Source organism: Camellia sinensis, chromosome 5 (genome assembly GCF_055761805.1).
Source record: "Camellia sinensis isolate YWXY chromosome 5, ASM5576180v1, whole genome shotgun sequence".
Taxonomy (NCBI): Eukaryota; Viridiplantae; Streptophyta; class Magnoliopsida; order Ericales; family Theaceae; genus Camellia; species Camellia sinensis.
The window spans coordinates 138687331-138759419 of NC_138965.1; the positions used below are offsets into that span (position 1 = coordinate 138687331).

At 34.8% G+C, this 72089-nt stretch overlaps 2 protein-coding genes and 1 pseudogene across 7 annotated transcripts; 2 read left to right on the plus strand and 1 right to left on the minus strand.

Annotated features, from left to right (window-relative positions):
* Positions 1-15269: 15269 nt before the first annotated feature.
* Positions 15270-28001, plus strand: LOC114289995 (metal tolerance protein 1). Of its 2 annotated transcripts, none has more exons than XM_082869865.1 (2): positions 15270-15531; positions 26447-28001. In XM_082869865.1, the coding sequence occupies exon 2, from the start codon at positions 26447-26449 to the stop codon at positions 27797-27799; it is 1353 nt and encodes a 450-aa protein (XP_082725991.1). In that variant the 5' UTR covers positions 15270-15531; the 3' UTR covers positions 27800-28001. The 2 variants fall into 2 exon arrangements, with proteins under 2 accessions (XP_082725991.1, XP_082725990.1); XM_082869864.1 differs by having other exon boundaries at positions 15404-15531; positions 26410-28001.
* LOC114289996 (non-functional NADPH-dependent codeinone reductase 2 pseudogene) lies at positions 18763-19827 on the minus strand (annotated as a pseudogene).
* A 15258-nt stretch (positions 28002-43259) lies between the features above and the next one.
* LOC114289997 (transcription factor bHLH57) lies at positions 43260-46194 on the plus strand. Of its 5 annotated transcripts, none has more exons than XM_028233851.2 (5): positions 43260-43644; positions 43989-44627; positions 44799-45206; positions 45704-45787; positions 45916-46194. In XM_028233851.2, the coding sequence occupies exons 1-5, from the start codon at positions 43612-43614 to the stop codon at positions 46003-46005; spliced, it is 1254 nt and encodes a 417-aa protein (XP_028089652.2). In that variant the 5' UTR covers positions 43260-43611; the 3' UTR covers positions 46006-46194. The 5 variants fall into 5 exon arrangements, with proteins under 5 accessions (XP_028089652.2, XP_028089649.2, XP_028089654.2 ...); XM_028233848.2 differs by having other exon boundaries at positions 43263-43644; positions 44754-45206; XM_028233853.2 differs by having other exon boundaries at positions 43265-43644; positions 44754-45206; positions 45753-45787.
* Positions 46195-72089: the final 25895 nt, after the last annotated feature.

Genomic DNA, 72089 nt, shown 5'->3' on the forward strand with positions numbered 1-72089 from the left:
ACTCTTTAGACAGAGACAATTCACTATATATAAAAAGATACGTGATATTTGGTGCATTAAATTTATTGTGATTTAGCTTTGCTATTGAGATTATTACTATTTTATTATTGAAGTGGCTTCGGTTGACTTAGGGGTCTTTTGGAAAGCTGTTAAAAAATCAGTTTCTAGTTTTTTATTCATTTTTTATTACATTATCTCTCACATAACTTATTCATAAAAAAACAAAATAAGTTTAAAAAAGTAAAAAAAAATTAACTTTTTGTAAACTTCCAAAACACTCCTTATTGATTTTGTCATTGGAGTATCCTCCCGATTGACACCCAACCGAGCTAGTGTCTTAGTGAATTCATCCAGAGGATCATCTTCGTTCCTAAATTTCTAGGAGAAGAAAATATTATTAATTATGTGAAGTTAAATTTTAGTACACACGCAGATGATTATTTTAATCAAAATAAAGTTAACATGAACAATCTTTAACGATTTTCATGAATATGAGAAAAAATGTCATCTTACCTATTTAGAGTAGGTGATGAGTATATAATCTTTTAGAATTGTAGAATTTAGATAACATTAGACTTGGTCAATTATTATATTTTTTAGCTCATGCGATTGGATTATCAATTCTGTTAAACATATTTGTTTGCAAAAATAGTCATGAGATTAAGGCCATGTTTGTTTGGGCGGACTGGATTAGTATTCTCATGACTAATAATCTTAGGATTACGAATCCGTTGGATTATGTATCCTATCTTAACTAATAGTCAAGTTTAAAATAATTAGTCCGTACTTCAATTGTTTAACCAAACATCGGATTAATAATTTTATTGGACTATTAGTCCAATCCCAAGCTCATGTCCACCCAAACAAACATGGCCTAAGAGTGTTATGAGATAAATACCTTTTAGTGAAAGCATTAGCAGTCCCATTGGGGAGGGGACTTGGGTGATTATTATACACTCCGCACAACCACTCTTGTGTGGTTTTTTGGGCTCACTTTGAATTTTATTTTGATAATCTAAATCGTTCACATTTTATAGTATATTGAGTATAGCATAATTATAAAAAATCATGTTGATCGAATATCAATAACATTTTTAACAAATCACATATGTAATTAATTTTATTCTTAAAATCATGCTTTACTATTCATTTTTTTAGATACAAATGTTATTTGATGAAACAAATACAAATGTCTGATTAACTTAATTTTTGATAAATATGTTGTACTCGATATAACCTAAAAAGTAAATGTTTAGATTATCAAAATAGAGCTCGAAGAATGCTCAAACAGGCGCACAATAGTGGATGTTGTGCGGCCTGCACAACACCGGAATTCTTAGAGGAGCTGGTATTGAATCCAATCCTATGGAACTGGAGGTGAAACAACCGTTTTGCTCTTCATTTTAAAAAACAATAAAATTACTTTTTACATAACCTTATATATTTAATCGTAATCAACAAATATCATTATACTACTACACAAATAAATATAATTTAATATTATTACACTAATAATTTTTTTGTTCAATTTTATCATACTAATAATTTTATCCAACTTAATCTGCTAAACGAACAGAGCCTTAGTATTGAATTCACTATGTTTTCGGATATAAATAAGGAAAAAATTCAAAAATTAATTACATATTCAGGGAAAAATTAATGATTTAACTTTTTAATATTTGTAAAGTTTGTCATCAATTTAAAACATTTTTCCAAACATACACTAAAATAGAAATTAAATCAATAAATAATATTTAAAAAAAAAGTGCACAAAAAAATTTGATAAATTATTTTCAACAAAATTAGTATGAACACAAAATAATTATAAAATGATAAAATTACAAATAATTTACAAATTAGAATATATCATTAATGTTTTACTTTCACCCATTTAAAATTTTGTATTAATACTAGTATATTTTTTGTTTGTGTGCACCATAGATAAGTTATGATATGATATTAAAATTAATTATAACTAATATCATAATAATTCATAATTAACACTACAAAGAACTATTTTTGACAACACTATAAAATAATTAAAAAATTAAAAATAAAAATTATATTCAACTGTTAAATGATTCTCCCAATTTTTTTTCTCCTGCTATCACACTATCTTGTGATTTCCCTTAAAATTTTTCCTATAGTACACTCATTTGCGTGGTATCTACATTAGTATTTCCCTTCTGAGGCAACTTTTCCAAAACAAAATGACAATAATGTGATGTCAAGTCATCCTTGGCTGTTCGTCAATAAATTGAGGTCCGTAGAATTTTTTCCTTCCAAAAATCAAAACTTGCACTCTGACAAGTCCGTACTATTACTGTAATTATTATTGCGCCAATAATGCTATAGTCCGTCTGGTAAAATTGTGAAAAACTGAATATAAATTATAACTTAACAGTTTATATCTTATAACTGTGAACATAAGTTAATTTTGATTTATAAATTAAGTTTTTCCTCCCTCATTTAAAGAATAAGTTGATTTTTGACTTACAAAAAGTTATAATCTGTATTGTTAAGTTAAACCAAACACATCAAAATAATTTAAATTAAACTAAAAATTAAACACATCAAAATAACTTAAATTAAACTAAAAACTAAAATAAGTTGGAAATAATGTATCTAAAGCTTTGCGGATATGTTGTTGTTGTCTTTTTTCTTTTTCCTTTTTTTTTTTTGGGTATTAATCTATGAATGTGTTTTGATTTGGTGCCTGCTGACCTGTTCTGTGATTTTGAATCATTGCGACAATTCATAATACTACATTTTATCCAATTGACTTTGTGATAAGTTGTTGGGTATATCTAAATTTAAGTTTCGTGTGTCAATTACATATTTTAATTAAAAAAATTTAAAAATTATTATAAATTGTCACATTATTTTTTTATTTTTCTACACATCTTTTTATAAAAAATTAAAAATTATTAAAATAATTTTTTTTCTAAACAAAACCTTATTATTTTAATAAATCAACACAAATTGAAGACGGATCTGTTATTCAATCAAGAGCAAAGACAAATGTTGGCTACCAACTCAAACAAACTCTTATACGCAATGCCAAACACTAGTACATATGAAAAATTTTATTATACATATCTTGTATCATATATAATTTTATTTATGTTATTTTTTTCTTTAGATATAATCAATTTTATTCTTTAGTTATGGTATTATTTTAAAATATTTGATTTTTTTTTTAAATTATATCTCAAAAAATATAAAATTATGTCATTTTTTTCGTAATTATAAAATGTATATAATACACAACCTTTAAGAGGTGTGTATTATAATCTTTTTCAAGTCATATTCACTTAACAAAACAACCCCGGTTGGTAGCTCGAAATTCGTGGGTCGAATTTGGCTCGACACTAAAATGACGTCATTTTGGTGTCTGTTTTTTTTTTTTTTTTTTTTCTTTTTCCTGTGTTTAATCAGAAACGAAGAAAATGGAAGAAGAAGAAGAAGAAGAGGAGGAGAAGGGAGAAGAAGAAGGGAAGGGAGAAGGAGGAGGACTGGAGGGGGACCAATTATTAGGGCTGAAGACGGAGGCGGAGGGCGGAGGCGACAAGCTGCGACGAGGACGGCGGGCGGAGGCGGCGGAGGCCACGAGCTCCTCGCGGCGGAGGCACAGGAGGGCTGCGACGAGGATGGCGAGGCGACGAGGCGACGGCATCGACAGAACCAACACCCGCCGTCTCCCTCTCTTCTCCTTCTCCTCTCTTCTCTCCCTCTCTTCTCTTTCTCTTCGAATTTGACCCAAATTCGACCCACGAATTTCGAGCACCCACCCATTTTTCATAAACAAAATAATCACACAAATTGTGAGGATTAACGTGACATGACCTTGAACTAATTAACAAATTATGTGAAAGAGAATGATTGGTTGAAGTGTGGCCATGGCCAATACCATAATTGAGATAATAGACTAGGTAGTTGAGTCCTAGTAGACAATGACTCCTAAGACCGTTAGGATTGTAGGACAATCTTCACTGTATTTAAAAGATTTAATTCTATTGTGTACACAACAACAAATAGAATTTAAAGAAATAAAGAAAATGAGAGAATTTGTTTGATTACAAAAATCAAACTCGAAATAAAAAATAAATAAATAAAAAACAGATTTTATTTTGTTACAAAAACAAAATTAAAATCTGATTTAAATAAATAAAAACAACACTGAAAATAAATTAAATAACTTACTTGATTTAATTTCTTTGAATTATTTTCTGATCAAGTCCAGTGTTTAACACTGTGTCCTTAAGACAGATTCGTCCTCTCCACGGTGCTTTCAGAATTCGGACGTCTATCTCCCAGGATGAAATGATCTACCACAAACAATAGCAGCACTACTAATTGTTTGCCTTACGAACACATAAGTGTTTACACTTTTTCTTTCGAAAATAAAATGCAGCAAGATGAAGAATATAGATAACAGAAGTGAAATACGAAATTTCTGAATCCAAAACATCAAATGAGGGTGGTCCTATTTATAGATGTGAAGGTGGCTCTTGGTTTTGAATTAAACAGGTATGTAGCTCTTGGTTTTGAATTGAACAGGTAGCACTAATTCCAAAACAGTTTATTTCAAACCAATTTAATTTGAATTATGGATTTTATTTTAATAAAAAATTAAATTAAATTCAAATGTTTTTGGCCCAAAAAGATTAGAAGCACAACCACACACCCGCGCCCAAGCCCAGCCCGCCCGACCGCACGGCGGCGCGCGCGTGTGGTGGTTTTTTGAGTCCAATGGGTCTAGCCCATTTTGCCCATAACCTCTCCCTCTAAAACACTTGGGTACCCCTTGGGGCACACCCCAAGTATCTCACCCTAAGCCTTATAAACCCTTTCAAAACTTCCCACCAAATCAATGTGGGACAAGCCAATATACAACCTTAAGGAATTTCCACCAAAACTCCATTTCCATGGAGCACACTTTGGCTTCAATTTCCCATTCACTCGGTAATAGTTTTGAGCAACCAAATATACCACGTGAATCACAACGCGGCATAGAACGCGTTACCACTTTGACCCGAGTAAATCGATACTCGGGGCCCACCTAAAAATAGACCTAACTTAGGAAAAATTAACCATTTCCAACAAGGATAAAACTTTTTAGAGGGGAAAAAAAGATTAAAAAAAATTAAAAATTTATTAAAAAAAGTAAAAAAATTAATATTATTCTCAAAATTTTGGACAGAAAAAAAAATTTAATAGTCAAAGGATAAAAAGACAGAATTATCCTTTTTTTTTTTTTTTTTTTGTCAATTCTCCTAATAATACACAAATAAAGGAAGAGGTGCATCACTAGCAGACTGCTACGGTGCAAAAGAAAAAAAAAATTATATGAATGAGGAAAAGGTGCACCACTAGCATACTGTCACATGGTTTTGCTCCAAAAAAAAAAAAAAAAAAAAAAAACAAAACAAAACAAAACAAAACAAAATCAGTGCGCGTATCAATTGCACAATCGTGCATGTCATTACTCAGAGGGATAAAAAAGTAATTTTAATATTTTATATAATATTTTAATATATTTTTTTTTCATAAAAAATTAAAAAATTATCCTAAATAATTTTTTTTTTCTCATTTTTTTACTTAAAAAATTAAAAAGTACATTTATATATTTCATCTCAAACAATTGATATTCTAATTGAATTAGGAGAGGGTAATTATGAATTAGTCGTAGAGTTCACGATGAAATGGACTCCAATTGAACCAGGAAAGCGTAATCTCGAATGAGCATAAGTCATGGAGTGCATGATGAAAGGCACTCTTGGATAGAGACAGTGCACTCTATGTGAAGGTCGTGTTTGATTAACAAGATTAATAGTAAAGTATTAATAATCTTATTAAATTAGTGTGGTATTCACTATCCAATTAGGCCATGTTTGTTTGGGAGGACATGAGCTTGGGATTGGACTAATAATCTAATAAAATTACTAATCCGATGTTTGGTTAAACAATTGAAGTACGGACTAGTTATTTTAAACTTGACTATTAGTTAAGATAGGATACATAATCCAACGGATTCGTAGTCCTAGGACTATTAGTCATGGGAATGCTAATCCAGTCCGCCCAAACAAACATGGCCTTAGATTAATATTCATTGGATTAATAATCTCACCCCTACCCCATTACTAATAATCCTACAAATTTGTTGGATTAATTATTCATTGGATTAATAATCCTAAACTAAAATGTTAAAACAAACATAGGATAATTGGGCCCACGGATTAATAATCCTTATCTCATGCCCTAATCCACCCAATCAAACATGCCCAAAAGAGATGCGTGATATTTTGTGCAGTAAATTTATTGTGATTTAGCTTTGCTTTTGAGATCATTACTGTTTTCAAAATGTTAGAAATTTTAAAAAATTTATCAAATATTTTATATGAGTATGAGATTTACATAGAGCTCATATTATGTGAGTTACACACTCATATAAGACATTTGATAAAAAAAATTTGATGATGCAGTTTTTGATAGTAGGACGGGTTGGACTGATCCACGCTCCTCAAGCCTAATATCCGAATGACCAAGCCCACCAGAGAACCTGCACAAGAGTTCAACGGGGAATGGGGAGTACCCCAGCGAACCCTTCGACGAGCAAGTTAGAGAGAGAGAGTGGAATATGTAGATGGATTAGAGAGAGAAAAGCTTAACATTCTTCTTGTCTTCAACGTTTGCTTATATCCTTTGGTAATCATTTCGTTATCCCTTCCGACCTGTCACATTGGCCAAAAGTCTATGTTGTAGCTTACCTTGTTCAGGGTAAGGGCGTACTGTCCCGACGGAGAGGTGTTGTCATAATAAATGCAGTGAGGGGCTGCATTAATGGCAATGTGCAGTGGCATGACTTGCCCTTTACCTGCCACGTGTCTGAATGTCATTAGTCCTTCATGCCATGTTGACTTCCAGATGGTACTGGGCCTTATCAGTCGGGTTATGTATTGGGCCCTAAGTGGTAGGCTTGGGTTGTTCATAGTGGGTTATGGCCTTTATGGGCCTACCCACGTCAATAGTCCCCCATTCCCAAGTGCAGCTTTAGTCTAATGAAGGGAATAATGAAGAAGATGGGGGTTGAAGGTTGAGGGAAAGGAAAGACCAACCAAAAGTGGTCTGGTGGAGGGACCGATCGTGAGGAGGGCCGACCGCGAAGGGTAGCCGAGTGGAGAGACCGATCGTGAGGAGGGCCGACCGCGAAGGGTAGCCGAGTGGAGAGACCGATCGTGAGGAGGGCCGACCGCGAAGGGTAGTCGAGTGAAGGGACTGACCGTGAGGAGGGCCGACCGCGAAGGGTAGCCGAGTGGAGGGACCGACCGTGAGGGACCGCGAAAGGTGAGGTAGCGGGGTGCGGGGGCTCGAGAGGCGGTGGGTCACGTGATGACTTGAGGTGGAAAAGACAGGGTAGGGGAAAGGGACAGGGAATCGTGGTCGTACACGTGGCAGCATCTTGTGGTGGGGGAGGTTAGGCGTTGGACCAGAAGTGAAATGATAGGTCATTATAAGGGTGTTGAAAAGACAGGTGTGGCGGCTATTTTGAAAATTTTCAAACTAGCGAGAATTAATTGTGACCCTTGGAATACAGGCAAACCGTGGGCCTTTGGTATTATTCGTTTTACCTACCTTTTTTCGAAAAATCGAAACATTCTAAGTGTAAACTCCTTCGTTACTAGCGATACACCCCTGCGACACTTTTTGAATTTTCTAGCACCCGCATCCGAAGCCATTCGCAGACACACGACAGAAATGGCCTAGGAAGAAGCTGGACCTGCCAGAGTTGATCCACTAGGGGATGACGATGCGGTGGAGTTAGCGGAACAGTACAGGACGGAGAGGCGAAGGGAGAGAGTAGAGGAACCGGCGGGACCACTGCGTTCGTTGACAATGATGGGGGCTCCGAAGCCAATCAGCCAGGCTGAGCCAGATCATTGGCATACGAAGCCCGACAAGTCGATTATTACCATGGGGGAGTTTGAGGGTATGCGCAAAAAATACCAAGTTCCTGCAGAAATAGAATTAATGCTACCAACACCAACTGAGAGGCCGTCCGACGCCCGGTCGGGGGAGTTTGCCCTTTATGAGGAGGCGTTGAAATAGGGTTGAGGTTGCCACTTCCGTAGATAGTGATGGATGTCCTAAACCGACTGGAAGTGGCGCCAGGCCAACTAATGCCCAACGCGTGGAAGATTGTACTGGCTTGTACAAGTGCGTGGCCGAGGGCGAATGAGGGGGTGGCTATGACGGTGGACGAGTTTTTTGCCTGCTACAAGGCCTCAGGCCAGCAAGAAACTTGGGTCACTTTGCAAACGGCGGCGGGACGAGGGCTGGTGGTGGGGTTGCCGTCATCAATTAAGGGATGGAGGCCACGGTGGTTTTACGTGTCCGCAAACAGGAGAGGTGGAGTGCACACGGTGTGGAGAGTGCCCACGAAGTCTGTGGAGCCAAAGTTAGGGGCTGCAGCGGAGGAGAGGGTAAAAGGGTGAAGGCATGGAGAGAGAGAAAGAGGGCGTCAAATGGGACGATCTCATCCAGCCATCCGCTTTGTTTGCCGCAGGACTAGGCCCCCAGCCGACCGGTGGGGATCTGGAACCGACAGAACTAGAGGCGAGAAGGAAGGCGCAAGAGGCTGAGGATTAGACCATTCTTGCCAGAGCCCAAAGGTTCAAAGAAGCGCAGTTAGGCCCGCCACCGAAGGCGGTCGCGAGGGAAAAAATTCGACGCGTGCCCCAAGCCGCTGGGGGAAAAAGACTTGGGCAGTTTTGAGCCAAGACCGCCACCAATCGATCCGGTGAGGGAAAAGGCGAACAAGGAGAGGAAGGCTCTGAAGAAGAAGAAGAAAAAGGAGGGTTGCCCCTGAGGGGGCCTCAGATGCACCTGGGTCGAAGAGGATGAGGGTTGGTGGGGAGGCTACTCCCATGGCGGAGGAGGTAGGGGAGAAGGACGTGGGGGAGACCCCAGAAGTTACCCAGAAGTGCAAAGGGACGAAGGGCAGGTGGGCCAGGAGGAAGAAGAGCACCTGAGTACCACGCCCCAGGTGCAAGTGGGGAGTGGGTCAGCTGGCCCTAAGGAAGTGGTAGAGCAGCAGCCCAAGGGGGGTCCTGCGCCCCAGGAAGGGGGGTCAAGGTGAAGTATGCCATCTACCATGCTCCCGCAGTGTCTGGGCGACTGGAGAGAGAGGAAGGCCCAGTCAGGATAGCTGCAAATCTGCTTATGAAGGTAGTAGACGAAGGAGCCGTGCGCTCTGCGGCCAGGTTCAATGAGGCGGAGCTACTAAGGGGGCTGTGCTCTGCCCAAATGGAGGCGACGACCTTAGCAAGGGCTCTACTGAGAAAAGCAGCAACTGCAAAGGGTGAAGTGAAACCCTGGAAGGCAAAGTTGGAGGAGGCGAAGGCCCAACTTGAAAATTTCAAGATGGAGAGTACAGGCTGGAGGAAAGCTGCGCGAAGTGCATGTGCCAGGGGGCTGGAAGAGGCTCAAAAGGCAAAGAAGATGGAGGTGTTGGCGATCATGCAGCGCAATGTTGCCGCTCAAGCCCATTCTGAGCTGCTCGCGGCCAAGGTGGAGCTGGAAGACGAACGCCGCAAGGTAGTGTCGCTCGAGTTCCAGCTGGCTGGTGAGCAGAAGAAGTTGGGGGATGCTCAAAAGGCCTGCGCGGTCGCCACCGAGCGATTTGAAGAGGCTATGACCAGCAATGAAGATCTGCGCGCCCAACAGATCAAAGAAAAGGATGAAACAGACCTGAAGATTGCTGGTCTGCAGAAGGAGCTGGAAGATGAGCGGGTTAAGTACATGGAGGAGAAGTCGAAGTTAGAGAAGGAGTTGGAGGTGGAGAAGACCAAGGCAGCCTCTGAGAGAGTAGCATACCCCGATCTCTGCATCGCGGCGGTAGAGCAATTCAAGGGGTCTGCTGACTTCCAGATAGCGATTGATGCTGCGATTGCCAACAACTTGGCAAGGAAGGCGTCTGGGGGGGCTGGCCCATCGGGGGCGACCGCTGGGGAGAGGAGTGAAGAAAAAGTAATTTAGAGCTTCCAGTGGTCAGACTTCTACAAACATGAAATGTCTGAGTTCTGGGACAGTGGGTGGAAAATGTTCAAGCGTAAAGCTGAAGAGCTGTTCCCAGACTTAGACTTTTGTAGTGTCAAGATTGACGAGGACAACGTGGCCCAGACCCCCTTAGACGAGGGTGTTGAAGAAGAAGACCTCCTCTCCAGTGAGGAGGAATAAGTGAAGTGGATAGAATTTGTACTGTAGAGTTTTAGTTGTACTTACACAATTTTTTTTTTTTTTTTTTTGTGGAATGGCTGTAATAAACTTATGTATAAGTTTGTGAATAAATAAGATTTTGAGTCATGTTGTCATGTTATTGCTTTTGTTTGTGTATCTGAAATGGATGAGAACGGTGACTTGTATAAAGCTTGTGTATGAACCATTGTAAAGTGCAAAATGTAGGGAAAACTCAATGTAAAGTAAAGTTTAAAATGTAAGGTGACCTCAATGCAGAATGACTGTAAGGAGAACCCAATGTAAAGTGAAGTTTAAAATGTAAGAATGTTAAAAATTTAAAGTTTCAATTCGTGACCCAAAAATGGAGTCAGTCTGGCTTGTAAGGGTGTTGATAAATGAAAGATTAGTTTGGAATTTGACTAAGTGAAGAGTGGTGTAAAAACATGGACCTCGAATTTTGACTAAGTGTGTCTATGCCACAAGCATGAAGTTGGCATTAATGGCCCTGACCGAGCTCTATATGCGTGCTCAGTTGGGGTTAAGTTATGATTAACTGACTCTGTAAGTAATTCAGTAGCTTGAAGTAACTCAGTCTAGCTGAGGCTGTGTAGGCTCAGTCTGGCCGATGCTTTCACGCTCAGGCTGGCTGAGACTTGTCATGCTCAGCCCTTCTGACCCGTCACCTTGGCCAAAAATCTATGTTGCAGCTTACCTTGTTCAGGGTGAGGGCGTGCTGTCCCGACGAAGAGGTGTTGTCCCGACGAAGAGGTGTTGTCGTAATAAATGCAGTGAGGGGCTGCATTAATGGCGATGTGCAGTGACAATAACTTTGCAGATCTTTGTCTGCTGATGTAACTTGCCCTTTATCTGCCACGTGTCTAAATATCATTGGTCATTCATGCCATGTTGACTTCCAGATGGTGCTGGGCCTTATCAGTCGGGTTATGTATTGGGCTCTAAGTGGTAGGCTTGGGTTGTTCATAGTGGGTTATGGCCTTTATGGGCCTACCCACATCAATTTTGTTAAAACTTTTAGGACCTCTAATATTATTACTCTTACTATTTCATTATCGAAATGCCTCTAGTTGACTTAGAGATTTTATCATCAGAGATTGACACCCAACCAAGCTAGTATCTTTAGTAAAGTCATCCAGAGAATCATCTTCGTTCCTAAATATTTAGGAGGAGAAAATCTTATTAATTATGTGAAGTTAAATTTTAGTACACACGCAAATACTTATTTTAATTAAAATAAGGCTAACATGAATAATCTTAGCGATTTTCAAGAATATGAGAAAAAAAATTGTCGTCTTACCTACTTAGAGTAGGTGATGAGTATATATAATCTTTTAGATTTGTAGAATTTAGATAACATTAGGCCTGGCCTGTTTTTTTTTTTTTTTCCCATAGCTTATGCGATTGGATTATCAATTCTGTTAAACATATTTGTTTGCAAAGATACTCATGAGATGAAGGTCTCACTTAGGAACTTTCAATTTTAGTAAAAAAGTCAAAAAATTATTAAATTAGTCAAAAAGTTAATAATCTATACTAAAAAGGTTAAAGATTCTCTTTTCTCTTTACTTTTTGCACATCTTTTCGTAAAAAGTCAAAAAATTATCCCAAACATACTATTTTTTTTTAGCTCATATTTTAACCAAATAATCAAAAATTTACTAAATTAACATGTTCCCAAACGAGACCTTACCTTTTAGTGAAGGGATTAGAAATCCCATGGGGAGACTTGGTAGGAGTATTCGCAGTTTGGTTTTGAACGGTTTAATTTGTGATTTTAATTTGTCCGCATATGTGCGGTTTGGAGAAAATTGAACCCGCAACCACCCACAATGCGAGTTGCGGTTTGTGCAGATAGGGTTCACAAATGTGTAGGGGTTGTAGGCAGTTTGCGGATTAGACTTTTTTTTAAAAAAAATATTTTTGGTTTTTTTTTTCCCTATTTTGTAAATATTTATTTTTGACCCTTCCCCCCCCCCCCCCAATTTTCTAAAACGCTCAACATTAATAATTAATGAATTAAAACTTCTAAAATTAAAAACACAACAAAATCAATTCCTAATACAAGAAAATCATTCAAAATCCTAAACTTTTAAATAAAATCATAAACCAACACAAGTTCGTCTTTCAAAATCCTAAACTAAATCATCAAAATCATTCACTACCCAACAATACAATTAAAGTAAAATTATTCAAAATCCTAAACTTATCTAAAAAATCAATGGTCCAGGTTTTAAAAATAAAAAATAATGCTAAGTTTGACATCTTTTAAAAAAGTCAAAAAGTCATTATCTTATTTAAGTCACATCACATCTCTACCACATCACTTCAAACACAACTTATATTTCATAAAAAGTCAAAAAGTGTATTTATTTAGAACATCTCAAACAACATCTAATGCGGGCGGGTTCTTGCGAATGCGGGTGCGGGTAAAACTCGCAACCTGCAATAATGTCATATTCCAAACTACATCCGCCCGCATTGTGTTTGCGAAACTATCCATTTGTATGTGGATTGGCGAGTTGTGCGGTTCGAATAACCCTATGTCCAGCCCTAGGACTTGGTTGTTGTTTGGGTTCATTTTGAATTTTATTTTGATAATTTAAATCGTTCACCTTATATGTTATATTGAGTGTAACATAATTATAAAAAAATTATGTTAATCGAATATCAGTAACCTTTTTAACAAATCACATCTGTTTTTAGTTTTATTCTTAAAATCATACTTACTATTCATTTTTTCATATATAAATGTTATTTGATAAAACGGATACAAATGCCCAATTAATTTAATTTTTGATAAATATATTATACTTGATAAAATTTAAAAAATAAATATTTAAATTATCAAAATAAAACCCGATGAGACTCAAACAGCCGCACAATAGGGGATGTTGCGCAGCCTGCACAACAACACCCAAATTTCTAGAGAAGGTGGCGTTGAATCCAATCCTATAGAATTGGAGGTAAAACGAGTCTTTTGCTCTTCATTCTATAAACAACTAGTGGGTATTTAGGCCCCGTTTGTTTCTAGAGATGAAATGGAGGGGATTGATAGTGAGAGGATTAATAGTGAGGAGATTGTTAGTGAGGGTCGTTTGTTTTCAGAGATAGAATGAAGGGGATTGATAGTGAGGGGATTAATAATGAGGGGATTGTTAGTGAGGGGATTAGTAGTGAGGGGATTGATAGTGAGGGGATTAGTAGTGAGGAATTGTTAAATTATTTTTATATAAAATAATAAAACAAATAAAAAAATATAAAAAATTAAAAATTATATTTTTAAAAAAATTTCCAATATATAAAAAATAAAAAAATTTCTAATCCCCTCACTATTTTTCTAATACCATCTCTACCTCCTCACTATGAATCCCCTCCCCAAGGGTATTAGTAATACCAAGGTATTAGTAGTACCCTCCCTATCTCTCAAAACAAACAAGGTATTAGTAATACCAAGGTATTAGTTAGTCCCAAGGTATTAATAGTCCCTAGGCTATCTCTCAAAACAAACACCCCATATACTAATCCCAAGGTACTAGTAATCCTAATCCCCTTACTATAACCCAAAACAAACGGGGCCTTAAAGTACACATCGTGTAATTTAAATAAGTAGGAATAAAAAAAAATAATAATGAAATTAATATTATAATGTATACTTAGCTTAAGTGGTATGAGTCATTGTACTTAAACCCATGGTCATGGGTTCAAGCCTTGCTCATCTCTTTGTTCAACTTTTTTTAAAAAAATAAAAAATACTGCCACATGACATGGGGAGAGTAAAATTTCAGGACACCAGAAATTGTGTTCATTTTATAATAGTATAGATAAAGTTACCTTCTACACAATAAATACTATTTACATAACTTTATATATTTAATCGTAATCAACAAATATAGCCCCAGTTTAGGAAGTGGGTTGACTTTTGATTTTTCGGTTTTTTTGAGTTTGGGAAGGATTTTTTAATTTTTTGACTTTTTTTGTGAGAGAAGAGTGTAATGATTATGGGTTGGATATGATGTTTTGTTTATTGTGGCTAAAATAGCCTATTTTATATTTTGTGACTATTTTAGCTCCAAAATCACTTGCCATACTACTACACAAATAAATATAATTTAATATCATTACACTAATAATTTCCTTGCTCAATTTTACCATACTAATAATTCCATCCAACTTAATCTCTTAAACAAATAAAACCTTAGTATTGAATTCACTATGTTTTTAGAAATAAATAAGGAAAAAATTCAAAAATTAATTACATATTCATGAAAAAATTAATGATTTAACTTTTTAATACTTGTAAAATTTATCATCAATTTAAAAATATTTTTTCAAACATACACTAAAATAGAAATTAAATCAATAAATAATAAAAAAAAATGCACAAAAAAATTTGATAAATTATTTTCAACAAAATTAGTATGAACACAAAATAATTATAAAATGATAGAAGTACAAACAATTTTTGCATTAGAATATACTATTACGTTGTGTTTGGTTAAAAAATTTGGGAAGAGATTTGAAAAAGGAAAGACAAAATATATGTGAAACTAGGTGAAATATGAGTATATTTTATTCACATTTCACCTACTTTTTTCAAATCCTTCCTCAAATTCCCAACTAAACACAGTATTAGTATTTTACTTTCACCCATTTACAATTTTCTGTTAATACTAATATATTTTTTTGTTTGTGTGCACCATAGGTAAGTTATAATATGACATTTATGAGATTGATTATCATAAATGTCATGATCAAATTCTCAACAAGTCATAATTAAAAAAATAAGTTATAATCAAACATTAATAATCAAAAAAATTCAAGATTATGATTAAAATAATATTGTAACTAACATTATAATAATTCATAATTAACACAATAATGAACTATTTTTGACAACACTATAAAATAATTAAAAAATCAAAAAGAATTAAATAATAATAATAATAATTATTATTATATTCAACTATTAAATGATTCTCCCAATTTTTTTCCCCCTGCTATCACTATCTTGTCATTTCCCTAAAAATTTTCGCATAGTACAGTACGCTCATTTATTTGAGTGGTGTCTACATTAGAATTCCCTTTTGAGGCAACTTTTCGAAAATAAAATGATAATAATGTGATGTCAAGTCATCCTTTTGCTGTCCGTCGATAAATTGGGGTCCGTCCGTAGAAGTATTTCCTTTTCAAAAATCAAAACTTGCACTCTGCATATGTACAGAGAGACCTCCTCTGCTATTATTATTAACAGACAATCCGATCGCTTCATGACAGGTCCGTACTATTACTGTTATTATTATTGCGCCAATAATGCTATGTATCTGAAGCTTTGCGGATATGTTGTGTTGTTGTTTTTGTTTTTCTGTTTTTACTCTTTTTTTTTTTTTTTTCTGGTATTAATCTATGAATGTGTTTTGATTTGGTGCCTGCTTACGAATTTTATACCTATTCTATGATTTTGAATCTTTGCGACAATTCATAATACTACATTTTATCCATTTGAGGTCTTAATTAGCATGCAACAAGTGTTTGATTCGTTTGTTAGGGTTTGAATGTTTATTCAAGTTTTTGTTATGTTTAATGTTAATAATACTATAAACAAGTGCTGTGTTTGCAAGTGTTTTTGTTATGTTTATTCAAGTTTTTATCCTTTTTTACTTCGGCCATTGTTGATTTGGCGACTTCTCCGCATAATATTCTTGTCAGCTTTAAATTCCCAATTGTTTCTCAACTGCCAATTACTTGTCTGTCTTCAGTCAGTTTTTGGCTGCTACAAATTAACACTGATTAATTTTAATCTTCTACTTGTCTCTATGATTTGCTTTTTATCTTTGAATCATAATATAATAACCTTTGTGGCTGTCTTTTGCTTCATGCTTGACCTTTATTTTATACCTTCTTGCAATATTAACTATAATCTTTGACGAAGCTATCTTTACCGTCAATCTTTTTCTTTGTTTCTTGCGTTTAAATGTGTTTGTTTAACTTTCCATGTATTTTGTAATGGCTTTTTTTGTGAAAATAGCTCCGTATGGCTTTCTTTCTTTCTTTCTTTCTTTCTTTCTTTTTTTTTTCATAGTTGAATTTAGCATCCCATGTTTATACAACGTTGGACAACACCAGAACGTACCACCACAACTGGCCACATCCAAGTAGTAGTTCACACAATCACTATTAAAAGACTCTAGGAGAAACCATCCAGATCATAAAGAGTAATCTATTCTGATCATTATCTTTTAAAGCTTTCCAAGAACTCAGCTTGGTTCTCACTTCTTCCGTCACTTTCCTGCTAGTAGCTTCAGCATTTGTAGCCTTATAATGAAAGATTCTCAAGTTCCTTTCCCCCCCCAGATGAGGTAAATCGAAGCAACCAAAGACAACATGTGGATGGTATTCCCAAAACTCTCACCTTTTCTCTGATTTACAGCCCGTGCCACCTCTTGCAAGAGCCCAAAATGCCCTTGGGTAATTTGATTTCTTTAGTCCACACAGCAAAAGAGTAGGGACATTCAAAAATAAGTGAGGATGAGACTCCACTACATTATCACACAGCACACAACGAAAATCTGTGGTGACCTAAAATTGCTAGCCATTTAACAAAACTCCGAGGCACATTTTTCGTAAACCAAACCACCACAGGCTAAGTCTGAATCATTTTTTTAACTCTATTAGCTAACCAAGCAGATTTTACAGTGAACTCACCATTACTTGAAGGCAGCCATTCCACTCTGTTAATCTTATTGGATTAGGAAGTAAGGACCCAGGAGTATTATTCACAATTTCAGCAGTCACACCATTCCTTCCTCTAGGCTATCTCCAGCCTCCTTGATAGATAATAGAAGATACCTTATCTCTCAACGATCTATCAAGATTAAACACCACTTTTTCATCAAATCGCTGATACAAAGGACCTAATGGATGCCAATTATCCATCCAAAGAAAGGTATCTCTACCATCTCCAATGATATATCTGATAAACGGTGGACAAAGCAATCTTAGATTGAGTAACTTCCTCATAACCCGAGAAGAATCAGATGGAATAATCATTCCCCACAAGCTTTGCCCCTTTATGATGTATGTATGAACCCATTTGACCCAAAGAGAACCAGCTTTCCTACTTAGATCCCACAAGTACTTCATTATTGCAGACTTGCAGCCTTATTCCATTCTTTCAGCAATTTAAAACCAAGTCCTGCCATTTGAATTTAGCCCCAGAAGTCTTCATATCGGTACCAGACCAGAGCAATGAGACAACCCTCAATGTCCTTCTAAATCCTTTGAGGCAACACAAAAATTGTGCTCCAATACACTTGGATACTAAAGAGCACTGACTGAATTAGTTGACACCACATAAGACAAAAATTTACTAGTTCAATTATGAATCCTTCCCAGAATTTTATTCTTCAACACCCCACAATCTGCTGCTGTAAGTCTAGTGGAAACAAGTGGCACCCCCAAGTATTTAACAGGCAATGATCCTTCAGGAATGTCTACAATATCAGAGAAAGCAGTCTTAAGATCAGTACTAACCCCAGCATAAAACGCTTCACTCTTTCCCAAATTAGGCTGCTATCCAGAAAAAGAATGGAAACCCATCAAGGTCTGCTTAATAATCCTAAAAGACCCAGCATCTGCACCACTTAGGACAAAAAGATCATCAGCAGAAGCCAAGTGAGACAGCTTCAAAGAATGGCATTTTGGATGAAAAGTATTATACCCATGTTCAATACTATATTGAAGCAAGGAAGAGAAAGCCTCCATAACTTATAGGAAGAGATATGGAGAGATAGGATCACCTTGCCTTAATCCTTTAGCTCCTGGAGAGTACCCCTTGAAAGCACCATTAACCACCAGTACATGGGAGTAGACACACATTGCCTGACCCAACTTATGAAGAGATCTGGAAATCTCATGGCCTTCATAGTATCAAAAAGGAACTACTCCCAAGCAACACATCATAAGCTTTCAACAAGTCTATCTTAATAGCACTTCTAGGAGAGTCCTGATCTTTATGATAGCTTCTGACTAGTTCATGCATAAGAATAATATTATCTGCTATAGCTCTACCTTTCACAAAAGCATATTGAGTTTGATTTATCACCAAGGGAAGCACCTTCTGCATTCTATTTTCCAGGATCTTAGTCACATTTATAGAGAACATTGCAACATGCTATAGGCCTGTACTCTCTAATGGAGGAGGGGTTAGCGATCTTGGGCACCAAAGTTAGAGCTGTAGAATTCCATTTGTTAAAATTCACCTACTACACACCTACCACTACCACCTACTACACACTCACCTATTTCACCTACTCTCCACCTACTCCTCACCTACTCCATACCTACTACACACTCACCTATTCTCTTCCCGCATCCTCTCTTCTATATATAGGAATCATTGTAATATATCAAGATAACAATCAATAATACAATTCTCTTTATACATTAAATTTCTACATGGTATCAGAGCGAGGTTAAGAACTTAGTATTTTTCGCTTCACCGGCGGGCGGCAACCTCGCCTTGGCCGCCCGCCGGACCTCAACCTAGTCCGCTAGAATTTTCTACACATACCTTGAAATTTCTTCGAGTCCACCACCTTCACGCCCAACTCCTTCGAGTCGCTGTCCTTGACTCACCCAGTCAACCCATCACCACCACACTCCTCCTCTTCCCATCAAACCAAACCCATCTCAAATCAACCCACTCAAGAGTCTTGTAAGGCCCAGTGGCAGAGATGAACTCCTCTCCAGTAACTCTTCTACTTTGGAGATCTCACTGATCTTCTTAGATTCTTCTTCACTCAAAGCCCCGTCAAATATCTCAAGGTTTTGCTTCATCCTTTCTTTGTTGTAGCTCTTAATCACTATTGCAATCCCCTGTTCATACTCCCACCTCAGACAAACCTGAGCAACACTCTTCCCTTTGGCCTTTGCAATTTCATTCAAGACCTCAGACTCCATAACTCTGCTAGAGCCCCACATGTTTCCAGGTGCTCCAAGAGGAGAGAATGCAGCTACAGTGACTCCATTGGCCTTACAGTAATCTCTCAGCTTCTTTTGTTGCCAATATGGGTTCAATTCTACTAATTCCAATGGACTTTGTGAGGCCTTGTCTTGGGCAATCTTCCATGGCTTCCCAAACAGACTTGAAGTCCATTGGAACTATGTCTTCTGTCTTTGGTGGGATCTTAGTAGCCCCAGGCTTCATGCTTATTGGCCAGTGTATCAGAAACAGATCAAGGTACTCTAACTTTAGTTCCCTGAGGGTCTTTTGAAGCGTAGGGAGGACAAGTTGGGGATGACAATCAGTACCCCATAGCTTGGAGGTGATGAAGAGCTCATCTCGGGATTTGACTAAGCCAAGCTCCTGTGCCCAGTCCCAAAACAGGCATTTTTTGGCCAGAATTGAGAGCAATTTCTGGGACGCCAGACAAAGCCATTTCTGGGTAGTGACCCCTGAGATGGTCGATTTGTACTTGAGACTTAGGTTTGAAACAGTTGATGGGCTGATCTTGGATTCTCCATGGGCATGTCTCTGGTTATATATATCACCGCCATGGTTCAACCAATCTCCTGAATTTGAACCTGCAGTGAGACTCAGAGTGTGTAGACAAAAGATGCATAAGAAAAGCAACAAAAGATTCTTCTTGTTGCAGGTTTGTGTTGGTGACAGCTGTGGGATATGAACCCACGCTTTTTTTTTCTCATCTATCACACATCCACCACCCACGTTATTTCACACTTTTCTTTTATTTTAATATATATATATATATATCTATATTTTTTTATTATAATATATTTTCCTTATCCCTACTTTTATTTTATTTTATTTTCTTTTTTTTTTCTATCTTTCTTTTTCCATCAATATTTCCTTATTCTACAACTCGTTAGTGAACATCACCCTTTTTTTCATTATCTTATTATTATTTTTTATATTCCACCAAAAAAAAAAAAAAAAAAAAAAAAAAACAATCACACCAATGTTTTTCATATGACCCATCCCCAAATATTTTTATCTATTTTCTTTATCCGTTGTTTTATTTTATTTTATTTTTATTCTTAAACAAAACAACAACACAAAATAACACCACAAAAATTCCACACTCTTGTCATTTCTTCATGCTGGGGATCAACCCCGATCACCATTTTACACCAAAAAAAAAAAAAAAAAAAAAACACAAACACAAACACAAACACAAACACAAACACAAACAAAACCCAAACAACCACATCCACAGGCGGAATTTTTCTTCTCTACTCTGCCGCCGGTCTCTTCTTCTTGCCTCCGTCCTGGGCGGCCCTTGACGGTGTTGCCTCCGTGTTTCCCACTCCACTGGGCACGATCACTACTCCCTGCTCCTCCACTGCAGCATATGGCGGCCCTCCAAATCGGAACATAACGGTGGCTTTCCGCTTCAGCTCCTTATTTTCCGCCTTTAGCACACTTATCTCTGCTCGCGCATCCTTATACATGCGTTGGAGCAGAGCCAGTTGGGCGTTTAATTGCTGCACCTCATTTGTCCTACTCTGCAGCCGGTGCGACAAGTTTGTGACCGCAGTCATGGTTTCAACACATGATTTCAGTGTATATTGATTGGCTTCAATATCTGTTTGCCCTGCCATTTTTTGCTCCACAAACCGCATCGGAAAGTTCAACGGAGCAAAACCAGCGGTGTTTGGTTGAGGTTCACTGGCCACCGCACCAGTTATCTCTCTTGTTGACTCGTTGAGGTCTGGAAAGAGAGTGAGCAAACCACGGGACGAAGAGGCCATATTCTGGGTAGCTGAACGGGAAGACGAGGCCATGTTATGGGTTGCTGAGTGTTTCAGAGAAGGATTGGTTACAGAATGGCAACAGAGTGTTCCAGAATCTCTTTCTCAGAAACGGAAGAGTTTTTTCAAAGGATTTTCGGCGGTTTCAGACTGGTTTGCACAGCCTCCGCCTCAACCTTGGTTAAATAGCCGAGGCAGACACGCGCATCATGCGCCTCTCGGCGCTCGCCGACAACATGGGCGCTCCTTTTGATAGGCACGCCTTTTGATGGCACGCCTTTTTATAGATTGGGCACGCCTTTTGATGGCACGCCTTTTGACAGATTGGGCACACCTTTTGAGGGTGCGACTTTTTAGGGGTCCGACAAGACTCTGTAAACTGTCCCGACATTGATTCCGGTTAGTTTCTACAAGGGTCCAACAAGACTCCGTAAACTGTCACAACATTGTCTGCTATAACGGTCCGACATGACCCCATAAACTGTCCTCTACATTGGTCTGACACCGCCATCCAGTGTCCTCTACACCGTTATGACACCACCATACAGTGTCTCCTATCCATTTTTTTATTTTTCAGATTATTTTCTTGTTTTGTTACTCTCTCCAAACTCAAGTTGGTTAGTTCCTATCCCCCTTGAGTTTGCGGGGGGCTGTTAAAATTCACCTACTACACACCTACCACTACCACCTACTACACACTCACCTACTTCACCTACTCTCCACCTACTCCTCACCTACTCCATACCTACTACACACTCACCTATTCTCTTCCCACATCCTCTCTTCTATATATAGGAATCATTGTAATATATCAAGATAACAATCAATAATACAATTCTCTTTATACATTAAATTTCTACACCATTCCTTCAAAATATACCCCAACTCAAAAAAATACTTAACAGCCTGCCCTAAATTTGCATCGACCACTTCCAGTTCCTTTGAAAGAAAGCTGAATTAAAACCATTAGGCCAGGGCCTTTTTCACCTTTGATATTCATAAGAGCAGCCTTAACTTCTTCCATAGTCACAAGAGTTATCAAAGCAGCCCATAACTCCTTTAGGACTATAGCATGAATAACCACATTTAAGCACTACTTAGGGCTCGATCCAGAATTTAATTAAATAGATGTATCTAGGGAGAATTCACTTGGAAGCGAGTATTCCCTAGATACACACGTAATATTTTATTTCACAATTGATGAATCAATTTAAATTTAATGGTTTGATTAGAGATTTCCTAAGAATCGACTTAGTGAAATCCTCTATTTCGTTTACTAGAAAAATAAATGATCCATCGAGTTCAGGATTGATCTCTGATAATGGATCAGATCGCACCAATATCAATCCGTTTTCTTCCACTGTTTTCTATTCCAAGGCAAATATTCATCCCTTCATTGAGAGAACTTAGTACGAATTAGACCTTTATAGAAATTAAGGATTTCTTCTTTAATATCCTTAGGATCCTCCAACCTGACCCCTTCAGAATTTACCAGGCCCAAAATTTCATACCTCATTCTGTGACTATTAACTCTTTGATGGAAAAACTTGGTATTTTTTATCCCCCAAAGCAAGCCAATTAATCCTTGACTTTTGGTTTATAAAAGCCTCCTCAACATTACTCAGTTCTCTAAACTTCACCAAAGTTTCCTTCACAAGATTGCAACAATCTAAGTTTTGGGGATTCGCAAAGCACTCTTCCTGAAGCTTTTCTAACTTCTCCTTGGCAGCATAACTTTTTTTGTGATATCAGAATAAATTTGAGAATTCAATGCTCTCAAAACAGGTTTTAATCTCTCAGCTTCAAAGACAAACTAAACCTAGCAGAACCAGACATAGGCTGCATCCAACAGTCCCAAAGCAACTCCCCAAATTTCTCATATGCCATCCAAAAATTAAAAAAATTTAAAAGGTTTTTACAGTAAGTCTCAATCTGAACATCAACCAGAACTGAACAGTGATCAGATATCCCACGAGCATGCAAAATAACCACAGACTTAGGAAAAAAGTCAAGCCAAGAAGAGTTAACCACAGCTCTATCCATTCTACTTATCTTTTGCCCCACCACTCCTCTTCTATTAGTCCAGGTAAACCAGAAAGCTTTTGCTACAAGTTCATCCATCTCAATATCATACAAACATTGATTAAACTCCGTAGCAGCAGCAGCATCAGCATCAAAATCACTATTCCTTTCAGAAGCTTTCCTAACAACATTAAAATCTCCCATCTGAATCCAAGGCTGATCGCTAATGATTGAAGACAAGTATCTCATTTCGGACCACAACCTCCTATCAGCCACATTTATTGTACCCATAAACCATAGAAACAAAGAATGTCTTCCTACTAGACAAACACTCAACCTTAATACAGATCAACTGACTACTGCAATGTCAAGACATCACAGCCAGCAAATTAGGATCCCAACCCAGAACAATTCTAGCAATATCTAGGTTGGTCAAATTGTCAATAGAAACCCAGCTCTGAGGAAAACAATGAGTAGCAGTATAACCATGTTCCCCCTCCTAACTTTGATCTCCAAAACCCCACACAAACACAATTTCTGAGAGACAATCAAAGTACAAACCTCTTTTTGTTTAAGGGGATCATTAAGTCCCCTTTTATTCCAAGAACCAATCCTAAATTAAATGGTTCAATTTTCTACCACCTCCCCCCTTCCAGAGGGCCCTTTACCTCTACCTTTACCTTTAATCTTTTTAACTGCATGAAGAGAAGCAATTTCCTCATATGCATTATTTGGCAAGAGGAAAGAAGACAACCCATCCGACTTGGACTCTTGATTAGCCAAATCAGTTAGATCCGACTCAACATTTTCCCCAACTTCACCAAGGAGATAGAATTGATTAAGACTCTTCTCAAGCCCCTTACCTGAAGTTTTTTAACCAGCAGAAGTACGTGGATGAGCATTCAACATGTCACCCTTAGGAAAAACAGGCAGAACATTGTTTCCCAACCCAGGAGAAGTATGGACCACACCAGTTCCCAGCATATGTAAAACAGACAGTCTCATGACCTACTTCCCTAATCTTGCCAAGAACATACGAACATTCCTTGTAAGTTCATCCATAACTAATGCAAACAGATAAGGACTTAGTGCTAAGCCTTGAATTTTCTATTTTTCTTACTATATATTTATTTATTTTGATACAGGAATCTCCTAAAAAAAACTAAATTCACCTCAAGTTTATTTCCTCTTATCTTGCTCGATGATTCTCTTTATCATTTTTCTTACTAAATTCAATTGAGAATACGTTAAGAAATGCCAATAACTTGGTCATTTGTTGGTTAATTTCAATCCTTACATCTCAAATGAGTGATTTGTTGGTTAATTTCAATCCTTGCATCTCAGATGAGTGATTTGTTGGTTAATTTCAATCCTTGCATCTCAAATGAGTGATTAGAAATTGAAGCCTTCATATTTAAATCTGCTTGATTATAAATGCTTGATCCTAGCCATGTTTGTCTTCTATCATGGTCAGTCATGCGGGAAACATCATCATCAGCAATTAGTTGTTTGTTTGTTAGAAAATGAAATCCTTATATCTTAATCTCCTCATTAACAAATACTTGATTGAAGCCATGTTCCTCTCCAATTCATTCTTATAAGAAACATCATAATCAACATTATTCATTTATCTGTTTATTTGAATCCATTGTATCTTAAAAAAATGACTAGAAAGTGAAGCCTTTATATATCTAAATCTCCACGATAACAAGTACTTGATTGGAGTCATTCTTCTTCTATTGTCATTACAAGAATGTTATCATCATTACAAGGTGAAGAGTATATGCTTTTGTTGTCTTCTCAATCCCCATTTATGTCAAATCCTCAGCAAAAAATTGGAACTTATACTGCTGGAATTTGAAACTCAAATCCTTGGATAATGTGGTTACTGCTTAGAACTTACATATTAAAAGAAAACACAACTTCAAAAAAAAGCCTTAGAACTCTTGTATTTTGTTCCATGCCTTAACATTCTGTTATGAAGGTTTTGTTGTTGATGATCGCCAGCCAGGCTGCCACACAAAATAGTGAGCCTAACTGCAGTTTTTTCTTTGATCAAAAAAAAAAAAAGAAAAAGAAAGAAAAGGAAATGGTTAAGAAATTCAATCATTCAATCACTACCAATTGATTAATAATCTATTGTTTTTGTTTATTTATTTAATCATTTGATTGTTTATTTTCTTTGGGTTATACACAATCCTCTACTTCATTGTGGACGTTCTTGTTCTAGTTCACTAGATGCTGTCCTGCCTATTCTGTATTGAATTCTTCAGTCATGTTAGTCGAGGTGTGCGTAAGCTGGCCCGGACACCCGGTTAAAAAAAATAAAAATAAAAAATTATCCTTGATGACAACTACAATGGTATTTGTACTGTGCGTCAAATTTTGGGTAGATTACAAAGTACAGCCAGGAAGTTTGGGTTTGGTTCCAATTTGTTCTTTGTGTCAATGTAGTCCAGCTATTTCACAACACTTTTCTGTTTAGGAATTCAGATGGAAAAATTTCACATGACTAACACAACATTACAATAAAAATGATTATCTGACCCTTACATCTGAGACCCAATCAATATGGATTTTGTTTGGGTTGGTCCAATTATATATCTGTTCTATTATATAAAACACACAACTCACTTGGTTCTCTTCACTCTCACCCACCCCTGATTCCTGTATTGACAGTTTCAATTGCACACATAGTGTCTTCTAGTAAATATATGTGCATAAATCATTTGAGGGAGGGACTTGGCACAAACAAGGGTGTATTTGTAATTTTTCCTTAACCTAACATTGTTTTTACATTTGTACTTAAATATACATGCTCAGGATGATTGCTAAATGGTTACCCTAAAGTGTGTAGGCAATTTAACATATTACATATGCTGTTTCACTAACACTCTGTTTAGGAATTCAGATGGAAAAATTTCACATGACTAACACGATATTACAATAAAAATGATTATCTGACCCTTACATATGAGACCCAATCAATATGGATTTTATTTAGGTTGGTCCAATTATATATCTATTCTATTATATAAAGCACACAACTCACTTGGTTCTCCTCACTCTCACCCACCCATGATTCCCGTCTCGACAGTTTCAATTGCACACGTAGTGTCTTCTAGTAAATATATGTTCATGCATAAATCATTTGAGGGAGGGCCTTTGCCCAAGGGTGTATATGTAATTTTTCCTTAACCTAACATATTTTTTTTTTGAAATTCGTACTTAAATATACAAGCTCATGATGATTACTAAATGGTTAACCTAAAGTGTGTAGGCAATTTGACATAGTACATCTTTGTTTGATCTATGATGGGAACCTTTGTTTCAGTCATACTGATATGTGTTTTGTTTAAGATCGAAATTTATGACAGTGTTATTCTTCTACATTCAGATGGAAGAAAATACTTGTCAACATGGGCAGATTATTGAGATAAGTGGTGAAATTCCTGAGGGAAAGAGGAGCCTTGAAGGGAGCAAGATATGTGGCGAAGCCCCTTGTGGATTGTCAGATGCTGTCTGCATTCGGGTGGAAGAGAATACTCGCCAACATGGGAAGATTATTGAGGTAAGTGGTGAAGTTCCTGTTGGAAAGAGGAGCCTCGGAGGGAGCAAGATATGTGGCGAAGCCCCTTGTGGATTCGCAGATGCTGCGACGAGCTCCAAGGATGCCATGGAACGATCAGCTTCCATGCGGAAGCTTATTATAGCAGTTGCACTTTGTGTTGTTTTCATGGGCGTCGAAGTTGCTGGAGGCATCGAAGCCAATAGTCTTGCAATTTTAACTGATGCAGCACATCTTCTCTCAGATGTTGCAGCTTTTGCTATCTCACTGTTTTCTTTGTGGGCAGCTGGCTGGGAAGCCACTCCTCGTCAGTCTTATGGATTTTTAAGGGTAGAGATTCTTGGTGCTCTGGTTTCCATCCAGCTCATATGGCTGCTAGCAGGGGTTTTAGTTTACGAAGCCATTGTAAGGCTTATCCATGAAACAGATGAGGTCAATGGCTTCCTTATGTTTATTGTTGCTGCTTTTGGTCTGGTGGTAAACATTGGCATGGCTGCCCTGTTGGGTCATGACCATAGCCACAGTGGCCATGGCCACAGCCACGGTCACGGTCACGGTCACGGTCATAGTCGCAGCCATGGCCATAATGATCATGATCACAAGCATGGAGTGCGAATTACCACACGTCCCCATAGTCACGAGGAACATCCAAGAGATGAAGAGCATGGCCATGCTCACAAGGAAGATCTGGTTGAACCATTGCTCAATAATACTTCTTCCCAAGATAAGAGCAAAAAACAAAAGAAGCGGAACATCAATTTACAGGGAGCTTATCTCCATGTACTCGGGGATTCCATCCAGAGTGTTGGAGTAATGATTGGAGGAGCAATCATTTGGTATAAACCCCAGTGGAAGATAATTGATCTGATTTGCACCCTCATATTCTCCGTTATTGTTTTGGGGACAACTATCCAGATGCTGAGAAACATACTTGAAGTTTTGATGGAGAGCACACCCAGAGAGATTGATGCGACAAAACTTGAGATGGGGTTATGTGAGCTTGATGACGTGGTGGCCATCCATGAGCTGCACATCTGGGCCATTACAGTAGGCAAGGTTCTGTTGGCTTGCCATGTCAAAGTAAGGCCTGAAGCTGATGCAGACATGGTGCTAGACAAAGTGATTGACTATATTAGGAGGGAGTATAATATCAGTCATGTGACGATACAGATAGAGCGTTAGTGGAGAGAGAGAGAGAGATGATTTTTATGAGCATCCTGGGCTTTCGGTTTCTAAGACTTTCATTTTGTTCTATTGTGATTTTCATCTTTTTCTCATGGAAGGGTGATTTTCTTATTTCAACGGCTGGTGCTGCATGTACAAATTTTAGCATTGGATGGTTATTTTAGATTCTAAATAAAATTAAGTTTGATTTGAGTGAGCAGTTGTACTCTTGGTAATGGTTGCTGTGCTGTTGGGTTTACAGATGAACCTTCTCATAGTACACCCTATTTTTCAGTTTTGACATTGCGGATTCAATATATATATACATGTAATATGGGAAATTGATAAATTCATAACCTCAATGCCTCTATTATTATGTAGCTGGGTCATGGGGTTCTTTTGCAAGGTTAGGGAGGATGGTGGATAGTGGTTATCTACACCAGATTTGTTTCAGTGAAAAAATATTTTTCCTATTTTTTGACGTATTGTAACATGGAGCAACAATGTTCTACAATTTTGAAAGGTAAAAAAATATTTTTTAAACTAAAATTTTACTAATACCACCACCCCTATCATCTCTAGTATAACCACCACCACACTATTTCTACTATCACCACTACTAATAAAACCACTAAAATATTGATTTTTATTATGGCAACCAATATAAGAACTTTTTTGTCATAACGGAGTGTTTGCAATGACGAAAATCTCTTTTTTACTTGGGTTTTCATTCAAAGTTACCATCTTAGTGGGGTCAGGGTCATATGTATTGGGTGGTATATATAGAGTCAGCTCAGCTGTATTGTTAGTTTTTTATAGGTAGAAGCTCACGCCAGTGTTGGAAAGGAAATAAGTCATTCTCCAAAGCTATTTGCTTGCATGCATGCATCAACTGACTCACCAAACCTAATTGTGTCATCAAACACACTACTCCTCAACTCTCTCAGGTCCCACCCAGTGGCACTAGTAGTACAGTACCTACTCCTCCACTTCTGGTAACTGTACCTACTCCTTTACAAATTATACATGTACATCTTTTTATGCAATACTACTTTCCATATGCACTTCCCAAAAAAAAAAAAAAAAAAAAATTTAAGAGATTTTTTAAAAAATAAAATATGTGGATTAAATTTATTTTGAGTGTGATCCATACCGTAACAAATTTGAATCTATCTCATATATTTCGTTTTGGGATATTTTTTAAGATGATTTATTAGAATACTTTTTGCGTGGCTTTCTATTTATGCAGTGTTATGTTCATTAGAAAAAAGTTGGCAATAAGCTTGGAATGGTTCCATTCCATCGGAATATTTATTCTTCTATTTGGTATAATAATAAAAAAATAATAAAAAGGAATATCATTCATCAATTAAAAAGAATGATCATTTTAACCTGAATGCCAAGGAATAGTTATTCGATTTTTGTCTAAAATTATTTTAGCAAACCAAACATTACCTTAGAGTTTATTTTTGGGATTTTTTTTAATGGGGTGTTGTTTTGTGAAAAAAAAGGGAAATTGGGAGAGATTTATTTATATATTTAAATGAATATTTTATATGATTTTATTATTACTCAGAGGCATGAGTCTCACAAATATTTATTAATATACTTCCCACTACCTTTGTATCTATTGGTAAAAAATTTGGTGAGAAACAAACAAAAGAAAATACTTAATAAAAATAGACTTATCTCGTCTAATTTTTGCATTAAACAAGTGCTAATAGCACTTTTCTTTTCTTTTCTTTTTAGAAGCTTCTATTTATACCCAAAAAAAACTCCTAGCTCATTTTTTTTTCTTCTAATTACAACCCATTCAAAATTTAAAATTTTTATCTTATCATCTTGCACTCATAATTCTACCCACACCCTCATCACTAACCTCCTAATTTCTCATTACACCCTTATTAAAACTTTACCCCACCCCCCAACCACTACCTCTAAGTGACATTGCTCCACCTTCGACCACCAACCCCTAGCCTCATTTCCTACCAATGACTCCGTTTCTTACCACCGGAACCAAGCCAAACCCTCACATCACCACAAATCCGTCCACCATGCGCCCTTATTTCCCAAATGGATGCGTGTGTATGTATATGTGTGCAGTGCCGACCTTGGTCTAAGGCCACTAAGACTTGTGTCTTAGGCTCTAAAATTCATTCATTAGTAGTATATTTAAAATTTAAATAAGCCCAATTTATTTTTGTTGATTTAGGGCCAGTCTAAAGGGTTTCAAAAAAAATTGTTGTGCCCAATTAAAAAATATATATTTAATCACAAATGTGGTTAGGCCCAATTGAAAAAAATGAATTAAAACATATACAAGTATAGTTGACCAAAATAATGGAATAAATAATTTTGCCATAATTTTTCTCTCTCATAAAGTATTAGATTTTAAGGGAATAAATAATTCTTTCCTAATTCTTTTACCCTTTGTCTTTATCATATTTTTATTGAATAATGTTTCCCTAATTTTTTTGCCCTAATTTTGTTTCATTAAATTGTATTCCATAATTTCTTTGCTATCAGTTATCAGATAGTGAATGGATTGTGTGTTTTTGAAAGGAAAATTGATTATATAGCCATGTTTTCTTTTCATTTATGCTTACTTCACACTGCTGATGAAGCAAAATTATTATCTCACTCTTCAATTTAACACAATGTGAAGCTGATCAAAAAAAAAAAAATTTAACACTATGTGAAATCATTTAGGTTTGCTTTACACCTCTGGAACATTTCATTAATTAGATATGTTGATTAATTAGTTTGTTTAGTTGATTTGAACTATACATTTTGATAACTTTTTTCTTTTTTCTTTTTTTTGATACTCCGGAATGAATACATTTTGGTATCTATTTTAGTATCAATCGGTGATAGTAATACCAAACAGGGTGATTTTGTTTTTAATGAATATAGGTCCCCTTTGTTTTGTTTCACCTTAGGCCCCCGAAAACTCAAGGCCAACCTTGTATGTGCGTGTGTGTGTGAAAGAGAGAGAGAGAGAGAGAGAGAGAGAGAGGCGTAAGGTTTTCAGATTTGAAGAAGAATAATACTCTCTCTGTCCTGAAATATTAGTCTCTTATTCTATTTTTTATTGTACCAAAATATTAGTTCATTTTCAAAAATTAAGAATTAAAATAATATGAATTTCTTATTTTGCTGTTCTTTTAAATTCATTAACAACACAAAAAGTACAATTATGACACTTGATATTTTCAAAAAAAAAATTTATTATCAAAGGATAATTTTGAAAAATTAATATTTTTAAAATGTAATAATTGTACCATTAAAAGAAGTCAGATCTCTAAAAAAGACTTATTTTGAGACGAAATGGGTAATAAGAATAAAAAGAGTGACGAGGTGAGGAAGTGAGGGCAACGGAGAGTGGCTAGAGAGAGGTGGTGGATAAATTGCCAAAGAGGGCTGGGGTGAAGGTAACGAGTGGGGCCAATAAAGGGCACAAGGGTGGTGGAAAGGGGTTGAAGGGATAAGAAAGGTGGTGGTGAGCTTGCGACAATGGTAGGCCAGTGCAAGTGATGGTGATGGAGTGATGGTATAATGAAAAACTAGGATTTCAAATTTTAGAAATGGTAGTATTTTTGGTAATTTTAGATAGAGATGCAAATGTATGAAAAAAATGAGTGTGAGGAGTATTTTTTGTTATGTAAACAAAAGCTCCCCCTTTTTTCAGAGTCATCACCCCCTTAATTTTTTTATTACATTTTTTTTGTAACATAAAATTTAAATTTTATTTTCATCACTAACCTTCCATATCCTAACCCTAACTATACCCCCACCCCAGCCGTATTCTCTTGTCCATCATCAGCCTTGGCCACCCTCTCAACATCTCTTTGGCCTCTATTCGCCACCCTTACCCCTCTCCAACCCCTTCTCTTGCTCTCATTTTCTCTCCATCGATATCAATTCTCTCTCTTGTTCTTCATCTCTTTGCATCGCTCTCTGTGTGTCAAATGGTTGCTGAACGTAAGGGGTGGTAGGTGAGGTGGGAAGGTTAGAAAGGGGAATGCAAGAAGTGGTGTAAGATGCTGTGAACTTGGCTACTAGAGGTAGGGATGGCAGGTTTGGTCAGAATGCTAGGAAGGGGTTGGCGGAAGTGGGGCAGAAAGGCTGGGAAATGGGCCTACTAGAGATAAGGGTGTTGGAATTTAAGCCAAGTTTGGGAAGACTAAATAAGTGTATTTTTTGATTTTTTTTGTATTATGTGTAGAAAAAGTAGAGAGGAGATGTTGATTGATGTGACCCAAAAAAGATAAAAAGATAAAATAAGTGTATTTTTTTAAGTTAGCCAAACTTGACCTTAATTTAGAATTTATGTTAGATGCATTGAGATGTTTAATTCATGTATTTGAGCCATAAAGTATGAAGAGTCACATTGGTTAAATTCAATGTGTTTTGGCGAATTGAGTCAGTCCATACAGAGTTTTGTTCTGGCTTTAAATAGGCCTCCCGCTAGTGGATGATGGGATTGGTCCCTCAGGGATTAGTCGAGGTACGCGCAAGTTGACCCGAACACTTTGAGTTATCAAAAAAAAAAAATGTATTTTGGTGAATGTGTTTAGGAAAGTACATGAATGTATTTGATGACTGTACTAATACTGTGTTTGGTTGGAGTATTTGAGAAGAAATTTGAAAAGAGAAATGGAAAAGGTAAGTAAAATATGAATAAAGCATGTCTATATTTCACCTAATTTCACCTATATTTTTCCTTTTTCTTTCTAAATCCCCTAACTAAATACAGCGTAAATCTTCTATATAAAGAGGCTAGTAATATCATTGTAACAAAAACAAGAAAGGCAAAACAAGTATCTATATCTTCTTAAGAGGTTTGTACGGCCACATACCCACAAGTTTTATTTTATATATACGAGTGAGTTGTGTTTTATTATTGTCAATTTCCGTCATGCTTGTTAACATCTATAAAACTATTGACAGTTCCTGAATGGTGTGTTTGGTTGGGAGATTTGGGGACGGATTGGGAAAGGAAAAGAGAAAAGGTGTGTGAAATTAGGTGAAATTTATGTATATTTCATTCACATTTCACTTACCTTTTCCATTTCTCCTTCCAAATCCATCTCTAAATCTCCCAACCAAACACAACAGAACCAAATTCTCGTATAGTTTCAACAAAGGGTCGGTCGAGGTGGGATCCAAAGAAGTAAGGGTATATATAGTTAGAGTTAAGATGGGCGTTTTGAGAAAAATAGGTGGGAGTAATTTATGTGAGTAGGCGTCTAAAGAAAACAAACCCTTAAATTTTTTTTTTTTAAGGTAATTAAGAACCCATTAGATTTTATTACAATTAAGGGACTATGATTATATATGCAATAATGTCTGCAGTGATGCTTTGTGTTGGGTCTGCATGAATGGAGTTGATCTGTGTTTCTTCTTTATGCTGAATCTGCAAAGTAGAAAGAAAGACTGTATGGTTAAAATGGAAGCTACACTAGGTAACTAACTTTTATGAATGGATGGATAAGGTTCATGAGATGAGATGAGATGAGATGAGAGAATTTTTATCAAACTTGTTTGGTGTCTTCCAATTATTAGATTGAGAAAATTTGTCGTCTCCTCTAAATTTGCATATCATATGTCTCCCGTTTTCCCTATGGATGATGTAAACCTACTCTTTTGCATAAAACACATACCGGCACGGCAGGGCAGGGCAGGGCAGGGCAGGGCAGGTATAGTCACATATATACATATAGGCCTATTTTAAGAGGTAGATTAAAAATTAATTTTTTGATTTTTTTTTTTTTTTGATTTTTTTTTTTAAAATGTATAAAAAGAAAATAGAAAAGTAATGTGATTTTAAAAACTAAAAAATTTAAAAATTGACTTTTAATTCAATTGCTAAAATAGACCATAGAGGGAGAGATGAGTTTTTTTTTTTTTTTTTTTTTTTTATCACCAAAATGAAGCCATGAAAGAGATAGGTTGAAAAGCTGCCTACGATGGCCTTCGAAGGAAATGCCACCCACTTTGTGATTGTTGAGAGTAAAAAACAAAAAAATTAAATAAAAAAGAAAATGAATTTGATAATACAACTGCTCCACGGTTAGTTTTAAGGCTGTAAAAAATTACTCAAGTTTGATCCGTGATTGATTGGTTAAGTTTTCAAGTTTTATTTGAATAATTTATTATTCAGTTTGATTTGATTATATGTAATAATAAAAGTCAAGTTACTCTAATTTAACTTGATTGAAACTTGTTTGAGATCAAATTGAATTTTTTTTTTTTTTTTACAGGATAGATTATCGTTAGGTGTTTGTAGAAAAGAACGTTAAGCTACAACACAAGGTGTTGATCACGATTCTATTAACTCAAATTTTAAATCTAGCTGCATCGTGAGGTTGGATATAAATTCATGGTGACAACACCCTATTACTCACCTTTTAACTTTAATTTTAGGAAAAAATTTAGATAAGTCTAAAATTTGGAAAATAATTATAAATTAATGATAAATTATATCAATATTAATAATTAAGAGTATAATTTTTTTCAAATTGCCATTGGCAAGTAATTTCTCCTTAATTTTACCATTTACAGCTCAAATCAATAGGGTGTTGATTCAAGTAGTCCCAATGACAAGCAGAGGGGGTGAGTGATTTTTCCTAAAGTAATGTTTTGAATAATTGAGATTTAATTTTACAATAGTTAAAAATATAATAGTACTAAATTGAGGATACAATAATATTAATAATCACTTTTGGAAAAAAAATCTCAATTCTAAAAAAACCACTTTATGAAAAAATACTCCAGAGATTGGACTCGTTATTGTTACCTCCATGCAAATGGATGAATGAGAACCCAATTAATGATAGAGTTTTGTTGTACCCTCATTTTATCATCTTCAATTGCACCTCTGTTGATGTGATAATGAAATAAAATTTTACATAATTAAACATGTGATAAATCAAAAAAATACTTATTATTCTACATTATTAAAAAAAAATTATAAAAAATTTCTTAGGAGTCTCACACAATTTTGTTAATGAACAACCTGTTTGATTGGTGAGGTGACCCTTTCTTTAAGGGGAAAATTGGTCTAGGGTCCCTCTCCCACTTTTCGTAATGGAAGAGATCCACAAAATTATTTTTTGATGTCTAAGGTCCCTAAACATATATCAGAGAAATTTGCCTCTTTGTCTCTACTCTACTCTCTCTCTCTCTCTTCTCCTCCTCTCTACCCTCCTCTATGACCTCTTCCTCAACACCTTCTCCTCCGACTCCTCCCTCCGCGCCGTCCGGATCTGCGACCCGGCCTGCCTTTCCTTCTCCAGCGATTGAGTCCGATCAGTCCTTGACTGTGTAAACCACGCATGCATCAACCCAACAGACCCCATGCCCCAGCAGTCACCACTCCGAATCTCCGGCAGCAGCACCTACAAGTGAAGAGATGAAATACCAGAGCTGGCCACTCTTTCATCAGATGAGCCGAGGCCAGAGTATGAACTCGCAACAGAACAAAGAAACAATCCATTACAACCACGTTCAAGCCATGTCCTTGTTTATTTAACTTCAACGCAATAAGTGCTGGAAATGTAAAGCCCAGTGAGACTGCAGTAGTTATGAAGAAACCCAGAGAAATTTCACTAGGAGAGCTTGGAGAAGATGGGTTCGAACCCCGAAGTCCTCTTGGTGTGGTTTTGCATTGGAGCTTGGGGCCAGCTTTTAATGTACATATATATATATATATATATATGTTGCTATTGTTGTTTATTCACTCAATGGAGTGAATTGTTGATAACTTTTATCTTGCTTTTGAATCTAACTTGACAATAATCCCAGTCATAAACAAAATTGACCAACCAACTGCTGATCCAGATCATGTTAAAGCTAAGCTAAAACCAGAGAATTTCTCTGGACCAACCTAGAGAAATTTCAGTTCAAACCAGAGAATTTCTCTGGACCAACCCAGAGAAATTTCAGTTCAAACCAGAGAATTTCTCTGGACCAACCCAGAGAAATTTCAGTTCTAACTTGTGATGCAACTTTAATATTGATTAAGGTTACCTTTTTACTTATTACTAATTAGCTTTGTCCAACAAACTTCACAGGATGATGAAGATGAATTGACTATAAAAGTTATAGAGCAAATGATTGGACAAACATTTGTCTTCCAAATAAAATTGACAGAATCCAATATCCAAAAGCCAAACTCATAATTCACGGTAGCAAAAGTTTTCACAATTAATTATGCGCTTGAGTGTAAATATCATCTCGACATCATTGAAAAGGTAAAGCTTACATTAATCTTACACTTTGTGTTAGAATGCTACCAATTAAATCTACTTTCCGCTTCAAAGGTAATACTTTATCTATCTAATTAACAAGCTTAAAACTTCTGAATTCATGTTTACATTGTTACTAACACTTACTTCTCTACAGATAAGGACAGAAAATCCTCAACTTGAAGAATCAATGGGGAAAAACCAGCTTAGATTGTAAAGCACATTGATGTTGGAATGCAGCCCCATGGCTCTAGCTGTCTTGTAGACCATCTCAGGTGTAGTATATAGCAAGGAAGTGAGTTGAGGTAGGGAAATTCTTATGTTAAAAAAAAAAGGGGCAGAGAAATTTACAGTAGGAAGTTTAGGCAAGTCCAGAGAAATTCTTCCCAGAATTTCTCTGTACCAATTTTCTCTGAGTTGAATTTTCTCTGGACTAATTTTCTCTGAGTTGAATTTTCTCTGGACCAATTTTCTCTGGATTGATGTTGAGGGACCTTAGACATCATGAAAATATTTGATGTCCTTTATACTATAAAATCATAATATCAGGGACCCTAAAAAAAATACCCCTTCTTTAAGAATAGTAGTCTTGTTAGGCTTCGAATTTATAGATAATAAAAAAAATGAAAAATTATAATTTTTCTTATTTAATTTAAAAAATCTCGGGAAGCTGGAAAAGGCTAGCCTCATGGTGCAGCACAGCAGCTATTGGCTCTTCTCTTTTCTTCACAGAAGAGAAGACCGGACAGAGCTCACTGAATTTTTTTTTTACTTATTTTATTGGAAAAATTACAATTTATTATATTTTCTTATAAAAATAGTTACAGAATTATTAAAAAAATTCACTGATTTATAATTATTTTTATACAAATATACTAATATATATGGAAAACTAGTAAAAGATCTTTCTCTAATTTTGTGTAGTATGAGAGGTCTAAATTTTTTTTTATTAGTTAAGGCCCCTTAATTAAATTTCTCGTGATTATATTAGAAAATTTTTAAAATTCTTCCGTGAAAATTAAAACTTTTTGGCCAAAATTTTTCTGAGTCGAATTTTCTCTATAAAAATGTTGAAGAACCTTAATTATTATGAAAATATTATACATCATTTATTTTTAAAATTTTAATAAAAAATTGTCATAATAATGTCTCCTATTTTATTTATGGATTTATTTATTTAAAAAAGAACTGTTAGGTTAGGCGCTCTGGAACTGTGATATTAGCATATCGAGATGAAAGCTTTGGTTTGGGGCCTGCCTTTTGTAGAAGCCTATAAGCCACTGCTTGTGCCGTGGTGGCTAAAATTATCTTGTAAATAAATTGATTTTGATTTTTTTATAGAGAAATCTTGTACGGAAAATTATTGTGCTAGTGAAAACTTTGAAGTTATCATCTCAAGTGATAAGTTTTTTTGTTTTTTTTTTTAAATGGTGTGAAGTCAAGATTTATTATGAATATATATCTGGTACGAATATTCTCTTTGTACAATATTACGAAAAAATAGGCAGATGTCTTGTTTAGTTTTATATAAGAGTTTAAGGATATTAATAATTTATTAATTAATTAAAGTTTTTTAAGATTTCATTGGCTAAAAATAAAATTACAAGAAAATCAATTCTAAAAAGGTTAATTTTTTTGACACATTGATAACTTTTTAATTTTTTTTAATAACTTTTTAGAATGGTTAAATTAGATTTTTTGACAAAAGTAAATTTATCAAAATAATTTTTTTTTATAAAAAATTAACAAAATAATTTTTTTAATTAATAAATTGAGTTTAGAGTCATGGCCAAATGAAGAGATGGATGGTCTTGGATATAATAACATGATAAGGTTACATGTGTTGTTTATTGGTCTCTTCGATTCCACTTGTTTGTCCAACTAGGTTGAAGATGAGATTAGATTGGAGATATTAAATAAATTGTATTTATTTGTATACTAGTATAGTAGTATTAATTAGTTAAGATTAAATTTATAAAATTATGTAAAACTTCTCAAAGATGATGACTTTGTTATTTTTGTAAAGTTAGAGATAAAATAATCTTTCTACCACTAATTTTAAAAATAATTATATCTCATTAGAAGATATTTAAGACTCTTAATTTCATAACCATTTCTCCAACTAAACATATTTGTCTATAGAATTGGTAATCCGATCCATGAAACTATAGAAAGAAACAAAAAACAAAGAGGGACTAGAAAAAAGAAATTCAAGCATCTCGACACATGAATGGTGGTGCCACCGGCCCCAACACCCAAAAGTTGTAATTCTGGTGAACCCCCTCTCTCTCTCTCTCTCTCTCTCTCTCTCTCTCTCTCTCTCTCTCTCTCTCTCTCTCGGCATTTATAGTTTTTATTCTTCCTTATCATGGATAAAAAAAAACTAATGATTATGTCCCTGAATTTGTCTTAACCATATATACCTAAGCTATTCAGTACTGTGACAGGTGATGAATGCAACTCAACATTTTATTAGAACCACATGTCAAATATATATAGAGAGAGAAATCCTTTCCTTGGTGGATGAGAATTTGGGATTTTACTCTCTCTAAGATCTCAGGTTCAATTCTTTTTATCAACAAAATTCTTAAAGTCACAGACTACAAGGCATAAATTCTATTTTGAAAGGCTTGTTCAGATTGTAGGGACGTAGATACTCTACATGAAAATAAATAAAACAAAATATTATTAATCAATAATGTGGGTTGAAAATCTTGTAGTATATCAATTTCACGTGTCTCGCAATTTATTTAAGTTAAAAATAAAATAAATTTCTTGCAATGATTTTCAAATACTTAATATGAGGTTGACAAATATTTTTCAAATGTTTTATGATGACAATTAAGGTATGAATTTCATTAAATTAATATGTATATGTAAAGATATAATTAACGCAAATTAAGAATTAGCTATCAAAATTTTAAAGACAAAAGTGAAAGGTTGAATTAGGTTGTATGTCTGGATTAAGATGTCGCATTTTTTTTAATCTTGTTCTAAAGCGGAAATGTAACCAAATATTAATATTAATGTTATGCATACTTGTAAGAAAATGATACATTTGATGATAAAGAAAAAATGGGGGAGATTTTTATGCAGTTGAATGATGAAAATGGTGGGGAGGGGGAATTGGGATGTGGGGAATGACCAATCACGAGACTGATACAAGTGACACAATCCACACAGGGGAGGGAAATTATAGACTATTTTTGAAGTACCATGCACTACAATAAAATTAAATTTTTACGATTGTTAATGGATGTCATAAAAGTTTCTTTTACGATATGCACACAAATGTTATTAAATGACATGTCATGGAAAGGTAATTGTCATTTACAACATATATGTAAAGCTGTAAAATAAAAAATAAAATTATGACATACTTTGTATACCGTAAATTTTTTACGACATTTTTTTACATGTCATAAATTATTATACTTTTTACAATATAATTTTTCATGTCGTAAAATATTATTTTTAATATATTTATGAAATACTTTATATGTCATACATAATTTTTTACAATATTTTCTTACACCATAAATCGTTATATTTTTCACGATTTGTTGTGCTTGTTGTGTGTGTGTAAGAGAGGAGATTTTTTTTTTTTAATAAGTAAATGTTAGTTGTTAGTTATTAATTATTAGATTAGCACCTATTAGAAAAAATTTCTCCACCCTTAACAAAGCACTTAAGTACTTACACTCTCTTAATTTAACTCCCCATAACTTTCTTGAGACCTTAAAATTAAGTCTTAAAAAAGACATGTGGCCAACTAGGCTACCCCTAGTTGGTTGTGTGAGAGGAGGCTTTGGCTAACTATCACTCTTCCTAAATAGGATGGGTATACAGTACAGAGACAATTCCTCCCATCCTCCCATTGCCTTGGTTTTGGCTACCTGCTCCAACTTATCCCAATAATGTGATGATAAGTAAGTATTTGGGATTGATTTTTGTAATATTTTTTTGTAATTTTATTTAATTTTTAGTAAATTTTTAATTTAAAAAAATAAATAATGTTTGAATTATTAAATCATATCTTGCCGAATATGAATTGAATATTTAGGCCTGTTAATTACTATTTTTGCCATAAAAAATATACATTTTTTTAAATTTTCTTCATTTTATTGTTTATATTTATTTTATTTTATTGCAAAAAAAAATGGCGGGTTATTTTTAGCAAAATTTTTCCTTTTTTTGTTGTTTTTTCTTCTGAAAATAGTAAATAGAGAATGAAAAGAATACCAAAAACACTGACTTTCAATATTTTGAGGATGCTCCTATCCTACAAAAGTGGATTATTATATTTAGTGGGTTACTATTTGGTGATAAATGTTATTTGATTTGGTGTTAAATTTAATTTTTCTAGTTAAAGTTTTCACGACATGCAAATGTATATCATATAAAATTATGATATATTTCGCATATCGTCTTAAGTATAAATGTTGCACAGCGATTTTTGAAAGCTGTAAAAGTATACTTTTTCTATGGCATATTTTTGCATATCATAAATATATTAATAAACGACTTACATAGCATGTGTGTCGTTATTGATAAAGTATTAACGGCTTGCAAAAAAAAAAAAATCGTAGAATACACTAACTACAACATGTATTTAATATACACCGTAAATATGAAGTCGTAAATAGTTAATTTTGTTGTAGTAACGTGTTTGTATTCCTAACTAATCATAATTTATTCTGTCTCTTCATGTTTTTCAATCACCTAATATAATATTTCATCTACCCATCTTTTTCACTAATCACAATATTATAAAATATCACGTGTAGAAAGAGAAAAGAAATAAAAAAAGAGATTATATATGGTCACGTGATATTTTATGATAACATGATTGATAAATAATATAAAGTATTGATTATTTTTTTTATTTTGAGAAATTGGTTAAAATTTGACTTTTTAGCTTTTTAAAATTTTTTTAAAAAACATATAAAAAGTAGAGAGATAATGCGGCCATTTAGGAAGAGAAAAAGTAGTTGCATTTTGCAGCATTCCAAAAAAGCCACTAGTAGCATGAAAACGCAAGTAGGCTCATTTGGGAAGTGACAAAAACGCAGGTTGTAAAATTACATAACTACCCTCCATGAAATTACATAATTGTTCAAACAATCACATGGGTCAAAGAGTAAATTTTCTAAGTTTAGTGGGGGCATTTTGGTCATTTTAATGTGATGTGATACCATAAACAAATATTATACAAAAAAACAAAAAAAAATAATCTTTTATCGACTTCCCAAATCACTTTCCAAAAAAAACACCCCAATATTATTCAAAATGAATTAAAAATTAAAAATAATTTTTTTATCCACTTGTCAAAATAAAATTTTACGTTAAATGATTAAAAAATATATATAATAAATAATAATTAGTAAAAAATATGATCGGATTTAGTGATGCTGCTACGCGGGTTGCGCAGCAGCAACTGTTGTGCGTCAAAATGGGCCCATTTTGGGACCCATTTTGATAATCCGAGCCGTTCACATTTTAAAATATATCAAGTAAAACATGCCAACAAAAAATCAAGTTAATTGAATACCATCTACTCACATTTGTATCTATAAAAATAAATAATAATTGTAAATTAAAGTATTAAAATGAATACAAATGTGAGTGGATGAATAAGTAAATGATGTCCGATTAACTTAATTTTTTATAAATATTTTTTATTTAACATATTCTAAAATATGAACGATTTAAATTATCAACATTTTGACGCATAACAGTTGCTGCCGCGTAGCGCATCACTAAATCCAATATGATCAGGTATTCTATTTTAAAACTATTAAATAATTTAAAAATGTTTCGTAGCCCGAAAAATTGAGGTTGAATGGCTCAAATGATACGAAAAATATTATCTTACCGGTAAGAGAATAAAAAAAAATCCTAAAACGTCGTTTTAAAATTTTGAACCATTCAAACCATTAATTTTTCAGACTCCGTAACGGTGTTGTAAATAATTTTCCAAAAGAAAAAAAAGTCCCCACAACTTTCTGTCCCCGCTGCCTGACAAATCAAATCTGCCACCCCAATAATGTTTTGGGACCGTGTAAACCAGACAATCCCCTCTCTCTCTCTCTGTCTCTCTCCCGCCCTTCGTACCTCTGTTACAGTCTCCAACTCTAGGATCTCTCTCTGTCACACACATCTTCTTTTACTCTCATATCAGTTGAGTATTTTCCACCCGGGTTTTGGTTGGTAGCTCGAAATTTAGGGGCCGGAATGCCCCTAAATTTCCATATAAGGCAACAAAAAAAAAAGAAAAAAAAAACAAACTTATCCAGAAAAGGAAATTAGGGCCACTGTTTTTAGGGCCACAATTCATTTTCCTTTCCACCCTTCGTTTCTCACCACGTCTGTTTCTCTCTCCTTCTTTTTCTTTTTTTTTTTTTTTTTTTTTTTTTTTTTTTTTTTTTGGGGTTAACCACATTCTAACCATTTACTTCACCAATCACGACAACATTGTTTGATTCATGCTTGTATGGGGAAGAAATAATTTTTCTCGTATAATCCTGTTAACTAAGTTCACGCTTCTCCATACGATGTCGCTTTGTCACCGGAAAACACAAACGTGAGCTAGTCGGCGGGTGTGTGCCGGAAACCTCTCCGATGCCTAAGTCAAAAAACTTGACAAATAGACAAAACTCAATGTATTCAACAAGCAAAATTGTATGTTGTGTTATGTTACCTCCTCCAAGGTGATGCTTGTAAGCTTTTATAGGTTTCGAGTGGCACAATCCTAGTATGACTTTTATTTCTCCATGCAGAGTCCTCCTAGGATTCATACTCCTAAAGGATAATGCTTATCCTTTTACACCCCCATTGCTTAAACCAAGTGGGATGGTTTTTACTACGGCCGAACTACCATTTAACCGAAGTAAACTGGCTAAGCTGAGCCACGAGGTAGGCTGAACTATCCCTAGTTCGGCCCTTCCATTTACTCCTCATCTTGGTTCTCCCTTGCATGAACCATGATATGTTGGGACCGAGCTACCGAGTAGCAAGGTCTTGACCGACCTATCCAGAATACGTCATGACCGGACTAACTCGGAGACCGGACTAATTCGAGTTGTCCAAACCGAAGTAGCTTCACAATTCCTGTGCCGAAGTAACTTTATTTCTCTTGGACCGGAGTAACTTCTCGGCCCATTTTACCCAGTCCGTCATACTTTGAGCTATAAAATCCATTCCATAACTCGGCCCAATTTTCACCAAAAATTACCCTCTCAATGCTCACCCTCTTCTGAGCTCTTTTTCTCATTTCTGTTTCTGGCCTTCTTTCTGTATGTGAGAGAGAGAGATCTTCAAAGAGCATTTAATGTCGTTTACTATTCAAGAGTAGAGTACACCAAACAAAAGCATCAGAAACGAAGGAATATATCGTGCTGTTGAGTATATGATTCCGTCCCTCCCTAGGGTGGGGGGGTTACATTTATTACTAGTTATACTAGCTTAGTATTGTTTTGTTAGTATCATTGTGGAATGTTGGTTGTTTCTTCTGAGGAATAGAAAAAAGAGAAATTTTAAAAAGACACATTCAATCCGGGACTGTTCTTTTTTTAGCTGTAAATGGAGAGCCTCCAAGGACCCATCAATCCCTGTGTATGTTGTTCCTTACTTAGCTCTGTCTCAACTTCTCATCTCTCGTACTACTTACTCTCTTCTCTCAAACCTCCTTTTCTTTTCTTTTCTTTTTTCTTTCTTCAATTCGGAAAATGGCACAGCATTTACTTCTCTTTCTCTCAGTGTGTGTGACAGTAGTAGTAGATCAGTGGTTAAATTTAGCATAACATTCAATGCAAGTGTGTGGTTAATTTCCTTAAAACTGCTATGTCTTTTTCTTGTTTTAACATTCTATTCTCATTCTTGTTCTTGTTTCATTTTTCTTTATCTGCTCCCGACACTGAGCCAGCCCACAACCCAATTTTGTGAATTATTTTTTGCAGTTGTTTGGGGAAGAGCATGTGGATGTAGAAACCACTAATAAGACCTTGGGATTCAGCTGTTTTGGGCAATTTGTGAGCGCAGATCATCATAGCTTGAGTTTTCAAGAAGAAGAAGAAGAAGAGACACAACTGCGTTTGAGGAGAAGTGGGAGCTTGGAAGACAAAATGCCATTCCTTGAGATGCTACAGAGTGTGGAATCGCCATCATATTCCCCCTTGTGCGAACTCAGCCTTCAGGCATTGCTCAATTTACAACAACAACAACAGTCTAAGAATAACCCATGGGATCAGAGCCACAGCTTTCAGGCACCGGAACAACCAGAGAGTTGCCTCACGTCCTATCATGACGTTCTGGTCAAATCCGAGACCAACAACCAACAACAACAAGTGAAGCCCCCAGTGGAGGAGATGGAGATGGAGATGGAGATGGCGGAAACGAGAACAGGTAGAGATGAGAGAGGGTTGAAGACGGTGGTGAAGAGAGAGAAAAGAAAGAGAATGAAGCCTGCGGCAAAGAACAAAGAGGAAGCAGAGAGCCAGCGGATGACCCACATTGCAGTCGAACGCAACCGCAGACGCCAAATGAACGACCATCTCACTTCACTCCGCTCTCTCATGCCTTCCTCCTACATTCAAAGGGTAATTAATTAACATATTCAATTTCTTGCCTTGTTTATTCATTACTACATAATAATGTGCTCAATAACGTTCCATATATCCATTAAAATTACCTCCCTATACAATCTTTTGGGAAATTAATTATAGGGTGACCAAGCGTCGATAATTGGAGGGGCGATTGATTTTTTGAAGGAACTAGAACAGCTACTACAATCTTTACAAGCCCAGAAGAGAATGAAGAAATCGGAGTTATCATCAGACCAAGGAAGAGGAGGAGAAGAAGGAGGAGGCGGCGACACCGCCTCTTCTTCAACCTCCTCCTCCTCCACTACCGCCACTGAGAATTGTACGGAAGTGGGTATTACAACAACAGCAAGGAGCAAGGGGAGGAGCAATGAGTTCACGGCGGAGAAGAAGTCAGCGGCGGCGGATGTCAGAGTGACAGTGATCCAGAAGCATGTCAACCTGAAAGTGGAGTGTCCAAGGATCCCCGGACAGCTGCTCAAGGCCATAGTTGCCTTTGAAGGTCTCAAGCTAACGGTGTTGCACCTCAACATCACGTCCTTTGAAACTTCAATTCATTATTCTTTCAATCTCAAGGTATTCCACCCTCCTCTATGGGTCAAATCTGTCCCATTTTGCATGTTTTTTTGGACACAACTCGTAAAATTGATTTTCTACCGTGACATCGAACAGAGACTAATAAAATTTAGGATTAATTTGGCATGTTTAAAAAAAATCAAAAAGTCACTATCTTATTTAAGTCAAATCATCTTATTTAAGTCACGTTACCTTTCTAACATATCACTTTAAACCCAACTCAAATCCAACCTATAACTATATTTATTTAAATCATACTAACAACTCCTATAAGTCTCTGATTAGTTAGGTGCAATTTATCAGTTTTATTTAAAAATAATAATACGAGACTAAATTTAGAAGAAAAAAATATCTCAATACAGACCAACTATTTAGCGGAAAAATCAACCTAAAACCGGTCGATGTGCTCGGCATAAGCGGTTTTTCTTCACCCTACTCTCCATCACTTCATTCATTATTATCATTATTAATTACTTTATGCTTTGCTATTATTTTAGATCAGTATCAGTAGTACCAACTCTTTTTGTTTTTTGGGGGGTACTACAGTCAACCATTTTGACTTGGAAGAAAGAAAAGCAGCGGTAATTGCCTTTTCTTTTCATACAAGAAATCCCAAACCCCTAAACCCAATTGTATCGTATAATGATATCCTCTGAGTGCCTTTTTATGTGGGTTTGACTATCTGAGCTTGGTATGTACATGGTTTCAGATAGAAGATGATTGTGAGGTTGGATCAGCGGATGGGATAGCCGTGGCAGTTCATCAAATATTCAGCTTCGTCAACAACGATGACATCTAGTTCTTTGGTCAATATCTCACGGGGCGATGGATGTGTAGCTCAGTGCAATACACTCCACTACAGTCCATCATTATTGTATTCTCTTTTGGAAGGGTAGGGAAGAAAGATTTTTTTTTTGGAAAAGATTGTTTTTGTGAAAGAAACAAAAAAAAAAAAAAAAGAGTAATGATTCATCCCCTTTTCTCTCCACCCCTTTGACCCCCTCCCTCTCTCATTGGTTACCTTTTCTTTTTTTTCTTTTTTTTTTCCTGCTCCTCCAATCACCTCCTGCCACGTGGCAAAGGGGGGTGAGGGGGTGACCCCCAAAAGGGGGCCCCAAGCATTATTCGAAAAAAAATTGAATGTCAGTGGTAATGCAGTCTGATTTTTAGCATATTTTTAAAATTTGTAAATAAAATATAAATTATCTTTGATCTAAATAGTAAAATTTATAATTTTAAATGAGGATAACAAAAAATATATATATTATGAACTCACTTTTATCAATTTATAATTTATTCTGAATGTATATGTGTGGTAGAATTTAAATTAAAAAAATGTGAAATTTATAAATAAAATAAATTTAAATAATTAATTTTTTAAAATAAATTTTGAATTCATAAATTTAAATTTATAATGTTCTTAAAAAGGATAATTCACTTTCTACCACTCATGACATATTTTCTTGGCACATTTTGAACAAATTCATTTCGGTAGTAATTAGATACCGATGGGGATGGGGAGCAGTGCGCACCCGAGGCCGAGGCACAGTTGTCTCCATCGGCTGTTTTCAACTGTAGAGAGAGAGAGAGAGAGACAAAAAAAAAAAAAAAAAAAAAAGAGGGGCATCTGCAGGTGGGGGACAGAGGCAGGCTCAGATGACGCTTACTGCTTACCTTTTTTAACGTATATATATATATATATATATTGTATTAATTTATTGGCGAAAAAATAAAAATAAAAATAAAAAAAATAGTGATTAAGAGTTTTAAGATTAAAATTTTAATTTGAGTTCTATAAAAATAAATATAAACAAGTAAGAATAAACATCACATCACATGTTGGATTCTATTGTTAGAATTCTAAAATTAGAATTCTCAATCATTTTTATATAAAAAATATTGAACAAATTTCATTTTATCTACTCTTATTTGGATCATATGCAATTTATCTTCCTAACATTTAATAATGACTATATAATCTTTATTTGATTTGTGAGCTAAAATGCATTATTAAATATTATGTATAACTTAATGTGACACACGTGCAGACATAATGGGTTATATGTTCACTTTCAAAGTTTAAAGGATAAATTGCACATGGAACAAAACATATAGGATTAAAGTGTACTTTGCCTTGTAAATAAATGATGAAAATACGAAAATATTTTAGTCTTTTTTATTAAATCGTTAACAGACTTAATAGTACATTTCAGTTTACAAACCACAAGTGAGTCATGTGATTTTTTTTCAAATATAAGTAGATAAATCGCACATGACCCAAACCACATAAACTAAAGTGAAATTTGTCCAAAAATATTTGTAAATTCTTTATTTGTTTAGAACAAGTCCTTCCTAATCACGGGTCTTTAGCCTAGTTGGCTAACCCTTTGATCATTAAATCTTTCCTATGAAAGGGGTCTTAAGTTCCACTCTTAAGAGTGGAATGGGAGAGCAAGACTTTCTTGCAAGATTTATGGATATGAGTTTTAACTCTCTAAATGTGTTAATCTAACAATTAATCACTGATTTTCGCAAATAAAAAAAATAGTACAAGTCCTTCATATATTAAAGTTACACTAAAAAAATAAGTCATGATCTTAAATAATTTATCAAATTTTTTTATTAAACCTCTCACATAAATATGAGACTTATACACATGTGGGCTTGTCTAAGTCTCACACCCATGTAAAAAATTTAGTAAAATAATTAATAAATTATTTGAGATCTATAGCATTTTTCAAAAAATATTATACTTTCCACTGTTTTTTACTTATTTACATTTTTTCCTAGTTTATTTGATGATTATTTTAGCGGGTAAATTATTCTGATTATCTTGCAGTTTCTTAAATTTATGTGAAACTAGTTTTGCATTGCTATAATTTTTTGCAACATGCATATGCTGCCTACAAAAGGTCACTATAAAAAAAAGTTGATTATTCTCTCTATTTTTTTTTTAATATATTTTTGTAAAAAATAAAAAAATATATTAATAAACATCTTCCTAAACCAATCAATAGTATGAGTAATTTCAAATTGTTATTATCATTATATGGATGTACGGCATTAGATCTAAGAATTATTTTGATGGTAAGAATATGATTAATAAAATTGTTTAGTGTAAAAGACAAATTATTAGCTTAAAAGATAAATTTTTTTATTTTTTACTTCCTATTGTTGGAACATCGGTTGCTAAAAAAATTGTCAAAGGCAACTGATGCCTAGTACTAGCAATTAACGGTGGCTAGTGGTGATGTTGATGGTGATGATATAGATGGATAGGTAAATTAAATGAATAAATAAGTGATACGTGAACAAATAGATGAATAGCATGTGGACGAATAGGCAATAAGTGGACAAATTAAGTAACACTAGACAAATAGGTGAAATAGTGAATAGATAAAAAGATAAGTATAGATAATATAGTCTTCAAATTGTTATTGTAGCGACCCAAAAGACGAGCTTGGAATTATTGCCATAGAAGACAATGAGAATGGTGGATCCATTTCGGGCCAAGGTTCAACTGGTGGCCCGGTCCAGCCCTAAGCTCAGTTTGAAGTTACAAACGAATTGAAATTGGGGAATCTATCTATACTATATATATAAGCAAATGTAATAGAGTATGAGAATTTTTCAAACTCTTAATACTAAGGGCTGGTTTGGCAACTCTTGAAAAAGTCAAAAAATTACCCAAAAAATTAAAAGTTATTACTATTTACCAAAAAAAATATACAAATATTAATACAAATAAAAAAAAAACCCAAGATTGGTATTGACGTGATGGTGGAGCCAGTGACCGGGGAAAAAAAATTATAGTAAAATATTCACTAAATTTTTTAATGGTAAAGTTGGGCCCGTGGGGGCCCATCATGGCTCTCGTTTTGATAATCTGAACCGTTCAATATGTAGAACTCGTCTAGTATTATATGCCTATAAAAAATCACGTCTATCGGATATTGCTAACTACATGATCAAATCAGTTTTATATAAAAAATAGATGGTATTCTAGTTAACAGTTGACAAGAAAAACTAACATGATCAGATAACTATTGATATCCAATCAACGTGATTTTTAACAAACATATAGTACTCGACGAGTTCTACACATTGAACGGTTCCGATTAGTAAAACGGGGCCCGTGATGGCCCCCATGGGCTGAATAGAACCGTCCAATTTATGCCCAAAAAGTAGAGAATCAATCTCCTAAACTATACCCTCTGCCGCGCTGCCCCTCATGCTTCCGACCGTATGGGCTATTCCATCTATAACTTCCCTATACACTTATTTATACAATTTTTTAATATACATTTTTTCATAAAAAGTCAAAAAATTAACCCTAACATCCATATTTTTTCCCTCAACTTTTTAGTCCAAAAAAATAAAAAGTACACTTATTTAGGACACCTCAAACAACCCTTAAACTCTTATGGATTCACTCTCTTATGTGTCACCTCTTAAGTCTCCCCTTTCACTTTTTCTAATTTTTAATCATTTATCAATTATCGAAATCTCAAAAGCCAAAAGGATTATGTATATTTAAATAAAATGATACAAATTTAGATATGAACAACAAAGAGGTAGAGATAAAACTTTTAATACTAAATTCTTATGGATTTTCTCTCCTACATGTCACCTCTCAAGTCTTTCCTTCCACTTTTTCTAATTTTTAATAATTTATCAATTAACTAATCTCAAAAGCCAAAATGATTATATACATTTAAATGAAATAATAAATATTTAGATATGAACAACAAAGTGGTAGAGATAAAAATATAAAAATAAAATAAAATAAAAAGATAACTATTCAAATTTCAACCACAAAATAATATAAAGAGTCAAATAAAAGATTAAAAAAAATAACTAAATAAAAAATATTACGAGTCAATTAATTTTAAAAATAAAAAGTTTACTATTTATATATGAACATTTAAAAAATATTTAAATAAAAAAATATTACGAGTCAAATAATTTTTAAAATAAAAAGGTAATTATTTATATATGAATAACAAAAAAATAGAAATGAAAAAATATACAAAAATAAAAATCTAACTATTTAGATTTGAACTGCAAAATGAAAATTTAAATAAAAGATAAAAAAAAATATTTAAAAAAAAAATTATGATTGGGATATAAATATTCCAAAAAGATAATTTTTTTAATGATCTATATTTATCTTTTGTTAGTTTTTTATAGAATTTTCATATATTCCAGTTTAATCTTTTTAAGTTTATCTTCAAGTTGAATTTAATATTTTATTTTTTAAAATCATCAATTAATTATCCATGCAAATTTTAAATATGATAAAATTCCATATGTATCTTTTGTTTAAGCATAATATTTTCAATATAAAAACAAGTTCCTGCAAAAGAAACCATGAACAGAAGATTGGGGGAGAAAACAATCAACATTGAGCCATTTCTAATCTCTTTTCGGTGCCTAAAAATCTTAAATATTTGCTTTACATTTAAAATGTGTACTTGGATGAGTTTTTGCATTTGTGAGAAAGTGAGTTTATGTAAATGGATATTATTATTTTATTTTTAAATTTTTTTGTTACAATCTGCATTTTTACTTATTTCTTTCTTTTTTGTTAATAATGTGTCATTTAATTAAGATTTTTTTTTTATTTTTATAAAAGTGCTACTATTATCAATTTGTAACTCTCTCACTTGTTGATTATTTGTGTTTAATTTTTTTGGTGTGCAAACGTTAGATTGAAAATGAAGAACACATCAAAATTTATTGGATATGAGCATATACTTTAAATGTATTCATTAGTTGATTTTTTATTGTTGATTATCCTGTTGAAATAGCTCATGATTAAATTTATTTTTAGGAACTCATTTCCTTTGAGAACTAAACTATAAATTTCTTCTTTTTAATTTTTTTTTTTTAATTTAGATTCAAAGTTTGAGCAAACGGAAGATATCTCATATTAAAAATGTTAATTTTTTTTTTGGAATAATTTAAATATTTATATTCTTTATGTTTGTCAATTCAAGTTTAATGTATTTCCAAACCTTTTTTTTTTTTTTAATCATTCCAAACCTATTTGTGTTTAATGAATCAATATAACCCAAAAACAAATAGCATGTAAAAAAAAATTAGCCATATATAATGGGATTTAAAATTTATTTTATTTTATTTATTATATTATTGTATGGAATGATTAATGTAATATCTACTATTGATTAAACAAAATTAGTGTTATTTTTATTTAATATATTAGTCATTTTGATTAATTACAATATGCCTTTGTTACTCTACTTTTGGTTGTCTAAATTAATTCTTGGATAAATTAGCTATTATATATGTGATGATTTACTTAATGTATGATAGTTTTTAAAAATCTTCAATAATGTTAAATATTAAATATTTTTAATGATATGAAGTAAGATTTATATAGACAAACAAAACAAAAATATTAAGAAATACAATCAAAAATGCAAATTTTTTTGAGTGATTATTGACTTTCTAAAATTCCGTGTATTACACGGGAACCACTAGTTGGATATAAGATAGAAGAGCCGTGCTTCGGACCCCCAGTGGGGGTCACACCCCAGTGACGTGGCAACATGAGATTGGTGAAAAACATAATTTTTTTTTTTTGACCAATCACACGCGACCCCCCAAGTACCCCACCACCGAGGTCCGAAGCTTTTTCCAAGATAGAAATGGGGAATCAAGCGTCCACCACACTCTCACTCAAACGGTAGTTAGGCATCTTGATTCCGATACCGGGTGGGTAGCCATCTAATTCAGCTTCATATTTTTAAAATTTTAAAAAATATTTAATTCATATGAACAAATTAGGTTGTCATTTTAAATTTATTTAATTTTTCTATTGAACTTAGAATTTGATCTTTTTATTTTAATTTTATAATATTAGTTTCAAAATAAACTGGTAGTAAAAAAAAGAGATAAGAAGTATATATATTTATACTTTTTCTAGGGTTTAAATTAGAACAGTTGTTAAAAAAATCTTTTTATTTTACAATTACATTTTGTTAATATTCCAAATTCAAATAGTTATTGAAAGGGGCTAAATAATTCAATAACCCTTCAAAGACAAAAAGAAATAAAATAAAATAGGGTAAATTATAAACATGCCTCCTGAGATTTATTTAAATTATAAATTATACCCTGTGATTCTAGAAATTACATTATGTCTCTTAAAGTTTCTAATTTCATAACAAATAGGTCATTTTATTAATAAATCATCAAGTTAATTAACAGTTTTTAATAATGTTAAAATTTTATTTCAATTAATAATTCAGATAATTATATTATTGTATGATGAACAGTTAAAAATTTCACTTTTTCAATTAATTCTATTAAATAAAAAATTCTAACAGATAACTATTTGTAATTTTCTAAACTACAAAGGCAATTCGTATTTTAAGCAAATCTCAGATGGTGTATTTGTAATTTACCCAATAAAATAAAGCCCTTGTCTATAAGGGCTTTTTTCATATTTTTTATTTATTTATTTTTTGATAGTACCATATTAAGCAGGTGAACTTGGGATTTATAAGTTCTTTCTATTTGCACCCAAAGAATAATTCAGTACGCCCAACTAAAATATTGAAATTTTAGTTCTTATTATATCTTAATATAATTTTATTAATAAGGACAACACATATTAAATCTTAAAATAAAATATATTTTTTAATTATGGTACACCGAAATCACTTATACATATTCTTCATATTTAACTCTCTTCATCTTCTTCACTAAGTTTCAATTATTTTTTTTCATCTTCGTCCTCACTCAAAAATTTCAATCCACTCCACCAAAACTCACTATTATCACAAATATCATTATTTATCCTCCTTGCTCTTTATAAACACACAAACCTTCCCTGTATGTGAATAAATAAATATAAAAAAAAAATCTATTCAAAAAAATTTGAAAAGGTTTTTTCTTTTCTTTTTTCTTTTTTTTTTTTTTTTTTGTCAAAATTATAGAATAAATCTTATTAATAAAAGATAGAAAAACCATCAAGAATAGCAAACAACTTTCTCTCAAAAGGAAGTCTGAACTCCCATGTAAGAGTACCAGACAAACTCACTCCACGTCTTGCCAAACAATATGCTACACCATTAGTCCACCTTCTTACAAAACTCAACTCATAGCACCTGGAATTATTCATCAAGCATCTAACACCATTAATGAGTCCTTCCACATTTGCAACCACCATTGTCTCCTTCGATATCATACAAATGACCTGCTATGCATCGCTCTCAAGGGCAATATTCCAAAGCCGTAGCCCCAATGCAAAACATAAGTCAACCAAACTTCAAGAGTGAGAGGATCAAAATTCCTTCGCAGATGTAGAGTTCTAACAGCTATGATATTGCCATGGGAATTTAGGGTTTTTGATATGTTTATTATTTCGGTATAAACTAAAGGGTAATTAAAATAAAAATATATATACAGCGTGTATTGAGAGTAAATTATAATCCTAAATAATTTAATAGTATAGCCCTGTTTGGTACAGCTTAATTTCAGCTTATTTCAGCTTTCAGCTTAATTTAAGCTATTTTGATGTGTTTGGTTTAGCTTATAGCTTATAGCTTATAGCTTTGTGGAAGTCAGAAAACAGCTTATTCTTTGAGTGGGGCAGGATATGCTTTAAGAATAAGCTGGAAATCAGCTTAAGCTGAAAGTTATAAGCTATAAGCTGTTTAGGCATAAGCTATAAGCACTTTCACACAGCTCTACCAAACGGGGCTTATGTATAAATAGAATCTCTTCTAAGCTTAAGATAGTTAGATTAAATTTAATGTCGGGCCAAACCAAACTTAAAATAAGACATATATTCTTATTATATAATACAAGCTCAACCCAAAAGTTAATAATTAGGTGAAAGTCCTAAAGTCCTATTGTGTGTGATGCAAGGATAAATCTTTATCCTAAGAATTTTAATTCATCAGATCCTGTTCTTTTCTTGTTTTAATTGAAAATCCATCAGATCCTGTTCTTTTCTTGTTTTAATTGAAACGAGCCACGGGATAGGTTGGGTAATACCGAATTTTTTGCCCACGAACCATTTGATGACTCCTAATTGATGAATTTAAAAAATCAATCAGTGTGTTTGGTTTGAGTTTTTTAGATTAATTTTTTTGAAAATTGAGTTTTTTTGTTTTAGCATTTTTTTATTTTTAGTGAATATTTTTAAAATTTTAAACATTTTTTTTACTTTTTTAGATGTACCTTATTTAGATGTATCTAAAAAGTAAAAAAATTATGAAAAAATATTTTTTAAAATTAATAAATACATAAAAATATAAAAAAATATACTAAATTCTCGTATTTTTTTTGTATTTTTAATATTTAGTGAATTTTTAAAAGGTTTCTTTCACAAATTTTTTACTTTTTAGATATATTTATGTTAAATATGTCTAAAAAGTAAAAAAAAATTACTTAAAATATTAAAAAATTCAGTAACAATAAAAGAACACGAAAAATAAAAAAATAAAATTTTCTAAAAAAAGTTTTTGAAAAACACCAACCAAGCATGTTGATTCAGTGAATTTAATGGGACTAGTTGACAATTACCTCAAAAGTGTGTGTAGGGGTTGGCTCATGTATCACACCCTTCGAGTCAGGTTAGGAAAATTTTTAATACTCTCAATTATAGCATGGGCCATGCTAGGAAAGACTGCTTGAAGCCCAATTCGGCTCAGCCTGCCCACAATTGTACAATATTAGTGAGTGACACATGTGATGCATGTGTAATTTAGATAATTAATAATAAAAATAAATAATAAAAAATTAATATCACAATATATATAATATATTATTGGAGTGATAAGTATGTTCTTAATAAAATTTAAAGTCTTGGGTTTAAAATTTACTTATATTGTGTATAATAATTTTTTTATTTTAACATATATAAAGTTGTCACGTGGCAGGAGAAAAAGAAGGTTTCACTAAATCAATTTAGGCATTCACTTAATAATAGTATAAATAGATAGGTGAAATTTTTACCTTTTTAAGAGAGTTTAGATTTTGTTTGAGATCAAACTATTTTAATTTAAGATAAACTATCAATAGGTCCTAATAGTTGCACTTAATTTCCATCAAGTCCTATTGAAAATAAGTCTTGATAAAATTGTCGTTAAAAATAATTTTTTTGTAACAATTTTTTATATATGTCGCTAAAAATTGACAATTAGTGATTTTTTTATCATAATTTTTATAAATTGTCGCTAAAACTTACAATTAGTGATAAATTTTTCTCATAAGACTTATTAGACAATAAATTCACTAATTAGAATTTACACATAAGTACCCATTTAATTTAAAAATTAAAAAAAATCACTATAAATTATTATGCCACATTATTTATATTTCTACACATTTTTAAAAAATTAAAAAATTAATCAAAATAGTCCATTCCCCCGACTTGCGCTTCCTTCCAATGCGCATGGGCATAGGCTGACAGCCCACATGAGCAAAGGCCATGTTTGGTAGGGCTTATTTCCAACTTATTTTAGTTTTTAACTTAATTTAAGCTATTTTGATGTGTTTGGTTTAACTTAACAATACAGCTCATAAGTCAAAAATCAACTTATTCTGTGAGTGAGGGAGGAGAAGCTTAATTTATAAGTCAAAAATCGGCTTATGTTCACAGTTATAAGGTATAAGTTGTTAAGGTATAAGTTATAATCACTTTCTCACAGCTCTACCAAACGGGCCAAAAACCGTGTCAACCTCTCTTATTTTGTGTGTACAATTTTAAAATATTATTACATATATATTTTCAATAAAATTTATATTTTTAAAAGAATCATTTTTTATCAATTATCTTTTTAAAGCCTATTTTGAGAAGTGGGTTAAAAGTCATTTTCTAACTTTTAACCCACTTCCCTCTCTCACAAAAAAGTTCAAAAAATAACTTTTAACCATCTTCCCAAAACACCCCAAATGTTTCATTCCATTTACTTATATTTCCTTTTGAGTATCCTATTAAGTCCTATTTAATGAAATATGATCAAATCATCATTTCTAATTTCTTATACATGTTTTTATTTTGAAACTAATATACAATAAAAACTAACAATAATCTCTCATTTTGTAGAGAAAATATTTTCCTCATTCTAAAGAGAAAATCTTTATCATATTCCATGGAAAAAATCTCTCTCTCATTCTAATGAGAAAAACTTTCCCTTGTTTTATGGAAAAAATCTCAAATTATAAATTTTGAACCTTTTATAATGTGAAAATTTTAAAAATAATGCAACAAAAAAAGTAACGCCCTAACTTCCAGACCGTTAATAAATTAAATTAATCTCAAATTTAAAATTCTAACTAATTAATAACCTCAAAAATACAAATTGACTCCAAAATAATTACACAAATGTCTATAATTTGTAATTTATACAAATTTCCAAAAACAATATATAGTGATAGGCCCAAAAATCTCCAACTCAATAATTCTTTAAATGCTTCAACTTCAATCGCCACTAGATTTGCTCTACACTTGAAAAATAAATTAATTTGGAAAGTATACAATACGACAGGAATAACAATGCTCGAATAGAGAATAAATCAATAGGGATCCAACAATTTACGACATGGCACAAACGATTTGATTCAAGACACTAAGCAATTTACCAAATTGCACAAACAAGTAAACTCAACATATGATAATTTATCCAGAACCAAATACCCGATCCTACTCGGTACATAGCTAGTGACCGGCCTCACCAACCTCACCCAAGCACAACCGCTTATCCGGGCTATTGGTCCAAGCTATTGGCAAGGTTCATTCGATCCATGTACAGAGTATTTTCACGTCATTTAGCCAGGAAAATCAACACTAACTACACAAAACAACTTCATAGAATTTATCAAATAACTAAAATAATCAAACGTATCAACGGTAGTGATTCACAAAATTTAATATATGATCAAGATAATCAAGAGGAGTACAAATGAGAAGTAATTAAAATAAACACTCTCTACAAAGAGATTTAAAGGAAGCATATTGTATACTACCCAAATTATCTCAAAACAATTTCACGACCACTTGATGCAAGATCCCTCCAACACCAATGTTTTAATTATCTGCTATATCACCATAAATCTCCAAAGCTTGTGGATCCAAAAGGTATGTAAAGTTTAACAAAATCTATAATTCTCCTCTTGAATAAAATGCTAACTCTCACTTTAAATGCTTTTAATCTAAACTCTAAATTTCTATAATTTAAGAGAGAACAATATGCGAGAGAGATATGGATGGACCAAGAAGAAGAATGGAAAAGAAGTTGAGAGGATAAGTTCCAATTTATAGGCAAAACAAAGAGTAGCCTCCAAGTAAACTTGGAGAGAAAGAAAGATAATTGACTTGTAGGCAAAGAAATGTTATTTGAAGGAAAAGAAAATAACCTTTGCTTAGAGGGAAAGAAAAGAACATTTACTTATAGCCCAAGCAAACTAAAAAATAAATAAATAAAAGAGATGAATAATGATAATAATGAAATGGAGGTAAAAAGAGATAAAACAAATAGAGAAAATAAGTTAGATTCTCATCTAAAAATCTTACCACCAAACTATCACCAATATATTTCACTAAACTATTAATACCTCAAAAATACGGGGTTTCACAAAAAAATTGAATAAAAATTAAAATATAATGTGAATGTTCACAGTAAATAATAAACATATAACTAACTTTTGAAAAAACAAAAGACATACTAAAGTACAATATGAATATTCACAATAAATAACAAACATACAACTAACCTTCGAAAAAACAAAACTCATACCAAAATACAATGTGAATGTTCATAGTTTATAATTAATATATAACTAGTCGGTGGCGTAGTCAAGAATTTAGTGAAGAGGAGGCACAAATTAATGACAACATTAATTATTTTTTTCATAATAAACAACAATGATATATTACTAAACGTAAATATTAAGAGTTCATTTGGATAAATGTGAATTTTAAATTAAAGGATTTTAGATTAAATTTTATATAAATATTAGGGAGTAACTATTTTATAGGTGGATTAGAAAATTAAAAAAGAAGATAAGTTAAGATAGAAGATATATTTTAGTAGAGAAATTCTATAAAACATATTGGAAAAAATGGTTTAATATAGGCATATTTTTTAGCCCAATTTGAGTGGGCCTCAAACGTCTTTTGGGGTGGGTCCGAAGAGGTGAAGTGTTCCTTGCCGCGTGGCAAGTCACACGGTGAAGATGGAACGTCAAAACCATTTATGAGTGAATGGGAAGTTAACATCGTTTTCGGGTCTAACATTAATTTTTTAGATAAAATTCAGTTGAATTTTTTCAATAAAAAAAATTATTGTGGGAATTTAATTTAAATCCAAATTTAAATTTTGGGTTCCTGAGTGGTTTCCTAAAGTTTGTAATTGTGGAAATTTAATTTAATTCTAAATTCAAATTTTGGGTTTCTAAGTGATTTCCTAAAGTTTGTACCTCTTCCTTTATTTATTAAACTATTCAATTTAGTTTAATATATATATATATATATATATTCAAATTTAATAATTTAAATTCCAACAGTTTTGAAACTGTTTCTCCAACGTGTAACAACCCCCATACTGTTTACTGATTAATGACTGATTGATTACCGATAATCACCGATTACTGTTAAACGAAACGGATACTGACTGATAACTGACTGATAATTGAACTGATTAAAAGTACTGAACTGACTGACTGAAACTGGAAACCGAATTGATTGAGTATATGTGAGTTAAATTGCATTATATCTGTTTGACTGTATGATTATCTGTTCATGTTCATATGTTTAAACTGCTAATTGAAGGCCTTATCGGCGGCCGAATCTGAAACCGATTAGTGTTCTGTGACCCTCGTAATTTATGTGATTTTATTGTATAATTATCTGAAAATTGATTAGGTATGATTAAATTAGATTAAAATAAGCTAATTAAAGAGTTTGCCATATTTACCATTTTGCCACATGAGTGGCCCACTACTTGAGCCTTTTTGATCTCCTAATACACTCAACAAAACATTTTCTTCTCCTCTTCTTGCCTCAACCGACCCAAGCTAGAGAGTGAGAGAGAGTTGAGTTGTTCTTGAGAGATTTGCTTGATCTTGCTTGGAATTGAAGTGTTGATTGCTACTTTGAGCTCCTAGACCTTGAACACAAGACTAAGGTAGGACATCATCATCTTCTTGTTGTTGTCTTAGAATCCATTCTTGCATGATTCATGTTAATTTGTAAAGCTAAGTCATGATTTGGTTCATTAATGGTGGATTGAAGCTCATCTCTTGCATGCATGTTAGTATTGTTGCATTTTGAGGTTGATTACATGGACATTAGTACATGCATGCTCATATTGTTGTTATAGACCATGTTTTCATCTGGTTTTGAAAAGAAATGAGCTCATTTGAGCAAGCTTTGGAGCTTTAATTTGGTTTAAAACTCATACATGCATGTTTGAATGTTGTTCTTGAAAATGGGTTTGAATATGGTTTTAATTGACTCACCTTTGGGGCTTGAATTCATAAATTGAGCTTTGAAACTTGTTATACATTGAATTTAATGATGTTTTCCAGAATTTGGGCCCAAGAGGTCGAGTTTGGAGTGGTAGAATGCTTGGTTTGAGCTTGGGAGGCAGATCTGGAAATTCCAGATTTGGCTTCCTCGCTCAAGCGAAGGATTCCCCGCTCGAGCGAGCACCTTTGTCCAGGGCTCCGCTCGAGCGACCATCGAGCGACCATCGCGCGTAAAATTTCAGCATCCAGTACTTTTACTGTTTTGCAGACCGCTCGAGCGAAGGATTCCTCGCTCGAGCGAAGCCTTTGATTTTGGACTTACGCTCGAGCGTAGAAAGTCTCGCTCGAGCGAGGCTCCTATTTTCAGCAAACTTTGCGAAATATTTTCTAAGTGTATTTTTGCATCCTCATCCCATCCTAGGCATTCTTAGGCCTAGTTTAAGGCATCTTGATGAGGATATCATTGTAAAACACACCAAGGCAAATTAGGGATTAAGTTATGAGATTTCCCAACTGTGTAGCTTAGTGTGTTCAACCTGTGAACTGTGTAGGGTTGGCAACTGGGGAGACACGCTCTAGCATACTGTAGCCCAGAACTTTGTGAGTAACAATTGTGTAAAGATATGTTCAACTGATATCTTTTGAATACTGAACTGAACTGTTTACTGAACTGGTATTACTGAATGAATGTATGTCCTTTATTTCTGAACTGTACTGTGGCATCCTTAGTACCTACGGTTTACTGTTACTGTTATTGTTACAGAGATCTCTGTCGGTTCCCTCGTGGAGCCACTACTGTTTACTGACTGATGGCCATCATTACTGTTCGGTCTTTTAAGACCTACTGTTACTGTTATACTAATGGATGTACCACATATGACTGTTTACTGTACTGAACAACTGAAATACTGATTGAATTGAACTGTTTTCATTACTGTAAGGACATTCATTCTAAACCCCTTTACGCTTTATGTTATTCACTGGGCTTTAGCTCACTGCTCATATATATATGTAGGTGTACAGGCACCAGACCGGAGCTAGGAGCGCGGGTTAGACTCCAGTTTTGTCAAGCCAGCCTATGTGCCTCACTGCGAGGTTCCGAGCCTACCTGTTAAGGCTTAGGGGTCTTTTACAATTCCCCCTTCTGTACTGTTTCACTGTTTTGTATAGACCGTACTGTTTGTACAGACGGAATGTTTTCCGTATGGTTATGTAGGGTTGAGTCCCCAGTTTAAATGGATGTCAATATTGTACATACTGTTCCGTACTGTTTGTATATGTATGAATGCATGAAAAATCTTTTTGGCATACAGACTGTCACAGCTCATTGGACATTGTTTAATTACTGTATTGGCTTCCGCCAGGCCTTGTACTCTGTTTTACTGCATTACTGTTAAGCAGGCCTTCGGTAATCTCGGATTACTGGCCGGTTACGGTGCTAAACCCATAGGGCCGGGTTTGGGTCGTGACAGAGTGGTATCAGAGCGATACTTACCACGAGTTATACCGCACACACGTGTCCAAATGAGCTATAGGGTGTCCTAGAAAAGTCATTAGGGCATCTCATGAGCATGATAAGTGTGTGGTTATGTTATGACTGAATGCATGCTAATGTGGTAAACTGTTAAACAAATGATTGCTTATGTTTAAAACTGTTATAACTGCTTATAGTGAAATGGACAATGCAAATGAACCTGAATCCTCGTCTACCGAGGCAAGAATGGAAAGAATGGAAAGAATGATAGAACTGATAACTGCTAGACTTGAGCAACAGAACCAACAGCCCCCTCCTCCTCCTCCTCCGGTACAGCCGGAACCTAATGTTAATGTGAATGATGGGGATATTATTGCTCTGACCCAGAAGTTCAGTAAAATGAAACCGCCATCCTTTCAGGGAGGCCTTGAACCGTTAAAAGCTGAAGCTTGGGTTCTGGAAACAGAAAAATTATTTGAAGTATTTCCGTGCTCAGAAGCAAACAAAGTATTGTTAGCTACCTTCACCCTACAAGAAGAGGCTAGAAGGTGGTGGATGTTGATCCGCGATACAAGCACTGTTTTGACTTGGGCTCAGTTCAAGGAGTCCTTCTTTGAAAAGTACTTCTCTCAGTGTGTCAGGGATAGAAAAGTGACTGAATTTGAACAGCTGAAGCAGGGCACAATGTCCGTTGCAGAGTATGAAACCAAATTTACTGAACTTGCCCGTTATGCACCGCACATGGTGGATACTGAATATAAGAAGGCCAGAAAATTTGAAGGTGGCCTTAATGTGGCAATACTTGACCGGATAAATGTTTTGAAACTACCGACTTTTGTGGGTGTTCTCGACCGGGCATTGATGGCCGAGTCGAACATTGCAGCAGTGAAACAATCTGAAACACCAACAACTGAATGGCATGGAAAAAGGCAGGGTTTCAAATTCAAGAAAGGCAAGCACAACCCAGCCAACAAGAAACAGAACACGGGGTTGACGACTAGCCCCAGCCAAGGGAGTGGGTTCATACCACCCTGTCCTGAGTGCGGCAAGAAGCACAAGGGGGTCTGCTACAGAATATCTGGAGCCTGTTACAGGTGTGGCAAGGTGGGCCACATGGTTAAAGACTGCCCCTCTACTCCACAAGCCAGTAGTAAAGCTGCACCAAGCGCAGCAGCATCAACTGTAGCACCAAAGCCTAACCCCAGGGCTACCGGGAAAGAGCCCATGAGGCAGGGCCGAGTGTTCGCCCTAGTACCGGGAGACGTGCAAAATACCGAGACCGTTGTGTCAGGTATTCTCTCTATTTGTACACAAAATGCATATGTATTGATTGATTCGGGGTCTACACATTCTTATGTATCGCATGCTTTCTCACGAAAATTGAATAGACCCGTAGAACCTATGAACTATCTGCTAGCCGTATCATCACCCGTAGGAGGATCTATGACCTGTGCATATATGTATCCCGCATGTGAAATTATTGTTGGGGATATGCATCTGTTTATTGATTTACTGCCATTGAACGTTGATCATTTTGATGTAATATTGGGGATGGATTGGTTACAAAAATATCATGCCACTATTGATTGTGTGACCAAGCAAGTTGTTTTCCGTCCACCTGGTCTGCCTGAATTCGTGTTTAATGGGAGTGGAGTAGTACCTCCTCCGTATTTGATTTCGTCAGTAAAAGCTGTTAAACTAATTAGAAAGGGGTGTAAGGGATATCTGTGTTCTGTACTGACTGTGTTTACTGATGATAGTGTTAAAACTGATGTGAATTGCATTCCTATAGTCAGAGAATTTCCAGATGTTTTTCCAGATAATCTTCCAGGAGATTTGACTGACAGGGAGATTGAATTTACCGTTGATGTGATTCCCGGAACACAACCAGTTTCTAAAGCTCCATACCGAATGGCTCCAACTGAATTGAAAGAACTGAAAGTGCAACTGCAAGAACTGTTAGACAAAAAGTTCATCAGACCCAGTACCTCACCATGGGGTGCACCAGTTTTGTTTGTAAAGAAGAAAGATGGCTCACTGAGACTGTGCATTGACTACCGTGAACTGAATAAGGTAACTGTAAAGAACAAATACCCATTGCCACGCATTGATGATTTATTTGACCAGTTACAGGGTGCACAAGTGTTTTCTAAGATTGATCTCAGATCGGGGTATCATCAACTGAAGGTTAAACCGGAAGACATTGATAAAACTGCTTTTAGAACAAGGTATGGACACTACGAATTTTTGGTTATGCCTTTTGGAGTCACGAATGCCCCTGCTGCCTTTATGGACCTCATGAACAGAATTTTTAAACCGTACCTTGATGACTTTATTGTTGTATTTATCGATGACATATTGATTTACTCCAAAAGCATAGAACAGCATGAACATCATCTGAGACTTGCCCTACAAACCTTAAGAGAACAGAAACTGTATGCTAAACTGTCTAAATGTGAATTTTGGCTTGACCATGTTATGTTTTTGGGGCATGTTGTTAGCAAAGATGGAATTTCTGTTGATCCGCAGAAAATTGAAGCTGTAGTGAACTGGCCTAGACCAACAAATGTGACTGAAGTCCGAAGCTTTTTGGGATTGGCTGGATATTACAGAAGATTTGTCAAAGATTTCTCCAAAATTGCTCTACCATTGACTCAGTTAACTCAGAAGGGGACATCATTTGACTGGACTGACCAAAGGGAATCTGCCTTCCAGGAGTTGAAAACTCGATTAGTGACTGCACCAGTTCTTACCTTACCTTCAGGTACGGATGGTTATACTGTATTTAGTGATGCTTCTCATAAGGGTCTGGGGTGTGTTTTAATGCAGAATGGGAGAGTTATTGCTTATGCTTCCCGACAACTGAGACCACATGAAAAGAACTACCCGACCCATGATCTGGAACTTGCTGCAGTAGTATTTGCACTGAAAATCTGGCGTCACTATCTCTACGGGGTGACATGTGAAGTATACACCGACCACAAGAGTTTAAAGTATTTCTTCACACAGAAAGAACTGAATATGAGACAGCGGAGATGGCTGGAACTGATTAAAGACTATGACCTACAGATATTGTACCATCCGGGAAAAGCCAATACCGTTGCCGATGCATTGAGCCGGAAATCGATTGGAAACTTAGCATGTTTGCTCACCGGACAGAAAGAGTTGCTTTGTGACCTTGAAAAATCTGAAATAGAAATTGTTTTGAGAGAACAAGGTGGAACCTTAGCTGCTATTTCTGCTCAACCGGCACTGGTTGAAGAGATTAAAGAGAAACAGCAACTGGATGACTTCTTGAAGAAGATCATCGAAGAAAGAGAATCTAAACCGAGACCGGGATTCAAATTCGAGAACAATGTACTGAAATTTCATGAAAGACTGTGTGTACCAAATGATACTGAACTGAAAAGAAGAGTTCTGCAAGAGGGCCACAACTCAAGATTGTCTATCCATCCGGGGAATACGAAAATGTACCAAGATCTGAAACAGAATTTCTGGTGGCCGGGAATGAAGAAAGAAATTGCTGATTTTGTATCCAAATGTCTTCATTGCCAACAGGTCAAAGTTGAACATCAGCGACCTGCCGGATTATTGCAACCCCTACCCATACCAGAGTGGAAATGGGAGCATATCACGATGGATTTCATTGTGGGATTACCTCGCTCCAGAAAAGGTATGGATTCAATTTGGGTTATTGTTGATAGACTAACCAAATCTGCTCACTTCTTACCTGTCAAGACGATTTATAATGCGGACAAATTGGCTGTTATTTATATTGATGAAATTGTAAGACTGCATGGAGTGCCTGTGTCTATTGTTTCTGACAGGGATTCGAAGTTTACATCGAGGTTTTGACAAAGCCTACAAACTGCACTGGGTACTGAACTGAGACTGAGTAGTGCCTATCATCCTCAGACAGATGGCCAATCAGAAAGGACCATCCAAACTCTGGAGGATTTATTGAGAATGTGTGTCCTTGATTATCAGGGAAACTGGGAAAGTCACTTGCCCTTAGCTGAATTCGCCTACAACAACAGCTACCATTCGAGTATTGGTATGGCGCCTTTTGAGGCATTGTATGGCAGAAAATGTAGATCTCCAATTTGCTGGGCAGAAGTTGGAGATGGGCCTTTGCTTGGGCCCGAGATTGTGTATGAAACAACTGAAAAAGTGAAACTGATACAGCAAAGACTGAAAACTGCACAGAGTAGACAGAAAAGTTATGCAGATGTCAGAAGACGGGACAGAGAGTATGAAGTGGGTGATCACGTGTTTGTGAGAGTGACACCAATGAAAGGCCAGACTCGTTTCGGAGTCAAAGGCAAGTTAGCACCGAGATACGTCGGACCATACGAGATCATTGAGAAAATCAATCCGGTGGCGTATCAAGTTGCGCTTCCTCCTGAAATGGAGCACATGCATAACGTCTTCCACATCTCTATGTTGAGAGACTATCTCCGGGATCCCTTCCATATAATAGAGCCTACCCACGTAGTGTTGAGTGATGACTACACTTACGAGGAACGGCCTATACAGATTGTAAACAGACGAATCAAGAAACTGAGGAACAAAGAGATCCCGTTAGTGAAAGTTGACTGGCAGAACCATGGTGGCGTGTATGCCACTTGGGAAAGGGAAGATGACATGGCTAAACGATATCCCGAACTGTTTCCACTGAATCCTGTTTTCTTCCAGAATGAAGGTAACTCGAGTTTAGAGGACTAAACTCTTTATAAGGAGGGGAGACTGTAACAACCCCCATACTGTTTACTGATTAATGACTGATTGATTACCGATAATCACCGATTACTGTTAAACGAAACGGATACTGACTGATAACTGACTGATAATTGAACTGATTAAAAGTACTGAACTGACTGACTGAAACTGGAAACCGAATTGATTGAGTATATGTGAGTTAAATTGCATTATATCTGTTTGACTGTATGATTATCTGTTCATGTTCATATGTTTAAACTGCTAATTGAAGGCCTTATCGGCGGCCGAATCTGAAACCGATTAGTGTTCTGTGACCCTCGTAATTTATGTGATTTTATTGTATAATTATCTGAAAATTGATTAGGTATGATTAAATTAGATTAAAATAAGCTAATTAAAGAGTTTGCCATATTTACCATTTTGCCACATGAGTGGCCCACTACTTGAGCCTTTTTGATCTCCTAATACACTCAACAAAACATTTTCTTCTCCTCTTCTTGCCTCAACCGACCCAAGCTAGAGAGTGAGAGAGAGTTGAGTTGTTCTTGAGAGATTTGCTTGATCTTGCTTGGAATTGAAGTGTTGATTGCTACTTTGAGCTCCTAGACCTTGAACACAAGACTAAGGTAGGACATCATCATCTTCTTGTTGTTGTCTTAGAATCCATTCTTGCATGATTCATGTTAATTTGTAAAGCTAAGTCATGATTTGGTTCATTAATGGTGGATTGAAGCTCATCTCTTGCATGCATGTTAGTATTGTTGCATTTTGAGGTTGATTACATGGACATTAGTACATGCATGCTCATATTGTTGTTATAGACCATGTTTTCATCTGGTTTTGAAAAGAAATGAGCTCATTTGAGCAAGCTTTGGAGCTTTAATTTGGTTTAAAACTCATACATGCATGTTTGAATGTTGTTCTTGAAAATGGGTTTGAATATGGTTTTAATTGACTCACCTTTGGGGCTTGAATTCATAAATTGAGCTTTGAAACTTGTTATACATTGAATTTAATGATGTTTTCCAGAATTTGGGCCCAAGAGGTCGAGTTTGGAGTGGTAGAATGCTTGGTTTGAGCTTGGGAGGCAGATCTGGAAATTCCAGATTTGGCTTCCTCGCTCAAGCGAAGGATTCCCCGCTCGAGCGAGCACCTTTGTCCAGGGCTCCGCTCGAGCGACCATCGAGCGACCATCGCGCGTAAAATTTCAGCATCCAGTACTTTTACTGTTTTGCAGACCGCTCGAGCGAAGGATTCCTCGCTCGAGCGAAGCCTTTGATTTTGGACTTACGCTCGAGCGTAGAAAGTCTCGCTCGAGCGAGGCTCCTATTTTCAGCAAACTTTGCGAAATATTTTCTAAGTGTATTTTTGCATCCTCATCCCATCCTAGGCATTCTTAGGCCTAGTTTAAGGCATCTTGATGAGGATATCATTGTAGAACACACCAAGGCAAATTAGGGATTAAGTTATGAGATTTCCCAACTGTGTAGCTTAGTGTGTTCAACCTGTGAACTGTGTAGGGTTGGCAACTGGGGAGACACGCTCTAGCATACTGTAGCCCAGAACTTTGTGAGTAACAATTGTGTAAAGATATGTTCAACTGATATCTTTTGAATACTGAACTGAACTGTTTACTGAACTGGTATTACTGAATGAATGTATGTCCTTTATTTCTGAACTGTACTGTGGCATCCTTAGTACCTACGGTTTACTGTTACTGTTATTGTTACAGAGATCTCTGTCGGTTCCCTCGTGGAGCCACTACTGTTTACTGACTGATGGCCATCATTACTGTTCGGTCTTTTAAGACCTACTGTTACTGTTATACTAATGGATGTACCACATATGACTGTTTACTGTACTGAACAACTGAAATACTGATTGAATTGAACTGTTTTCATTACTGTAAGGACATTCATTCTAAACCCCTTTACGCTTTATGTTATTCACTGGGCTTTAGCTCACTGCTCATATATATATGTAGGTGTACAGGCACCAGACCGGAGCTAGGAGCGCGGGTTAGACTCCAGTTTTGTCAAGCCAGCCTATGTGCCTCACTGCGAGGTTCCGAGCCTACCTGTTAAGGCTTAGGGGTCTTTTACAATTCCCCCTTCTGTACTGTTTCACTGTTTTGTATAGACCGTACTGTTTGTACAGACGGAATGTTTTCCGTACGGTTATGTAGGGTTGAGTCCCCAGTTTAAATGGATGTCAATATTGTACATACTGTTCCGTACTGTTTGTATATGTATGAATGCATGAAAAATCTTTTTGGCATACAGACTGTCACAGCTCATTGGACATTGTTTAATTACTGTATTGGCTTCCGCCAGGCCCTGTACTCTGTTTTACTGCATTACTGTTAAGCAGGCCTTCGGTAATCTCGGATTACTGGCCGGTTACGGTGCTAAACCCATAGGGCCGGGTTTGGGTCGTGACACAACGGAACTTTTTCCAAATTGTTTGAAATTTTGCTAACGGACAAATCAAATAGTGGTGCACCTATTCATTTTTTTTTTTTTGAACACCTTTTCACTATTTTGTGGAACCTGTTCGAGGACAAGGGTTTGTGCCTATTTATACCCATCAATTCCAGCAGTCTTGTAATCGAATTTCCTATTCGAAAAAATTATTCTGATTTTTGTCTCTTTGCTGTCTATTTTGTTCTAGTGCATTTATTCTTCATATATTAGTTTTAGATTAAATTTTAAGAGAGTATAGAACACAAGGTTTGGTTCGCCGTACAATTTTGTTTGGTGTGCTACAACAATTTTGTGAAGATCATTGTATCTTGGGAGATACACGCCATTCACTATTTTGTGGAACCTGTTCATTTTTTTTTTTTTTGAACACCTTTTCACTATTTTGTGGAACCTGTTCGGGGACAAGGGTTTGTGCCTATTTATACCCATCAATTCCAGCTATCTTGTAATCGAATTTCCTATCCGAAAAAATTATTCTGATTTTTGTCTCTTTACTGTCCATTTTGTTCTAGTGCATTTATTCTTCATATATTAGTTTTAGATTAAATTTTAAGAGAGTATAGAACACAAGGTTTGGTTCGCCGTACAATTTTGTTTGGTGTGCTACAACAATTTTGTGAAGATCATTGTATCCTGGGAGATAGACGCCATTCAACCGTAAGCACCATAGCGGGGCGAATCTGTCTTAAGGGCAGAGTATTACACACTCGACTTGGTCTTTAATTATTGATTCGGTTCAACAAAATAAATTCTGTGATTTTTATTTTATTTTTTTTGAATTATTTTAAGTTATTTTATTTACACAGAAGATTATTCCAATAATCTTAAGACAGATTCGAATTATTCTGTTTGCAGAATTTTTCGTTTGTTTCCTCTTCTCTTTCTTCTTTTAAGAAAATTATTTTCTATGGATTTACAAAATAATATTCTGGTTGGAAAAACAAATAGTGATTATATGCTATTTGACAAATAGTAGTAATATATTATCTATTTTCTTTGACAACTAGCAGTACGATACTGGTGTCATTAACAATTCAGAATATATTTTTGTGAAATTTTTTCAGAAATTAATTTTGGGTTTTAGAAATTATTTTCTTAGTTTTCATTACTTAAAATTCTGTTTTAGTATTTTAATTATTGAAGTGTTATAGAAATTAATTTTCTGTGTGGAATTAATTTGGTTAAATAAAATTTTATTTTATTTCCAAATTAATTGAAAAATAAAAGTTATTTTCTTATTTCTTTTATTTTACAGAATTTAATTTCATGTGTGGAATTAATTTGGTTGAATAAAATTTTATTTTATTTCCAAATTAATTGGAAAATAAAAGTTACATTCTTATTTCTTTTATTTTTACAGAATTTAATTCTGTGAATTTGGTTTAATTTTCTGTGTAGTGTAAATTCTAATTATAATTTGTTTTATAAATTAGAATTGATGGCTACTAAAACTAATGCCAAAACAAGTAGTACTGTGGCGGCTGCAATGACACCAATCCCCTCTCCTGTTGTAACAGTACCGGTATATCACGGTGAAAAGCCAGAGAAGTTCTGAGGAACTGATTTCAAAAGATGGCAATAGAAAATGTTGTTTTATCTTACAACTCTAAACCTGGCTCGTTTCCTTCGTGAAGATGCTCCTATCTTAAAAGAGGATGAAACCGACCGGCAAGTGGTTGGTGCGGTTGATGCCTGGAAACATGCCGATTTCCTTTACCGGAACTACATCTTGAACGAACTTGACAACACATTATACAACGTCTACAGTCCTATCAAGACAGCAAAGGAACTTTGGGAATCTTTGGAGAAAAAATACAAAACGGAAGATGCCGACTCAAAGAAATTTATGGTTGGCAAATTCCTAGATTTTGTAATAGTTAATTCAAAAACTGTGATCAGCCAAGTTCAAGATTTCCAACTCATTCTGCATGACATTCATGCAGAAGGCATGTCTCTCAGTGAATCCTTCCAAGTTGCAGTCTTAATTGAAAAATTACCAATAGACTGGAAGGAATTCAAGAACTACCTCAAACAGAAGCGGAAAGAAATTTCTATGGACGAATTAATTATGCATTTGAGGATTGAGGAGGACAACCGCAATTCTGAAAAGCGGGCTGGTAAGCATCCTATGGAGTCTAAGGCAAATGTGGTGGAACATGCTTCAAAAACCAAGAAACAAAAGTCTTCTGGAGAAAGTTCATCACAAGGCTCTAAAAAGGGGAAAAATAAAGAGTACAAGTTTAATGGCAAATGTTACATTTGTGACAAAGAGGGACATCGAGCCAAAGATTGTCGTAGCAAAGGCAAAGGCAAAAGAAGAACAAGCAAGAAGCCTGCTCAAGCCCATATGACCGAAGTGGACAATATTTCCAATGGGGTAGATGACATCAATCTTTTTGCAGTTGTTTCCGAGGCAAATCTTGTCGAAAATCTTAAAGAATAGTGGGTGGACACTGGTGCTACTCGCCATATTTGTGCCGACAAAAAGATGTTCGCATCTTATTCTTCAGTGGACAATGGTGAACAACTTTTTATGGGCAACTCCTCAACTTCCAAGGTTGAAGAACAAGGAAAGATTGTACTCAAGATGACATCTGGAAAGGAACTCACTCTCAACAACGTGCTGCATGTACCGAACATTCGCAAGAATCTTGTTTCCGAATCTTTGTTGAGTAAAAAAGGGTTTAGGCTAGTATTTGAGAGTGATAAATTTATACTTACTAAGAATGGGATATATGTAGGAAAATGTTATATGTCTGATGGCCTTTTCAAGTTAAATATAATGACCGTTGTACCCTCAGTTATTAATAATAATACATCTGCTTCTTACTTGCTTGAGTTTTCAGATTTATGGCATGGTAGACTAGGACATGTTAATTATGGATCTTTGCATAGATTAATTAATATGGAATGTTTACTAAAATTTGCAATTGATTCAAATCATAAATGTAAAATTTGTGTTGAGGCAAAATTATCAAAAACTTCTTTTCATTCAATTGAAAGAAGTTTGGAACCACTTGAATTAATTCATAGTGACATTTGTGATTTTAAATCAATTCAAACTAGAGGTGGGAAAAAGTATTTTATCACTTTTATGGATGACTATACTAGATATAGTTATGTTTATTTAATTCGAACGAAGGATGAAGCTTTGGAAACTTTCATTCAATATAAGAATGAAGTTGAAAATCAATTTGGTAAGAAAATCAAGAAACTTAGAAGTGATAGAGGTGGTGAAAATGAATCACTTTTTGGTGAGTTTTGTAAAGAACATGGAATAATTCATCAAACCACCGCTCCTTACTCACCTCAGCAAAATGGAATTACTGAAAGAAAAAATAGGACTTTAAAAGAAATGATGAATGTCATGTTAATAAGTTCTGGATTACCTCAGAACTTGTGGGGGGAAGCAATACTTTCTGCTAATTATATACTTAATAAAGTACCCCGAAATAAAGTAAATCAAACACCTTATGAATTGTGGCATGGAAGAGTACCATCCTATAAATACTTAAAAGTGTGGGGGTGTTTGGCTAAAGTGGCTATTCCTAGTCCTAAAAAGACTAAGATAGGTCCTAAGACCATTGATTGCATTTTCATTAGTTATGCCAAGAATAGTAGTGCATATCGATTTTTGATTCATAAATCAAAACATTCCGAAATGCATGTAAATACTATTATTGAATCTCGAAATGTACCTTT

Bases quoted from the DNA above. Each gene is read 5' to 3' on its own strand.
- LOC114289997 (XM_028233848.2), top strand. From the start codon at position 43,612: ATGGAGAGCCTCCAAGGACCCATCAATCCCTGT. The intron at 43,645-43,988 runs GTATGTTGTTCC...TATTTTTTGCAG, and splicing joins AAGGACCCATCAATCCCTGT to TTGTTTGGGGAAGAGCATGT. The intron at 45,788-45,915 runs GTAATTGCCTTT...ACATGGTTTCAG, and splicing joins TGGAAGAAAGAAAAGCAGCG to ATAGAAGATGATTGTGAGGT.
- LOC114289995 (XM_082869864.1), top strand. From the start codon at position 26,420: ATGACAGTGTTATTCTTCTACATTCAGATGGAAGAAAATACTTGTCAA.